The sequence below is a fragment of the Electrophorus electricus genome, chromosome 9, assembly GCF_013358815.1.
Source record: "Electrophorus electricus isolate fEleEle1 chromosome 9, fEleEle1.pri, whole genome shotgun sequence".
Taxonomy (NCBI): domain Eukaryota; kingdom Metazoa; phylum Chordata; class Actinopteri; order Gymnotiformes; family Gymnotidae; genus Electrophorus; species Electrophorus electricus.
In genome coordinates this window covers 13,369,551-13,441,639 of record NC_049543.1, presented here as the reverse complement: position 1 = coordinate 13,441,639, position 72,089 = coordinate 13,369,551, and the positions used below count along the sequence as shown (strand labels likewise).

The 72,089-nt window shown below is 40.4% G+C and overlaps 6 protein-coding genes and 1 pseudogene across 7 annotated transcripts; all 7 read right to left on the bottom strand.

Moving 5' to 3' along the window:
* Nucleotides 1–24,695: 24,695 nt before the first annotated feature.
* On the bottom strand, nt 24,696–26,878 carry LOC113569163 (aerolysin-like protein). The gene is made up of 2 exons (XM_035530088.1): nt 26,845–26,878; nt 24,696–26,616 (listed from the first exon to the last, which is right to left on the bottom strand). The coding sequence occupies exon 2, from the start codon at nt 26,593–26,595 to the stop codon at nt 25,642–25,644; it is 954 nt and encodes a 317-aa protein (XP_035385981.1). The 5' UTR covers nt 26,596–26,616; nt 26,845–26,878; the 3' UTR covers nt 24,696–25,641.
* A 3,732-nt stretch (nt 26,879–30,610) lies between these two features.
* LOC113582863 (aerolysin-like protein) lies at nt 30,611–32,190 on the bottom strand. Its single transcript, XM_027018878.2, has 2 exons — nt 32,098–32,190; nt 30,611–31,880 (listed from the first exon to the last, which is right to left on the bottom strand). The coding sequence occupies exon 2, from the start codon at nt 31,857–31,859 to the stop codon at nt 30,918–30,920; it is 942 nt and encodes a 313-aa protein (XP_026874679.2). The 5' UTR covers nt 31,860–31,880; nt 32,098–32,190; the 3' UTR covers nt 30,611–30,917.
* Nucleotides 32,191–33,940: 1,750 nt separating this feature from the next.
* LOC118242006 (aerolysin-like protein) lies at nt 33,941–38,735 on the bottom strand. 2 transcript variants are annotated; one of them, XR_004776488.1, is made up of 3 exons: nt 38,698–38,735; nt 34,087–34,183; nt 33,941–33,969 (listed from the first exon to the last, which is right to left on the bottom strand). XR_004776488.1 is itself a non-coding variant. In XM_035530064.1 (2 exons), the coding sequence occupies exon 2, from the start codon at nt 38,446–38,448 to the stop codon at nt 37,495–37,497; it is 954 nt and encodes a 317-aa protein (XP_035385957.1). In that variant the 5' UTR covers nt 38,449–38,469; nt 38,698–38,731; the 3' UTR covers nt 37,395–37,494. The 2 variants fall into 2 exon arrangements, 1 of the variants encoding a protein (XP_035385957.1); XM_035530064.1 differs by lacking the exons at nt 33,941–33,969; nt 34,087–34,183 and adding an exon at nt 37,395–38,469 and having other exon boundaries at nt 38,698–38,731.
* Nucleotides 38,736–45,649: 6,914 nt separating this feature from the next.
* LOC118242004 (aerolysin-like protein) lies at nt 45,650–47,064 on the bottom strand. The gene is made up of 2 exons (XM_035530056.1): nt 46,972–47,064; nt 45,650–46,754 (listed from the first exon to the last, which is right to left on the bottom strand). The coding sequence occupies exon 2, from the start codon at nt 46,731–46,733 to the stop codon at nt 45,792–45,794; it is 942 nt and encodes a 313-aa protein (XP_035385949.1). The 5' UTR covers nt 46,734–46,754; nt 46,972–47,064; the 3' UTR covers nt 45,650–45,791.
* A 3,852-nt stretch (nt 47,065–50,916) lies between these two features.
* On the bottom strand, nt 50,917–52,446 carry LOC118242003 (annotated as a pseudogene).
* Nucleotides 52,447–59,358: 6,912 nt separating this feature from the next.
* LOC118242021 (aerolysin-like protein) lies at nt 59,359–60,773 on the bottom strand. Its single transcript, XM_035530158.1, has 2 exons — nt 60,681–60,773; nt 59,359–60,463 (listed from the first exon to the last, which is right to left on the bottom strand). The coding sequence occupies exon 2, from the start codon at nt 60,440–60,442 to the stop codon at nt 59,501–59,503; it is 942 nt and encodes a 313-aa protein (XP_035386051.1). The 5' UTR covers nt 60,443–60,463; nt 60,681–60,773; the 3' UTR covers nt 59,359–59,500.
* Nucleotides 60,774–66,121: 5,348 nt separating this feature from the next.
* Nucleotides 66,122–67,075, bottom strand: LOC113582837 (aerolysin-like protein). The gene has a single exon (XM_027018844.2). It carries the CDS (start codon nt 67,073–67,075, stop codon nt 66,122–66,124), a length of 954 nt encoding a protein of 317 aa, XP_026874645.2.
* Between the last annotated feature and the right edge of the window lie 5,014 nt (nt 67,076–72,089).

The window sequence follows — 72,089 nt, the reverse complement described above, 5'->3', positions numbered from 1 at the left end:
ATACAGGATCAAGGCCATGATGAAGCATAAGGAGTGAGTTAGTCAATCTTATCATATCTCACTGTAACAAAATATTGTGACTAAGAATTTTCCTTGTTTCTTTTTTTATTACGATTTCTCTATAAACTGACAAATGCAAGATTGAGTGTATGCATGGATGTGTGTGTGCATATGTGTGTGCGTGTATGTGCTGCATGCTAAGTTTACACCTGTTTCCAAACTTGATGCTCCTCCATCATATTAGATCTCACCTCATTTCTGCAGTGTGTAAGATCAAATAGTGACTGCATCTTGCAGAAAACACACACACACAAACACATATGCACATTCTGTGCACATGCACAGAAACACACACTGTCTTGTCTCGTATAGCGGCAGAGAATAATTATCTCAGAGTACAGCTGGTAGAGGACGGTGGACAGTCATGATAACTGCCGTGATCTGATACTCAGCTGGTAGAGGACAGTGGACAGTCATAATAACTGCTGAGATCTGACACTCAGCTGGTAGAGGACGGTGGACAGTCATAATAACTGCTGAGATCTGACACTCAGCTGGTAGAGGACGGTGGACAGTCATAATAACTGCTGAGATCTGACACTCAGCTGGTAGAGGACGGTGGACAGTCATGATAACTGCTGTAATTCTGACACTCAGCTGGTAGAGGACGGTGGACAGTCATAACTGCTGTAATTCTGATGCTCAGCTGCTCCACTGCAGGTAGGACTCAGACAGCAGGGCTCAATGGACTGGGTTTAACTTGGATGTGGAACTCCCACTCCTACAGCAAACTATGATCTTTGGCACTTGTCCTCCCAGGAAATCTTTTGGAATTTGTAATAGTTTGGAATGGAATAAGACAGGAAACTGCTCTGATATCTTTACGTTTTAAACATACCTCGACTTTCTGACCATCAGAACTTGAACAGAACACACACAAAACCCACAACATGCACAGCAGAGCATAAGACACTAAACTAAAGCAAAAAACATCATAATATGTAATTGTTTAATATGTCATGTAAAAGAACAGCAGTTTTTTTATTTTATTTTTGAATGAAGCAGACCTTTGTGTGTTCTGAAATGTGTTTTTGCATGTAAAACATTCTGATAGGATAAATGGATGGTGTAGAGGAACTGTAGGAATACCAAGACTTTAAACCGTTAAATATTGTGGAACATTATTGTTATTATTGTTATTATTATTATTATTATTATTATTATTATTATGTATACTTATTTTAAATTAATATAATTTAATGTATTAGAATTTCATGTTAATTGTAGATGTGATGTGATGCTACATTGTTTTCCTGTCTTTAGTATATATTCATTATATAACAATGATAGGTTTGAGGGTTGAAGCTGCGATACACACAGCTGGCCACCATCCCCAGAATTGTCACCATAGTTACTAATCACACACCTCTGCTCCTCATCGGCATGAACCGCAGTATCAATGTGAAGTATTGACAATACTCTCAGTGTGCACACCAAGCTCTTCTCTGGTAACAGCTGTTTCTCTGGAAACTATTGCTTTTGCCGTCTAGTTTGGATCTCTGCTTTGCCCTTCAGTGCTGTCACCTGTCTCTGTCAAACTTTGAAGTTTTTGTCCTGGCTTGGCTGACGTCTGATTTGTTGCCTGGTTCTTCAGTAGAGATTGCCCTGCTCATGGGTACCGCTGTGTCTGGGTCTGTTTCATTACAATAGGTGTGGGGGTTTTTTCCCTGTTTGAGGCCACGTGGTCTTTTACGGTGGAAAATAGCGTAGAGTGTACAGTTCCAACTCTGACTTCAGTGATGCTATGGTGGTATGTAGAGAGCTCGAGTGTGGAGATGCAGTAAATCTCACTGATGTACTCGAGTTGAAGAAGGAAGAAACTAGAATTGATGTCAGCTGTGATGGGCAAGAATCAAGTGTTTCAGACATTACGCCATCTCAGCACACAGAGGTGGAGGAAGCTGTGCGCTACAGCCTCAACACACAACTTGTCCGTCACAACTTAGATCTGTCCTTTACTCTGTCTCTAATGTCAAGAATTTGGACCGGATGCTGTATTCAGTTCAGCTGCCCCTCAAATTTGCATTCCCTTTAAGAAATCAAGTCCTCGGGTACGCGCGTTCACTGGAAAGAAAACAGTGCTGGGATTAAAAGTACAAACTTCACAAAAGGTTTTATGGCCTTTATTTGTAGTACGATTATATATTTTTCTAAAAATCTTTATTAAAAATAATTTTAGTTTCAAAACTGTCCGTTGTGCCGCACTTATTATGTCAACATTGTTTGACCATAAAATACAAGTATGAATGTTTTCTGGTTATGTCATTAGGAACATAATACATTTTGTTTTAATGATGAAAACAAGTTTATTAAATGTTATCTAAACTATTTTAAAATATTTTTGAATACACTTTCAAAAGGTAGTGGGTACAAAATCAGTCTTTTCAGAAAGTGATGGGGATATGTCCAAAGTGTCCCCAGTGTAAATTAAGCCTCTGCTTCTCATGCAATGTTGAATACTTTCTAACAAATATTTATTGCATGAATAGATAATACTGTCGACTTGCTCATCCTTCTTGAATCAATCAAACTTCAATTTTATTTCCAAACCTCATTCTCTTAGAGGTGGTAGCCTAGCAGTTATTTTCAACAACAAAATTAACTATCAAAAATTAACAAAATTATCACAGAGGACAGCCTTATATCAGTATCGTTTTGATATCTCACTCTTAAATTACCCTTTAATCTAACTGCATTGTTACTCTACAATCATCCAAAACTCATCATTTCTGTCATTTATGTTTATATAAACTCATAATTTGTGTTCACGTTTGCTGCTTCAATTTCCCCCTGCTTGGAGTTGGACTAACATTCATGTCAACATCCCAGTCTGGAAGCTCGCAAATGACTTTATTTCACTCCTCGATGATTTCCGTCTCATTCAACACGTAGACTTTCCCACTCATGTTAAAGATCACACCACACAAAGGTCGTCATCATCATCATCATCATCATCGTCCCTACCGGAATTCCCATGTTATACCATTTCCACTCTTTTATCATCCGCTCATTTTCCTTACAGTTCCTCTTTCCCAGTCTTTCTTTGTTGTTTTTGCACCTGTACCCACCAATCCTGAAGAACATGTGCCACACGTTCAATAAAGACATAAAAGAGGCATTAAAGAAGGAAAACGTCAACATAAAAAAAAGATTTTTAGAATTCCATTTTAAAGGCTTTTGCAATGAGGTGTCAGCTTTTCCTCTGGGATTGGTAGCAAATGCAACGAGTGGTTCTGTTCTCTCTCTTCAGGTCCTGATGATGAGACTGAGTGAAACCAATCACTGTGCTGCTATAGTGGAGATGTACTTTAGTAGCCAATGGAAGAAAGCGGCCTCGGACCGCTGGTCCTGGCAAGAGCCAGCTGTGGCATGCAGACAGCTAAAGTTTGGTTCTGCTGTCACAGCTACATGCCTGCACCAGGGTGGAGATCAGCATGGGTGGGGTTTTGGGATTTGTGTGATCAAGACCATTGCATTTGTCCAAGTTCTTGCTGGAATGATCTGTTCAGGTTATTCAACAAATGAAACTTGATATTTTTGCAGCACGACTCTGGGTTACAGTGTGGCTGGACCGAAGGTACTTCATGTGAAGGTTCTCTATGTAGGAATTACACTTGAAATGCATTCTAGTTTTCTCTCTGCACTCTTACTGCACACTCTTTTCATACTAAGGTAATCTTTATGTATTGTAACAGAGCGCCTGGTGCAGCCCACCATATCCTTCTCTGCCCCCATAAGACCATCCAGGGGTCTCCAGGGGCCAGAGATGTTCAGGGGCCACAGCTTCACCATCACCTGCTCCACTCAGCCGCAGTACCCAGGAGGCTCCTTCCACCTCACACTCTCCTGGACCAATCAGAGCTATGCCCAGACAGCTGTCAATCACTCAGCCTCCTTCCTCTTTCCTACTGCAGATGATTATCAGCATGGAAACTACAGTGAGACACAAATGATCTTTGAAAGTGAATTGTTCCTTGTAGAGGAGGGATGGAATTTTGTAAATTACATCAGAAACATCTCTTCTGAGAGTGAACCTCTTTCCCTTACCATCACAGGTAATTCACACAGGTGAACAAACACAAGTGTGTGTGTGTGTGTGTGTGTGTGTGTGTGTGTGTGTGTGTGTGTGTGTGTGTGTGTGTGTGTGTGTGTGTGGACTTTGCAGGGCAATTTTATGTCACTTTGATGTAGTTCAAACACAACACTATATAAGTCTACAGGACCCCAAGCTAATGTGTGTCAGTCAGTGAGGACTACTGTGCCCTCAGACTTGGGTGTTTGTAACTAGATCAAAGAAAAGGAGAACTCACACTTCTGCCCTGCCCCAAACCTGCAAGACTGCAAAAAAACAAGAAACAGGAAACCCACAATGAGACCTTGCAGCACAGGCCACTTCCAGAGCACTGCACACTTTAATCACTTTAGTCTTCAAACACTTTATTCACTGATCTCAGCTCTGCTTTACATGAGGTATATGTATCTTTCAGGCCTTGTAAAATTGGAAAACTGACCCAGAATCTGTTTAAAACATAAACTAGTGCTTGTGAGTAAATAGCATTTAAATAATTGCTGAGACAGGACTGATCCTATTAGCTCAGGTAAAAGGTCATGTAGCCCAGGTGGTTGTGCATACATCCTGCTACAGATGAGTGAACATCAAATCTCATGTGTGATACAGTGAGTAATGGAGCACTTTGTCACAGACAGAGACTGCCCAGGAATCCATTATTATTATTTATTATTATTATCATTATTATTAGTTACATTTATATTATAGCACCTTTATCAAAAATCAAGGAGACTTTACAAACAGATATCAGCTTTTAAAATCCCACACACTCTTTGCTCTAGATTGTAATGGAAACGCTTGTGGTTTCTCTCTTTCATGCACCACTATAGTGTGATAAAAGAAACTGTGCAGCAGGCAGCCTTTAATCACCGATCTTAGATCTGTTGTACATCCTCTATGATGTACTTTCTTTAGTATTGCCAGACCTCCTTAAATAAATCACACTGAACCAGGATCAGCCTATTATTTACTTTATAAGTCTAGTACTACGGTCTAACTACCTCAAACCTCCACTGACACAAGACATACTGTAATTATAATAATTGTATTCACCAATCAGCTCTCTGCAGTCAGCTGACACTGGTTTTGTATACAAATACAAATATTTGTATTCATATATCACCTACAACAGTCTCACATCTATGTCTGTGACTCAAGTATTGTTTTGTAATTCTACTATTTCAGTGGTACTGTATTTGTCCGGATTAACATCCAGAGTGGTCAAGAAATTACTTTAAACTAAATACTTGATCTCCATTTAAGAGGACGTTTGTGCATAACTTTAGTTGTACTTGTTTAGTGTTTATAATGCAGAGGTAACGTTCTCACCCAGTTAACTGGACCCAAAGTTAAAACCTGAGAAATAGACTTACCCAGTCAATAGCTGTCTGTATTGAACAACACCATCTTTAGTGTAATCAGGAACCATGTGGTCAGACTGCATGTCTCTCATTGGTGACATGTATGGAGAAGATATGAAGAACTCACTGTGGTGTAAGACATGATCAAAATTAGAAATGACGTGGACCAATCAGATTTCAGAGCACACATGCGCATCAAATACCCTCAAGACCATTAGCCACTCAGCACCAGCCTCTGAGATGCAGAGATCAAAATTGATTCTCTTCACTCTTGTGTGTAAGTAAATGATTTGATCTTTTTCTATGATGGCATGCTTTACTTTAACATGCTGGGAAGTTGTTTGGCTTTACGTCTACACAAGGTCTTCCTGCTTAGACATGTCAGATCTGTGTATCTGTTGTCCGAGCTAAAGTCAGACATCTTGCAGATGTTATGATCTCTAGTCAGGAGAGGATTGATGTAGCAGAAGTGGAGAGGAGACTCAGACGAGGAGACAGTGTCACTCTCTACAGCGACTGTGCTTGGGCGACTGGATTTAATACAGTGTGATTGAGAAACTGCTCTCATGAGCTTCAGCCTTTTCCAGTTATATCAAGGTAGAAAACCATACTACAAAAATATTTTAATATTTTATAGTTCTGATACTTTTGCCAGCAACCTCAGCCATAAATCCTTTCATGAACCTCTTCCTTTTAGTCCCAGCGCTGATTTCTTAAAGAGAACACAAATTTAATGGGAAGCTGAATTGAATGCCACACCCGGTCCGTGTTCTTGTCCCCAGCACTTTCCGACGCAAACTTGCACCAATGCTTGTAGGCTTCACTGCAAAGCATTGGTCCCCAGTCGTGGTCCCAACACATTGTCTGGAAAGCCCGAAAAAGCGTTTGAACTGGTAAACCACCAAAGTGTGCAGTGGTGTGACATCCTACTAGGACACTTTTGTTTTGCGCTTGCCCGCAGTGTATGCCGGGGCCTGGTGGGGGCGCTGCGCAGACAGCTGTTGGACATGGAGGACGCCGTGCTGAGGCACAGGAAGGGCTCCTCTCTGCTGGCGCCTCAGGCCTTCCACTTCCCGCTGCCGATGCCCGGCAACCTCATCACTGTCGTCTACCCGGCCGGAGTGGCAGAAAGCCAGCTGCTGTCCGAAAGAGAGGCAATACACACACACAGATGCTCTCGTTGTCATCATGACTAATGTATACATGAAAAGACACATTTTTTTATTATTAAAAGGGAGTGTCAAAGAGCCATAAATCTCTACAGTCATTCCGGGATCCGGCTCACACACGCCTGGAAAAGCCGGATATCCGGAAACAGCTTTAGACCAATCATGGCAGACCACTGTGTTGCTATGAAAGCCACATCCAGTGATGAGTTTCCTGAGCTGGCTCTGCCCTCTTTTCACACCTCCTCCCTTACAGTAGCTTATACGTTTGCTCCCTGCAGCTTTGGTGCTCATCGGAATTCTCTGTGTTTTTTACTCAAGCGCTGCACAAGAAGTATGGGTTGCCTAGCGACAGGCCATGTTTCCGGAGCGCCAATGCGTTTCACTTCCCGGACGAGCCGTATAGAGATGGTTACCTGCGCAATCCACATGCCCATCTGACCCCGCCCAGCATGGAGGACTCTAAGGTAGGGACATGGGATAGTGTAGTTACACACACGCATACACACACACACATACACACACACACACACATGCACACATACATGCACACACATACATGCACATAGTACTTTCCAATTAAATTCTGTGAAAACCTTAAAGTTGTGTGAGTCTATGCACCTATATTGTCCTTGGGAGGATTTCTTTATAAACTGTGTGTGTGTGTGCAGCACACAATATTCAAAACTCAAACATGTAAATAGTAACTGAAGTATTTTGCAGTTTCCTGTCCTTTCTAAAATGTTTTGTAGTACAAATAAGAAATAGAGGCTAGTGAACTAAATAAAAAACTGGACTGGTTCAGGAGGAATTAATTCCCACATGCGTGGAAGCATTTTAACACATGTGAGTACAGATTGTGGCGCATATGTGGAAGGCAGAATGACGAAAGCACATCTCTTTTATATTTACCCAGGAGTGCTTCTGCATTATTTCACTGGTTGTCTTTTAAAAATTACTTTGAAAAAGTAACGCTCTTGTTTATGTGACTCTTTGCATGGGCCCTGGGGTGTGTGTGTGTATTGGGACGTGGGGGGGGGGGGGGCTCTCCTCTTGTGTGTGTTTGATCTCCGCTGACTCATGACTGTGTGCTGGAGAGCCGTAAAAAGTCATCCCATTGGCTTCGGTCGGAGTAAAGTGATGGAGAAAGCAAAGAGATGTTTTTTTTTCCTCTTTGATTTCAGACCCAATTCGCCTGGGCGATTGGGCGGAGCAGGAGCGAGGCCTGAGTGGAGCTAAAGAACACAAGTACCAGACTAAAGGGTAGGAGTCATGACTATTAATATCAACATTATGTTGGCGTTATGTGTCTAAATTTAATATACGAAGTCTAACTTCATTAACTTTACAACTATCTTATTTCTTGAGAAGATTTCTGTTTTGTTTTTTTTATTCTTTCTGAGGTACCGAACCTGTATTTCTGATTTATTTTTACTGACAGTTGTACAGGAAGTTCATCAGGGAGAGTGTGACATAAATGAAACTCAGAGAAGTAAAAAAATTACAAAGTACTGTGTCACTGTGTATGTGCACATATACAAACGCACGCATGCACACATTAATCCACAAGACCAACAAAAAATAGACCATTTAAAGACTATATACAAAATCTAGCAGCAAAAGACCATTAAAATGATACATACACAAGTATTTGTAATGTTTGTAATGTTTGTAATGTTTTGGTCTGATGATCATTTCATATTGATCGTAGAAAGACATCTAATGGTAATATACATGAAACCTTTACAGTGTTATAGGACCAGTTCTTAAACTGCTTAATTTGTTTAAAACCACTGCAGGCTGGAGAAGTTGAGGTTTGTTACACCTCAATGTACTTCAGGAGCAGAGATCAGAAACACCCCAAGAAGAAGAAGACAGTGGACAGCACTGATTTTAGTATGTATTCTGAGGTCCGAACTGGTACAGTGTAGATGTACTGGAGTTCATACTGTCAAATCACCAAAGTGATTAAATATTTAAACTTAAAAAAAAAAACAAATTCAATTAATGCCAAAATCACATTTACATTTAATGGTAAAAATGCCATTTCAAGTAGATTCATTTGTTCATTTGATGTGTCTTTTGGGGTTATGTTTGGGACTATAACAACAAAAATGATATTTAACCATTTTATGAACAAAGGTCCTATAAGGCAAATAGTGTTCATTGTTTAGACTCTGTAAAACTGTAACAATTGTTGTCATAATGTAGAACCTTCTTTTTCTGACGTCATTTGCATTCTGCCTTTTCTTCGCTCCTCACCAAACTGAGGAAACTGTAAAGAAAAAAGAAACATCTGGGTGTCCAACTCCACACTTCTAGTTGACTAACTATTCTCCTGGAATGGTTGTCTGAATTATTCTGATGGAAACAAGCTAAGGTTGCTAAAACTTTGGCATGTTTCACTATGTGTGATTAGTAATTTTGGCTTGAATATGAATTTGTTTTACCTTAAAATAAATGTAACAATATTCATCCTGCTAGTCATCTTTAGTCTTTCTTTGATGGCAATAACCCCTAGGCTAGCTAGCTAGCAAGCAAGCTAACATTAGCTGAGTAAGATAGTACTTATGTAGCAAGCTGATAGATCATGAGCTATCAAATGATAGTAATGATGGATTTCAAGCATAATGGTGAAGGAGCAGGTACAGGAGTATGACACAGGGAGACCTGAGGAGGAGCAGAGGAGGCACTGGAGCAGGAGAAGAGGCTGATCCAGGGGCAGAGACAAACGGAACCGAGACAGGAGCCCAGAAACAGGAAGAGAAGAGGACACAGGAATGGAACAGGGAGGAGAAGACACGGGATCAGAAATCAAAACCAGAGCAGGAACAGGCAAGGAAGGACATGGAACAGAACCAGGAGACACAGATGAAGAAGCAGAACACAGAAGAGAAACCGAAACAGGAACAACAACAACAACAGTAAGCAAACACAGGAAAAGAAGACACACAAACAGCCCAAGGACGAAAAACAGACCGACAAGGAGGATGAGGAGCCACAACAGGAAACGACGCAGAATGAGGGATGACAGAGGGCCAAACAGGATGAGGCAAAACAGAGAGAAACCAAGAGAAACCAAAAAAAACTTTACTCTGGTCTCACTACTATGCTGCTGGAATTCAGGTTTTTGTGGCCCTGGGACCTTTGTGGTTCAGTACAAACCAGTTAACATTTGTTAGTAGTTGTTTACTTTCAGATGGGTTTGTTTTCTTTTGCCAACACTATTTGGCTGACAGCTGTTTCAGTATGGTAACAAAGTAATAAAATGATTGTTTTATTATCTTGTTTCATATTATGGCTTGTGTATGGAAGCATTATTAAAGTGATCTGTGATCATAATGTAAGGGCCACTGAAGTCCTCTGTATGGTTAACAAGGTAGGCACAACAGTGTATTCATTCAGATACTTTAATAATTTAATAATGCCCCTAGGGCATCTGTAATAGGCCAGGCAAAAAATCAGACGCTTGCGGATAAAATATATGGTTTTATCGTAGTTCCATGTAGTGGAAGAAAGAAAAGGTTGCAACAAGATGGGCCAGGTAGAGAGAGTAGAGTCCATATCCAAAACCAGAAAGACAATCCAAAAAATCCAGGCAAAGTATCCAAAGGGGCAGGCAATAGTCAGTAATGAGAAACCAAAAATCCAAAAAGGGAAAGGAATCAGGAAAAAAACGCTCTGTGTGCACAAAAACCTCTGGAGGCAATACTTCATACGTGATGAAGTTTTAGACCAGCTTATATACCTGTTCCTACATGTTACACATGTGAGTTCAATATTCGGGTGGTGATGATCTGACGTGACATTCATGATTGGTTCAGTTCTGGGTTGGGTGACAAACAGCCTGCTGGGTATCATAGTGTGTTGACTAATTGGGCGATATGAAAGTATCTGGGAACATGGTGCAGAGCGCTTCAAGGCACTGTGCAGATTAAAAGTGGATTATTCTGGTTTATTCCTGTATTGAGCACTAAATTATACATAAAGTATTCTTATATGTTATGGGGATGGCAAATGGGATCTTTTTTTTTAAGGTAAAAACTTCTTCTGGGATATAATGGTGTCAAACATTCAATTTACTTTCAGAGGGTTTTGTTTTTCTTTGCACCACTGTTTGGCTGACAGCTGTTTCAGTGTGGTAACCTTAAAGGGGAGTATATTTATACCTGCCAATATTTTATGAGGTTAGATTATTGTCATGTTCAGGATTATCAAGATTAGCAGCTAAAACATACAAAGGGATGTGGGATCCCACAACAGCACATACAAGTATGAGTTCATTTACTTTTGTCTTAGATTCTGTGAAATTCAAGGATTGTTGTCTAAACCTAGTTGTTAGTTGCTTGGTAGCAGTAATTACTCACTACAGGTGTAGTTTCGCCCTGACTTTAAGTGTGAATTGAGGGGCAGGCTCAGCACTTATTGAACTGAGTTAAATTAGGACGACTCACAGACACATGTGTCTGTAGCAGTAATCAACATCTGGAGAAGGTTTGGTGGTGTTCTCAATCAGTTCATCTTCATCTCACCTACAGGATTTCACAAACTCAGCTAAGTATCTTCTCATATTATCTCAATTCTTTATTTCATACATCCACAAATCAAGCATTTGAAATGTGCTTCACAATTCCTGTCCACATATCCCACAGATACCTTCGATGCAATCATAGACGTCGCAATCTCAGCAACCTCACTGACTCACAATGCTTCACACCATCACATATCGTGTTGGCAGGAGGGCTCTGAAACTGCCAATCTGCTGTCCAGAAGGCTGACTTCATCTCAGCATTAGCATCCCTCCACTTCCTACACTTCCTGGCTCTAACAGAAAAATGGATCACCCCTGAGAACTCGGCGACTACGTCTGCCCTGTCCTCTGCCTTTTCATTTACCCATTCTCCGAGGCATCTTGGCAGGGGTGGTGGTACAGGTTTACTAATGTCTCGAGAGTAGCGTTTCACTCCACTTTCCTTCTCTACACTTTCCATCTCCTCTTTTGAATTTCATGCCATTACAGTGTCTTTACAGTGTCAACCTTCCATCAGACAAGCTTCATTCCTCCTGCATCCTTCCACCATTGACAGCATTGACTACTGCAACTCGCTACTTGCTGGTCTTCCTCTAAGAGCCATCAAACCTCTGCAACTTGTCCAGAATGCAGCAGCACGAATGGTCTTCAATCTTCCGAAGTTCACACATGTTACTCCACTGCTGCCCTTCCTTCATTGGCTCCCTGTAGCTGCACGCATCAGATTTAAAACCTTGATGCTTGCCTACAAAGCCAAAAATAGACCAGCCCCTTCATACATGAGGTCAATAGTCAAAGCCCGATCCATACCTCGAGTACTTCGAACCTCAAGTATGGCTCAGCTTGAAATACATTGCTTCGGGTCTGATGGATGACGAGCATCAAGACTATTTTCTGTCCTGGCTCCAAGATGGTAGAATGAACTCCCGCTTGCTGCCCGGACAGCAGAGTCCCTTGCAGACTGAACACCCATCTATTTGGAGAATATTTAAAGGACAACTGACACTGCTCCCATATGGACTGACTAATTTAGTACTTATTGTAGGGCATTGTTTATGTTGTTTAACAAACTCTAGCACTTATTGTTTATAGCACTTATCATTGTTTAAGATAGACCTTATGTATTTTGCACTTTTAGGTATCGGCATTCATCCCTGTATTCTACAGTATTTTAGTTCATTGGTATGTTTAATTCTAACCTACTGTACTGTACTTGGATATATTCTATGAGTAAATGACAAAGCACTTTTGTAAGTCGCTCTGGATAAGAGCGTCTGCTAAATGCCGTAAATGTATATGTAAATGTGTGTGTGCGCTTGTACGTGAGTGCGTGTGTGTGCTCATACATGTGAATGGAAACATGGTTAGAGCATTTCTTGTCAGAACCTTCAAATCTTCTGATCTTAAATCAGATACGGAGTGTAGTTGCACCTTAGTAGGTCTGTGCAATGTACAGCTCACCTATAAAACTGAAGCATGTTCAAACACAGTTTGACGTCTTCGTAAAATTGAGTAAAAAACAGACAGAAGATTGCAGCTAATAGCTGGTGCCCTACAACAAAACTGCAAACCTGCAGGTATCAGAGAAACAGGAAAACCACAATGTGGCAACGGTGTACACTGACTACATTTAACAGCTGCTTGGTGCTCAGTAAGCAAATCTCGGTACAATAAGTCTCTCTTCAAGTCAAAGAAGTAAAACTGACCTAGGATCAGCTTATAACTTCTTTACAAATCACATTTTGCATACCCAGAGTTGGTCAACAGGTATTTATCCTTCAGATCTGCTCAAACTGTTCTTTGCCCTGATAAGAACCATTCTGCGATATATGACACTCACGTCTCAGTGGTGCTGTGTTTGATTGGATAAAACAGGATGTGTGGGTAGGGCCTCCTGGGAAGGATTTGGGCCCTACTAGCTTGATTTTAACCAGAGCTGCACCTTGACCTCCCTCATTATGACATCATGATGCTTCAGTAACTATAAACTTTAAACTAAAAAACAAAAAAAACATTTATGCGCTCCATCCTTAGTTCAGTTAAAGTGTATTTTAAAAGGTGAAAAATAAGCACTGACATTCATATGTCATGTGTAGAAGATCAAAGACCACACATTTAACAGAAGTAACCTGCACGCTGCACACACTTTGGGTTGGTAAGTATTGCTTGAAAGAAAATAATGTGTTAGTTAAAACACTTCTCAGTCCGTGAACCCATGATGCCTGCTGACTGTTCACAGTCATCTGAGCCACAAAATTTAACCCCATCACGTGATTGGCCCACACCAATGGAACCGTCCTATCAGCTTATAGAGCAAACATTCGCTTCAAAGACCTTCAGAGACCCTCACCACCATCAGCCACTCAGCACCAGTCACTGACATGGAGACATCAAGAATCACTCTCACTACTCTCATGTGTAAGTAGTTTGTTTATTTGTTTGTTTTTATTTGTTTGTGAAGGTTCAACCATTTTTGTTTCTCAATATTGTTGGTGCAGGTGTGGTGTTCTCGAGTCAGAAGAGTACCTCCGGAACAGAAGTAGAGATGAGAGTCAGACGAGGAGACAATGCCACTTTCTACTGTGACATATCCAGTGGATCATATACAACATGGTTTAGGAACTGCTCACATGATCACCAACCTCCTCTCATAATAGAAAAGAAAGCGCTGTTGAATAAAAACGATCAAAGATTCCAACGTTTTCATTTTGTGTACAACTTCTCAAGTCAGTCCCATGATCTTGTGGTTGAGAAAGTCACGGAAAAGGACCTGGGCTTGTACTACTGTGCAAAACAAGAGAAGAAGTTCATTGCTGACAAAGAAGACTCAGAATCTGTTTTTTATTATGGGACTCTGATTACACGTCTCTCCCTTGCAGGTGAGCATGCACCTTTATCATTTTTGCTGGTTTCTCACTTACTAAGACTTTGAAACTGCTCCCACTAAACCTGAAAAGAAAAGCTTTGTTGTGTTTGTAATTTTGTTTTACATTTTGGAGCATAAAATATGACATTTGAAGTGAAATGTCATGCATGTGTTCCTCTTCAGAAACGACCACCCTTACACTTCCTGTATCAGAGTGTAGGACACTGCTGTTCACTGTGTGTCCTGTGTGTGTTCTCCTCTCCTCTCTCGTCTCCTCCACCTGTGTGTACTGCCTCTGTCATAACAAATCCACAGGTACTGTATCACTCTCTCACTATCTTCTATGGCTTCCATTCCTACCCAGATATAGTAATACAGTATGTTGTCCTTGGTAGATAAATACATTATCCTTGCTAGGTCAGTAACAGTTAAAAAACATTCTACTTATTGAGAACACACACGTGTTCAAAGCTGGTGTCTACTTTAAACACTTTAAACACTTTAACACTTGTCTATATGAAATTTCATACGTGTCAGTTGATTTCCGAAGGTTCCATCTTCAGGTACCCCTTATATCCCACAGAGCACCATAACAGTACACAGTTTAGTTTAGTGTCATTTAGTTCATGTCGGTCAGGTCAGGTGATAAATACATCTCAGTGGCCTTTTTCTTTTTCTACATGGTCAGCCAGAACTCTTGGGGATATCAGCTTGGCTTTATCAGTTTGGTATTATCAGCTTGGGGAACTCTTGGGGATATCAGTTCCTCATGACTGACTGTGTGGGTTAGTTGAATGGTTTAGTCCAACTGGTCTAAGAGCACTTTTGGAATGTCATACTGACATCATCACATGACACTGGGTGCTGCAGCAGCTGTGACATCTTAGCTATAAAGTTTTCTCATTTTTAATGGGATGTGATGTCACCATACCTGTATCATTCTGCTGACCCATGGTTGCTAAGTAACAATGGACACATTATTCTAAGTTGCTGCTATTTCTTTGACAGAAAATAAATAGTAAAGTTTTAAAAACAAAACATGTTGGAAACATCAGTGATTTTTTGCTTTACCTCTTTCACCTTAACTACTGTATAAAAGTGATGTGGCACTGCTAGTGGTGTTTTTATTGCGAATAACACTTATGATGAACCACACCTCTCTTTTCTATCTCACACGTGGGTCTAAATACTGCCATGATGTCCTTCATCGTATCACATGACCTCCAGTGTTTCCTAGAGTCTGGGCATTAACATTTACTGCGCGTCTCTCTCCTGACTGCAGATGTTGGTGTTGATCAGCAGGGGAGTGTGAAATCGAGGACAGGGCAGGAGGTACAAAACTCTTTAGTTACTCTCCCTGTGTTATCTTATGTGTTATCTTATATTGCCATGTAAAAGTGGAATAAAATTAATGAATGTGAAATCATTTCAAGCCAGTTCAGTTTTTAAGGGAGTAAATCTGTTGTAATGTAAGTGCAGTGTTTTTAAATCATTGTAGGTTGGAGGAGATGAGCTTCTTTACACCTCGGTAGACTTCTCAAAGGCAGAGAACCAACCCAAGAAGAAGAGAGTTCAGAACGCACATTTCTGTACGTATTCTGAGGTCAGAACAGACAGAGTGTAGAAGATTCAGTAGGAAGCATCTTGAGTTGGATGACTCTTCTGGTTTTTATTTGTTCTTAAGAATAAGAAATTTAAAGTAAATAAACTGATGACATTTTTCCCTGTACAAATATAATGGATTGTATGTAATTTCTGGTCACTCAATGATTTTGTCATTCTAATAGCATACAAGGACACAGACATTCATCCCAGTATTAAACCCAACCTGTTTTTGTCACCCAAAACAAGTGAATCTTTTAAATGTGTATAGATAAGAAAACACCATCCGCTGTGATTGAGCTTCTGTGTGACTTTGTTCTATATTTCGATTTTTTATGTTAATGTTTCATGTTAAGTCTGTTAGTGCTGCATTTAAAGTTTCCACAGTGACAGAGCAGTGTAAGTGTCTGAAGGAGGTTGTTGGTACGTCTTTCTTCTATGAGGTGTGAAAACCTCATAGCTGAGAGTCACTGCTGCACAGCATGTTTATGGGTTTGAGTTTCCTGTGGGTGGGTGTGTTAGAGAAAGAAAGAACAAGAGAGAGAATTTATGTTGGTTGTATGTGATTATGTTTTTGGTCCCATTCCTTCTTGGGGTGGGTGTGTGTGTGTGTGTGTGTGCACATGTGCTAATAGTTTGTCTCTGGTTGCTTCTGAAACCTCTACCAGCTGCATGTAGACAGTTTCTTCTGCTCTATAATGATCTGCAGTCATGTGCTCTTCATCGCCCCCACTGGTGGTGAGAGAGAATGCAGTAGCAAATTAAACAGCCTGTTTAACCAGACAGCCTCTCTGACTGACCAATTAACCAGACTGACTAACAAACAGATCAAACTGAAACTAAACCAATAAAGGAAATGGGAAAGTATCATTTGTTGTACTATGGTGTTTTTTGTAAGCACAGGAAAATTAAGAGCTGTAGATCACCTAGCATTTCTAAATAAAATGTCTAGAATGAGCTCTACACCAACACTTAGGCTAAACTGCATGTGACACCTGTAAGCATAACTAGTAGCATCTTGCTTCAGGAGAAAGAGGCATTCCTGCTGGATGCCTACACAAGTCCTCATGGAGTCATGGTTGGAGGTGGTTTTGTTACTGTATTGTCACAGACAAAGTGGATTGAAAGTTGTTTAGACCTTGGATAATAAAGGACAATGAGGGTCTCTCTCTAACGTAATCTAGGCCCTGTTTCTCAAAAGCTTTGTAGTGTTAAGATCTCATCTTAAATGAGAGAGAGAGAGTATTCAATGGAATAATTGCTCTACCATTTAAAGATTATTTTTGTGCTACAATGTTCTTGGGTGTCAGGATCTGAACTGGAATCGCCTCCAGGTAGAGTTCAGAGGCTTTAATGCAAAAGCAGGAAGGGCAATCCAAAAACAAAGTCAAAAACTAGACTTAGACTAGTGACAGGACAGAATACAAAAATACAGACAAGTCAGGCTAGGGGCAGGTAAAAGGCAAGAACAGAGTGAACAGGCCTTGGTCAAAACGAGATCAGGTAAATATTCAAGGAAACAGCTCAGAAACACAAGACATGCTTAAACAACTTACACAAACAGTAACAAGAGGGTATTTATAGGCAGACAAAGGGAAAAACTAGACACAGGTCTAACTAGTAATCAGGGTATTGGAAATGAACAGAAGAATTCTGGAGAATGTAGTTCACAGGTGTGAATTAACTCAGGTGTTTAACCTGAATGAAAATCCAAAAATGTGAAGTTGGCGGTCTCAGGGCTGAGATTTTGAAGCTCCGCACTGTGAACCGTGGCCCTCTGAAAGTGATGGTTCCGTATGTGCCCTAAAGCAGCTGGTCACACCTTGTCTATGGTAAACTCCTGCATTTCCTAGAGTGACCACAAGAGGGCACCCGTGCATGTTTAAATTTTTGGGATACGCTTGTGTAAAAGTTTATGTTACGGACTGAATTCTGCTTAGCTTCACTTCCTACTCCTATAGCCTACAACTCAGGAAATTATCGGTAGCTCATGTTGAAGTGTACATAGAAGAAAACACAGAATAAAACATGTGTTTAACTCAGGTAAGTAACCTAACTGGTTAAAAGAACAATGTTTACACAGAGATCACATAAAACTGTCACAATTAGTCCCTCTCAGCTTCCATGTGCCATGTTTTTCCTGTCTTGTATATTTTAGTTCCATTCCATAGTTTCGTTTTTTCTGCCCCTCATTTGATTGCTCACACCTGTCCTTCGTTTCTACCTTGTTTAGTTCATGTATTGAAACCCTGCCTTGGGCACTTGGTCTCGGCTGTTCATTGTGTTTAGTGAATGTTTCTTAGTAGGTTCATTGCTTATCCAAGCCAATCAGCTGTGTGTATTCTAAGTATGTAGAGTTGTGTTTATCCTAGCCTTCGTGTTTCCAAGCCTGTTATAGCCTACTTCCCTTCTTTGTCTTCGTGTGCTTTTGTTTCTTTATTATGTATCCCCGTATCACTAAAATAACCCTGGACTGCTCTGACGACTCTGAATCTGGATGTGCCCACAATAAATCTCGCTCTTCTGTGATGGAGTCTATGATGGATGATTACACTGACCTGTCACTCACTTTCTCTTTGGCAAAAACCTTCCCAATCTGACAACGCTAATCTAATAAGATTTATTATTCTTCTTTGAATTGCCACTATATATAAAAATACTATGCTAATAAATGTTCCTTGCTTTGTCTTTGAGACACTCTTCACTCCATGGTGTTTCTGAGTGATTGTATCTGTCTGAAAAGCATCCGTGAGTTCGAGAACGTCGCTACATAAAAATACTAATAATAATAATAATACTGCTCCATTACTCCACCTCATCTCCATCTGTTTGGCTAAGAAAACATGCCATAACCGACGTGTCTAAGACAACTGTGCTGAATTCTGTTACTGAACTTGGTTAGTAACCTGCGCCAGAAAGATGAATTGATCTTTAAATGAACTGTGTGTCGAGCGTCACACTCCACTGAGCCTCATGTAAATCCAGGAGTACGTCTATGATGTCCCAGATGTGTCAGTAAGCACTTCTCGGAGCACGCTGCCACCACCTGTTGCTTGTTAGAGAGAGATGGTATTTACAAAGCGTCAAAATGATTTATTGCTTGATCTGATTGATTGAATTGACAGCTGTCAATCACCTCCACCACCCGACCCCTCCCCTTCCCCACATATTTATATATTTCTATTATTATTATATGATTTACGATGTGACAATTTTATATGAAAACAAATTAAAACAATGAGGGATCCTCACAATAGTTTTATTGACTTTTTCTTAAAAATTATTTAATTATCAAATATTCAAGTGATTAAAGTAAATAAAGGTTACGAGTCTTAAACGATTACGTACCACCCAGTCTTTAATGTCCACTCTGCTCCGCTGCCGGTCTTGTACTGATACTCAAACATGCTTATGGGTCTCGGTTGTGTGTCTCTCTCTCTCTCACTCACCCACTCACTCACTCACCCATCCCACTCTCTCCCATTGGCCAATTCTCTAAGAAGTCACACCTCCTCAAGTCCTGCCCACTACACATGCAGGAAAAAACGTTCTGACAAAATTGATATAAGGTGTCCTTCCCCCTAAAACCAAACTCCTCCTAGGGTCAGAAATACACTAGGCCAGAAAGTTCAAATTCTGCCACCTTATTTTCTACCAAACCACCCGGTCTGGTTAATCCTGTGCAGCATGCAACTCCTCCCACAAAACCAGACCCTCGTACCTGCTCATTTAAGTTTAGTTGTACCCCCGATGTTTGAGTAGGAATCATTGAAATAATTCTTTAATAGTAAAATAATGTGATTAAAGAAATTTAAAGTTTTCAGTCTCATACTACACCAGTTTTTCTCCACTGTCTCTATCTGTTCAGTTTCCTCTCTGACACGCAGTCTACAGCCAGAGGTCATTGACTCACTCACTCACACTCTCTCTCTCTCTCACACACACACACAGACACCTCTCCCCGACAACTCTTCACATCTTATTTGCCAGATGTACTCAAAGGGATTTCACTTAATTAGCTTCAAAATGGTCCATCTTACATGCCCACTTTAAAATGTTTTTAAAAATAAAGGTTTTGGGCTGTGCACACTGAAGTTGATTTCCAATAAGGAACTGATGGTCATGTAAATGATTATGAGACATGGGTGCATTTTTTTGTCAGGAGATAAATGAATTGGAGAGATTTGGTGTTGTGTATTTTTTCATTTATGTATTTATTTTCATATCTTATTTAATCTTATGTAAGTAATATATGTATGCAACTCTGGCTAAGAGTGTCTGCCAAACACTATAAATGTAATCTGTATAAATGTGAATGTAATGTTTAGCATTGCCTCATAAGTTTGGTATTGCAAATAATTCTTGAATCACTCTCAATTAGTTGCATAGCTGCTTGATGTGGAGTGTAAAGGAACCTTTGTCTTGAGAGGTCCTAAGGCAGATGATTCTTACTGTAGTCAATGATTTATTTATAGCACCATTATTGCCACTGTAACATCTAAAGTAAACTCCAGTAAGCAGCATCCTATCATTGTTTGAAAAGAATAAAAATCCCTGACATCTTGCAGCCAGTGGTTGCTGCTGAACATCAGCACTGGAAGTCTTCTATTGTGTCATACTGGTGCAGTGCTGACTTCTAATCATACTAGTACAGTGTTGACTTCTAGTAATAATAGTGCAGTGTTGTTTTCTGTGTCATATTAGTGCAGTGCTGTCTTCACTATGTCATACTAGTGCAGTGTTGTCTTCTACTGTGTCATACTGTAACACCCCTTCACCAGCCCCGAACTCCTTCACATACTGGTACAGTGCTCATGTAGCCAACTTCCAGGTACTCTGAAAGGGCCATCCCCTATAACACTTGCATAGAATATCAGTAAACTGTTTGCAGGCAGTGGTAGCTCAGTGGTTAAGGTACTTGATTTGTAATCAGAAGGTTGCTGGTTCAAGCTCTACCACTGCTAAGTTGCTACTGTTGGGCCCCTGAGCCTCAATTGCTCAAGTTATACTCAGTCATAGTTGTAAGACACTTTGGATAAAAAGTGTCAGCTAAATGCTATAAAGGTAAATTCTGAAGGGCAAACATACAAAAACAGCCCGTGAGAGCTTTGTGTTTAAATTATTACCTTGAAAAATATTTACATTTGTAATTTTTTTCTGGTTGCAATGAAATAAAATTGAATCCTTTTACTTGATAAAACATGAGGATGGCTACAGAAGGATTTGTAAGGTTTAAATATTATTCAAGACTGTGTGTAATATTCAGGACAATGGTGACAAATTTTGGACAAGCTCTACACGTAAGGCATTTCCCATCTTTGATGAGCAAAGTTCATATACATATACAGTGTACACACTCTCTACTATACACATATACTCAATAATTTTATGCATATATTTGCATAATTATGATTTCAATGTTACAGAGTAAAGTGTTAGGTTGTTGTTACTGTGCACTGAAACAAAATATCTAACCACAAGAGTAAAGCCTGAGAGAAGTTTCTGTTAAAAATAGAGGCTGAATTGATATTTATGTCCAATTCAGTGCCAATGCCAACTGTTCCAGAGAAAGAGACTCTAGAATGTGCACAAACATATTCTGTACACTACTCAAATTTGAAGGAAAGTTGTTTTACATGCTGTTGAGTTAGTTGTTTTACATATGATGTAGTTAGTTCTGGTGGATCCTGCAGTTTCTGGTGAAATTGGGGGAGGGCAGAGAGCTCATGTTCTAACACTATTTCTTGCTGTTCAGAAAGCAGTTTGACAGAGACCTCTGAGATACCAAGGGATTTGTTGTTTAACACAATGGTGTCGGTTTGGTTCAGAGCAGTTAAGAAAATAAAGATCTGACCATTGAAGCTTTTTGTTTGTAGATTAGGGTAGATCTGGCTTATGTAGTGGTCTGGTTGGACAGTGGTTGAGAGTTTAGCCTGCTTCCATGGAAATGGCTCATTTAACAAATCTGCTGAAAAATGAAGAGCCTCTCTTTTAAGCCCTGCCCTTAGAACAAAAAGCTAAAGGAAGAATTGTAAATAGCTCCAGCATAACAAGTCTCTAGACAACACATAAATTACATATATAAAATTAAAAACATAGTTCACAAACAGTAGCTTCACTTCAATACATTTCACCTCATCTCCACATACAAACACACAGACACATACAATTCAGCACAACAACCGAGGCACAGAAGTAACCACTAGCATCCCTCCCAACTGTTATTGGTAATATACATTCATGGAAACAGTCCTCAGTGTTGATCTGTCTGCAAAGTTAATGTTGTCTTTCAACTCTAGATTAAATGACTGTGATAGTTATAAGGAAAATGTATGAATTAATATGTTGTAAAAGACAAACTATGAAATAAACTGCTATATTGAATATTTTACTGGACATATCTGTTGTGTAAATCTTATTATGTATCATTCCATGAAATATCACTACCCATGAATTCATTATCATTATCTTATAGACTCTAAGTTTGTGATTGTGGGACAATCACATCTTTTAGAGCATGCACATTGAAATGCACATTGTACAAAAAAAAACATTGAAAACAAGTGCCATGAGGGCTTGAATTTCAAGAATGCTCCAAGTTTCTTAAAAGCCAGTCTACACTTCAAGTAAACTCTGCTCTTATGTCTTAACCCTCAATTGCTCAAGTTGTACTCAGTCAATTGTAAGACGCTTTGGATAAAAGCGTCAGCTAAATGCCCTAAAAGTAAATAGTTTAGAACAGCTGTTGATTACTGTAAAAATGTTTTTATATCAAATTAAGTAATTTATTATCAATTAATGATATTTTTCCATTTCATGTGGCATGGACAAACATTGCCAGTTATGATACTGATTAAGGATGAGCCTATATTTATTCTTAAGAATGTTATAGCTGACATGTACCGCAGTCAGGGTGGTTATTATAGCTTTTTAAGCGTATGACTGTACAAGACTTTCTGTCACGGGCGCAGAACGACTAAAAAAAGAAAGAGAAGCAAATTCAAGTCTCCAACTGAAGTGTTTAACGAAATGAACAAGAACGAACATAAAAGTCCACTAATGCGAACAAATGCGCCAACGAAACATGAATGACCGACATTAGTCATACAAACTAAACAGGCTTAAATAAAGACAAAATATGACATCATAACCCCGAGGTGGTATGACTACTAATATCCAACACACACCACCTGAGGGAGTTGTGGACAAACATAAGACATGTGACGAGGTCACGCAGGAATAACACAAACAAAAGTCCACGTGCGCCGCCGGTCGCCGGTAAACGACAGCAAAGAGGAGGCGGTACCGTGAAACTTTCAAGACAACACCAAGTCAGGGATGTTCCTTTTGTCTTTTTAATTACTTATTGTGAATAACGTGTTAACATTCTGATTGTTTATACAGTAGACCAAGAAAACATAGAATGATATAATATTCTGAACGGGAACCTCCTGTATTCATATTGAAAATGCTTTGCTTTGCTTTGAGATAGAGAGAGAGAGAGAGAGAGAGAGAGAGAGAGAGAGAGAGAGAGAGAGAGAGAGAGAGAACGGTTTTATGAATATTATACATTTTCACTGCATCACCTGCTGTGTACTTTATATAGGGTGTTATGACAACCAAGGTTAATCGTGGCGTCACCCCGCGTAGAAGTTTATATATTTTACTGCGCAGCGCAATTTTCTGTTAGTTATAACCAGTTTGATCGCTGATATTTGATTACGACTTATAAACGCACTGACCGCAGCTTGGCGGAATATCAAGTAAGTTTTTCTTCATTCATCTCCATAAAACAGAGAGATGAATAATTATGGAAATTGTGTGTAATCGGTTTTGGGAAAAGAATAACCGTTGTAAGTACAGTGAGGATATCGACGTCCAGACCCGAGTAGCCTTTTATATGAATTAGTGAACCTCTCTAGCGGTCCTATCTAGCTAACTATCAGTGGTAGGATAAATACAGCTCCCGTACTTTGTGTGTAGCAACAACCACAGGGGACGTCGCTCTTGATATCTAGTTGACTATACTAACGCTATCTTGCTAGTTAACTAATGTAACGGTTTAGGGATTTCGTTTCTAATATTAACTACCTAACGCTAGTTAACATTAGCCCAAACATGTGGCTACATAGCTAGGTTAGATAACCTAGCTAATGATTTTTATAGATTATTATTTAAATGAATGTTTATAGTGCATTAATACATTTAGCTAGCTACATCTTCCATTTTTTCATTGTTAACTGACCACGTTAATGCTAAACTATCTAGCTAGCTATGTTTGTTCCCTTTTAGTTTACTGTATTTACATTATGTAGCCCGATTTTTCTGCCTTTTGACTTGGAACTTTTCTGATTACATCCGTATGTTTTAGAATTGATAAAATGAGTTGGAGGAAAAATACCTGAATTGAATTTCGTTAGGGGAGTTGTCTCCTCTGGAAAGATTCATTGATCTTTAAATGAACTGAACTTGGTTACGGGAGTTGTCTCCTCTGGAAAGATCCATTGATCTTTAAATGAACTGAACTTGGTTAGGGGAGTTGTCTGCTCCAGAAAAACTCATTTATCTTTAAATGAACTGAACTTGGTTAGAGGAGTTGTCTGCTCCGGAAAGATCCATTGAGCTTTAAGACATAACCTGAACATTTTCATCCCATTTGCTCTGGGCAGCATTGCCTCTGCCCTGTCCTTGTGTGTCATCGTCCAGTTTCAGCTGTTCCTTTTTGCTAATCTTTTCTCTTGTATTTTGATATCGCCACTTCTTTCCTTCTTAACCTACAGTTGTTGTATTCTGCCCACTGGCTTTAGCTACCATACTCTCTCATGTTGATAAAATATAACTTCACAATCAGATCTGCAATTTTAGACAATGAACCACTCGAAGGATAAGTGGGGTCATCTGAAACTATTGCTTTTACATAAATCATATAAAGTATAATTAAAATGCTCATTAAGGGAGAAACCAAGATTCAGACCAAAATTAAATCATATATGATTTTTGATTAAAATTATGTATTTATGATAAACATCTACCTTGTACCTTAAGGGCAGTAGGCTAAAGCCCATCTGGGGCCATATACAGTCAGATCAGTTTTAACTGATACCAGTACCGGTGACTCCTGGCGCCATGCACCATGCATCATCCCACTACCCGCTACAGTCGTTAAACCTACAGAGTTCTCTTAGAGGTTTACGGCAGTGAGGAAGTGGAAGTTTGAGCATAATTAAGTTGTTTTGCTGTCATCCATTTCTTCCCCAGTTATAATCATCCAGTTATTAAATTTCCTGTTTTCTCATTTCTACGTAAGTACACTTGAGACTGGGGATTACAGAAGTAAGGACTGCCTGTTTAAAACTGTTAGTTTACAAGATTAACCACCTGATTTCACAACAAAAACATTTTTCCCAAAAATGGTCACATGGTTTTCTAGAACAGGCTCTGCTACTGACTAAAGAGCATCCATGTCAACTGTTCCTGTACAGTTCCCTCAACCACAAAACAAGATGTATAACATTTAGTGACTTGGAAACATGTGCATTGCTGTATGTGTCTCACACAATGCACAATATGTTTTACTGAATCAGTCACACAGTTTTTAAAAAATTAAATGTCACATAGTAAGACACCAGCATGAAAAAGAAACAAACATGACGTTTCAGTTTTAAAATGTAGTTTTTTGTTTGTTTTTGTTTTTGTTTGTTTCTCATTAATTATTATCCCAGGCGAATATGCACATGGCCTCATCAACCCCTGGGGACATTTACTTTATATTTCAGTTGTTTTAATAACAAATTCCTTATTTGTGTAGTTACACCTTTGAGATGTGTTGTTCAATAACTCATATTTTCAACATCCTCCATTAACATTACAAATTTCATTAGCATAATCAATGTCAATTTTTTCTATTAAGAATCTTTAACAAATTAGTTTTTGTTTGTGCAAAGCTCACTAAGCCCCTCCAAGGACAACAGTAAGATCCAGACTGTTCACAGCAGTTTTGCTGATTCATTAACAACAGCTTTTGCCTCAGTATAAGTGACACCTTTGTAGGTGCCACTGATGGGAAACTCCAGAACACTGTTGTTAAAGCAGGTAATTTGAACAGTGCCAGTGTAGGGGAGATCTACGGTGACACGGCCAATTGTGACGTCTACATCTACTACTTTCCCTGGAGGAACTTTGAAAGAGAAAGAGAACGTCTCAGTTTTTTCTTCAGAGTTCTCTAAACTATATGTGCTTTCAGTACCCACAGTAAAACCAAACCCAGTTTTTATTTCAACAACCTCAGGAATGCCTGCCTGCACTTCAAAGCTGAAGTTGAATTCAATCTTGTTGGTCACAGACCAGGATGACTTTTTGGTGACTGTTTTTGAGGATTCTATTTTGTATTCTTGCATCTCACTAGTATTGTTGTGGTAAGTCATTGATTTGATTTCCTCAACAGCCACCTTGGGTATCACACTATGAAGTGTGGGATAATTCATGTTCTTTAACACAGTAGACTTGATGGTGTTTATAAATTTGAAACCCAAGCTATCAATGTCTGAACCTGCTCTTCCTGTGACTCCCACGCAGATTCCAGAACCAGTATCAATTGGATATTCTGTTTTCAGCCCCCAGTCTGTCATATGTGCAAAAAATTCTGGGGAGCGATTGGTCTTGAACTTGATGGCACCCAGACGTGTTCCAGCTCCATTTCCCCACAGTGAGAGAGAAGTGAAGTGCTCTCCATCTTCAAATGTAAATTCTTTAAAGTCCCCGGCAGGATTTCCAAATTGCCTGCACTGGCCATCAGTAAGCCACACCTTTATGGCCTTGATCTGCCAGCCTCCTGCCCACACCCATATCTTTCGCAGAGTTGCTCCATTGCCAATACCATCAAAATCAAATTTGCCACCACCTTGCCCACCAATCACGAGCACTGGCGCCAGGTATGACATGGTCTTGCTCTTAATCGGAAGCTTAAAAAGACAAGACAATTACTGGATAATAGGTCCTTTGGCCTCAAAACACATTATCTATGAACATATGGTAGGTATATATATCTAAGGTATGGTAGGTTTTGTGCTGATAGCATGATGATAGCATGATTAATCCATCTCACAATAATCACTGGTTTATTTATAAAGTTACTACTATAAATCTTAAATTGCATGCACCATTCCATCAAGTACAGTAATCATACTTACAGAGAGATTCTGAGTAGGGGTTAGAAAGATTCCTTCCCAGGGTATTGTTGTGTATTGTGTCAGCTGCAGGTTGGCCACTCTCTTAAATACAGCAGATAAAGTGGGCAGAGTCTGATGTACGCTGGGACTTCTGAAGAAATGGCTTTGGTGAGTGAGCAATTTTCTGACTTGCATTACGCAACATATACTTGGAAATTTAGTTGATATGAATCACAGTTAATATTTGGATAAATGGTCACAGACTTGACTCCTTGAATTCCATGAATCAATGATTATAGAGTGCTTCAGTAGTGCTATGGTCAGAGTGAATGAAAAGTCTTTCAACACACTCTTGCTCATTTGTTATGGAAATGTGATGAATTTGTTTGTCATTTTTCTTTTTAATCCTAACTAGTTTTGTTTAATGGTAGGTTTGTTGATGTTTTTATTACTTCTATGATTTTCAATGCAATGCAGAAAAAGTTAATCCAGCATTAACTTGGTGGAGAGGAATGGGGTGTATCATCAGCCCTTCTGAGTCAAACTGAGAGACAGTCAGCAAATGTACAGCATGAAAGAATATTGAAAAAATGCAATTATTTATCTATCTGTAGTAACGATTTGTTCTGCAAAATCCAAATTTCACTCAAGTTCATCATAAAAACAACCTCATCTCTAAATTGTATGTACGGAAACAGAACAGAAGTGGGGAAATCCAGTCGAATAAACAGAAGGAGAACTAGCTCAACTGGAACTACCTAGATTGCATCAGGTTCAGTGGAAAGGCACGCCCTGTCCTCCTCAATAACACTATTTCATGTTGATTAATGAACATCAATGTTCAACACACTACACAACCTTCACATTAATGATAAACACACTACATAAACTTTACATTAATGTTGAATATTAATGTGACGGTCGTGTAGTGAATATTAATGTTAAAGTTGTGTAGTGTGTTTGAACATTACTATGAACCTTCACATTAATGTTCAATACACTACATAACCTTCACATTAATGTTGATGGCAATGGTTGATGGCAAGATGGCAGCGCGGTAGCACGCAGCGGCCACTCCAGGTCCGATAAATGGTGCTATTGTGCCACTATCTGTAATCTCAACAACACATTTTTCCAGCAACTTAAACAATAAATACATGGGAACAAACAACCTCCATAGCCTGTGTCGTGTCCGTTGATGCAGGAAAGAAGAGACCGGAAACAGTACGTTATCTTGTGGCCTTTTATTAATGCAGAGCTCTGGAGATGTCACTTCACAGCGCAGTGCGAGTGAGATCTAAAGCATAACTTTGCAACAGACAGACTTATAGTTTTCTCGCCTTGCGCCACTTCCGCTTTTGTACTTTTCCATCTCAGCCGTCGCCTCTGTCTTGACTGTCGCGTACACATGTCTTCTTGCACAATCACACATATGCACGTCTAGGGCATTTCCTGTTCTGTCTGCACATACAGCAATTATTAATTCAAGCATTAATCCTATTCCATTCTGTGCATTATTCTCTATTAGTATAAGCTTAGCATTCATTTAGTTTATGCAACCCCACACCTGCTACATTTAAGACATAATGCACAAACTTACCTGGACGACGGCGTGCTTCACACACTGTGAGCGCGGGTTGCTATGCGAATCAGGCCTGCAGACCACGGCGTCGCCTGAGTCCGAATGCCGAAGGAGGAGACAAGGAAGCAGAAGCGGGGGAAGCGAGCTGGGGTCCGTGCTAGGCTAAAGGCTAATCCTAGCAGGCAAGCTCTACCATCTCTGTTCCTCTCAAATGTCTGCTCCTTGGATAATAAACTGGTCTGAATCAACCTTCTGCAGACTACACAGCGAAAGTTCAGAGGTTGCTGTGTTTTAGTCTTTACTGAAACGTGGCTCAGCGACAGTATTCCAGATGCCGTTATTCATCTGGTACTGCTCACCGCTGGTGGAGTTTGTATTTGTTTATAATCGCGCTGTATATTCTACCCAGCGCGCACACACGAGAGGCTCTCCAGGAGCTGTATGGAGCGATTATTGAACTGCAGACGGACTGTTTATTGTCCCCGGAGATTTCTACCACGCAAATCTCAAGTCAGTACTGCCTAAATTCCATCAACATGTGAACTTTGCAACGAGAAGAGCGAACATGCTGGATCTTGTTTACCACCATCGTCCCCGTGCCTAAGAAGCCCATGGTGTTGTGTCTCAATGACTACCGTCCTGTCGCACTCACATCCATCATCATGAAGTGCTTCGAGAGACTCGTCTTGAGACACATCAAGACCCAGCGTCCCCCTTCTCTGGACCCCCTGCACTTCGCGTACCCCTCCAACCGCTCTACGGATGATGCCATCTCCACCACACTTCATCTGGCACTCATACATCTGGATAAAAAGGGCACCTGCATAAGAATGCTTTTCATAGACTTCAGTTAAGCATTCAACACCATTGTTCCTCAGCATCTGATTGGGAAGTTGAGCTTACTGGGTTTGAACACCTCCCTCTGCAACTGGATCCTGGATTTCTTGATTGGTAGACCTCAGTCAGTCCGGATCAGGAGCAGCACTTCCAACACCACCACATTGAGTACTGGTGCTCCCCAGGGCAGCATACTCAGCCCTCTGCTGTTCACACTGCTGACTCATGACTGTGCAGCAATGCACAGTTCGAATCACATCATCAAGTTCGCTGATGACAAGACTGTGGTGGGTCTCATCAACAAGGATGATGAATCAGCATACAGAGAGGAGGTGCGAGAACTGGTGAGCTGGTGCAAGGTCAACAACCTGTATCTGAATGTTGACAAAACAAAAGAGATGGTTGTTGACTTCAGGAGAGCAAGGCGAGATCACTCCCTGCTTGCCATCAATGGCTCCTCAGTGGAGATTGTCAAGAACATCACTTGGTGTTCGCTTAGCGGAGAACCTCACCTGGACCCTGAACACCAGTTCCATCACCAAGAGAGCCCAACAATGTCTTTACTTCCTTCGGAAGCTGAGGAAAGCCCATCTCCCATCACCCATCCTCACTACCTTCTATAGAGGTACTATAAAGAGCATCCTGAGCAGCTGCATCACTACCTGGTTTGGGAACTGCACCGTCTTTGACCGCAAAGCCCTCCAGAGAACAGTGAGAACAGCTGAGAAGATCATTGGGGTCTGTCTTCCCTCCATCACGGACATCTACACAACACACTGCATCTGAAAAGTCACCAACATTGTGAAAGACCCCACACACCCCTCACACGAACTGTTCACTCTGGAAGAAGGTACCCTCACAGCCATATATGATTTTTAATTAAAACTATGTATTTATGATAAACATTTTGCACCTTAAAGGCCCATCTGGGGCCATGCACAGTCAAATCACTTTTAACTGATACCAGTACCAGTACCAGTGACACCTGGCACCACACACCATGCATCACCCCACTACCACATTATTGTGACTGATGTGTTGAAAATGTTCCACCACCCACAATAAGGTGACCAGCAGCATTGATCATGTGGTCAGAAACAGTGATGACACACTGTGCACAGTGTTTGATGGGCTATAGTCTTTACATCTCTAAGAGAACTCTAGGGTTACAGCAGTGAGGAAGTGGAAGTTTGAGCATAATTAAATTGTTCTGCTGTCATCCATTTCATCCCCAGTTATAATCATCCAGTTATTAAATTTTCTATTTTCTCATTTCTACATGCATTGATGTACATGTCTCACACAATGCAAAAGATGTTTTATTGATACAAAGTCACACAGTTTTAAAAATAAAGGGTCACATAGTAAGACACCAGCATTAAAAGGCAAACAAGCCAATATGCACATGGCCTCATCAACCCCTGGGGGACTTTTTTTTATATTATTTTCTTATGAATTCCTTATTTGTGCAGTTACACCTTTGAGATGTGTTGTTCAACAACTGTCACATATTTAAACCATCCCCCATTAACATTACAAAAGGCTTGGCATAATCAATGTTAATTTTTTCTTAGGTCTTGAACAATTTTTTAACAATGTTTATGTTTGTGCAAAGCTCACCAAGCCCCTCCAAAGACAACAGAAAGAATCAGATTGTTCACAGCAAGTTTGCTTACTATTTTTCATTAACAGTGGCTTTTGCCTCAGTGTAAGTGACACCCTTGTAGGTTCCACTGATGGGAAACTCCAGAACATTGTTGTTAAGGCAGGTAATTTGGGCAGTGCCAGTGTAGGGGAGATCTACGGTGACACGGCCAATTGTGACGTCTACATTTACTGTTTTCCCAGGACGAACTTTGACAGGGAAAGACAACTGCTCAGTTTTCTCTTCAGAGTTCTCTAAACCACGTGTGCTTTCAGATCCCACTGTAAAACCAAACCCAGTGCTTATATCAACAACCTCAGGAATGCCTGCCTGCACTTCAAAGCTGAAGTTGAATTCAATTTTGTTGGTCACAGACCAGGATGACTTTTTGGTGATTGTTTTTGAGGATTCCATTGTGTATTCTTGCATTTCACTAGTATTGTTGTTGTAAGTAATGGATTTTATTACCTCAACAGCCACCTTGGGTATCAGACTATGAAGTGTGGGATAATTCACGTTCTTTAACACAGTAGACCTGATGGTGTTTATAAATTTGAAACCCAACCTATCAATGTCTGAACCTGCTCCTCCTAAGACTCCCATGCAGATTCCAGAACCAATATCAATTGGATATTCTGTTTTCAGCTGCCAGTCTGTCATATGTGCAAAAAACTCTCTAGAGCGATTGGTCTTGAACTTGATGGCACCCAGACGTGTTCCAGCTCCATTTCCCCACAGTGAGAGAGAAGTGAAGTGCTCTCCATCTTCAAATGTAAATTCTTTAAAGTCCCCGGTAAGTTGTCCAAATTCCCCGCACTGGCCATCAGTAAGCCACACCTTTATGCCCTTGATCTGCCAGCCTCCTGCCCACACCCATATCTTTCGCAGAGTTGCTCCATTGCCAATACCATCAAAATGAAATTCGTTACCACCATGCCCACCAATCATCAGCACTGGCGCCAGGTATGACATGGTCTTGCTCTTAATCTGAATCTTAAAAAGACAAGACAATTACTGGATAATAGGTCCTTTGGCCTCAAAACACATTATCTATGAACATATGGTAGGTATATATATCTAAGGTATGGTAGGTTTTATGCTGATAGCATGATTAATCCATCTCACGATAATCACTGGTTTATGTATAAAGTTACTACTATAAATCTTAAATTGCATGCACCATTCCACCAAGTACAGTAATCATACTTACAGAAAGATTCCTTCCCAATTCGTGTATTGTGTCAGCTGCAAGTTGGGTGCTCTCTTAAATAGAGCAGATAAAGTGGGTGGAGTCTGATGTACACTGGGATGCCTGAAGAAATGCACTTGGTGAGTGAGAAGTCTTCAGGTATATCTGACTTTCATTACACAATGAATACTGGGAACGTCAGGTATTAAACATTATAAATGGTCACAAACCTTGAATTCCATGAATCAAGGATTATAGTAGTGTTTTGGCAAGAGTGAGTGAAAGTCTTCAACACAGACTCTGGCTAATTTGTTGTGGAAATATGAAGAATATGTGTATATATATATATATATATATATATGTGTGTGTGTGTGTGTGTGTGTGTGTGTGTGTGTGTGTGTGTGTGTGTGTGTGTGTGTGTAAAGGCACACCCAGTCCTCCTCAGTAAGAAAACTTGCTTTTCCTCCTCAGTAAGAAAACATGCATACCTCTTCTGTTCACAGTTACATTTAAGCCATTTATCACATGCTCTTATCCAAAGTGTCTTACAAAAGTACTTTGTCATCTACTCATAGACTGTATCCTAGTCAATACAATAGTTTAGAGTCCAAGATACCATTGAAGTAAGATACTGTTAGATACAGGAGTCAGTGCTGATACCTAGAAAGAACTACAGAACAAACACAAATGCAATACCAAACAATTATAAGCAATAAAAGGTTTAAATTAATCAATATATTCATCAATAATAGTGTAATTCTGGATGTTACAAGACAGTTAAACTGCTCTTTGCAAATTAAGGCCAAGTAGTCTTAGGAAGCTACACTGAAAAGATTCGAGGAAGTTAGATAATGTATCAATGATAATCCATAAATTGGTTCTTAAAAGAAGATCAGAATTTAAACACAAAGGCCTGAAATTGTGGTCAGTAGTAGCTCAGAAGTCAAGGTACTCGACTTGTAATGAGAAGGTTGCCAATTAACTGCTTCTGTTGTGCCCCTGAGCAAGACCCTCAGCTCTCAATTATTCAAGTTGTGTTCAGTCATAATTGTATGTCGCTTTGGGCAAAAGCGTCAGTTAAATGCTGTACATGTAAATGAAATGACTTGCGTGTAAGAAGATGTTGTGAAATGAGTACATATGCAGACTGCAGAGCACATGTAGGCAGGTACACAGGCAGGCAGGTCATCCAGTCATTCAGTTTGGTCTGAATATCCGAGCATTTGATTTATTGATTTCTATCAGAATGTAATGAGTGTTTCACAAAAATATAAAATGTTTCTACAATAATTGACCTACTCCACCTTTAAACTGTATTCCGTCATTAAACACAGAAAAATAATCCTTAATGTAAATTAAATTAGTTTATAGGCTACTTTATAGTTTTATATGGTTGAAACTAGTTTACAGGCAATAACAGTAGTTTAGTTGTGACTAAGCATTGCACATTTTGTTTTGTGGCCAAATAGCAATGACTTGCCTGATTACTTGTACAATTTGTGTTCCTCTAACTCCAGAGATGTTATACTTTTGCCTTGTTTTCAGTTCATCATGAACCTCCTTCTTGAGTCTCCATAAATAACAGAATCACCTTATTCCACTGACAGGCAGCCGTTAGTGTGAGAAACTCAACCGCGTCCCCCACAGTTGTTCTGATTGGGTGGTGATGAGAACAATTCCCCCGGGGCTTTGCCCGACCCGTCAAAAAGATAAATGACAAAGCCACAAGAAAACCTTGCAATGATTAGGGTGCTTCTGCTCTGTCTCTTTGTCACCAGCTTCAAAAATGTGGGGTTTGTGGAAAGTCAGGATGAACAGGACGGAGCAGTTAGTGTCTCCAAGCAGGTAGCAAGATGGTCTAATACTGGAACATGAGCGCCTTTTTCAACATACCTGGACAAAGTAATGTTCAGTTAATGCTCAACATACTACACAGTCTTCACGTTAATATCCGCTACACATTACATAACCTACACATTAATGTTCACTACACAAACACTTAGCACAAACCTTGTTCTGATTGGGTAAGGCTTGGGCCACACTTTAACATTCTCTGAAACGTCATCAGTTGTGCTCTTGTGGTCCGACCCAGTCTGGGCTTTGCTACCTAAGAGAATGGAAGTGGACTAGTGCATGGGTTAATGTTATTTAGCAGTTGAGCGAATTAACTGTAGGAGCAGAGGCCTTTGAAATGTAGTACTGCTGTCAACTGCAAGTACTACAGTAAGAGCAGTCTACAACAATACAGAATTCACCAGTGTCAGGGAAGCGCAAACCTTACTGTATGTTTATTTGTTCCTGAGCAGAAGCGATTGTGCAGTGTGTATGACATCATAGCTAAAGTCCTAACAGAAAACAGCCTGACAGCTGGTGGGTACCAAATGCTCACTCATGAAAGTTAAAAGTGTGATATTTCTGTGCTTGCCAAAGAATCAAGACAGGTCCTCAACTACTTTGCCTTTTTCCGCATCAAAAACGTACCCCGTATTACGATTATCTTTCAATAACCAATAATTAATTGAGTCAGTCCACGCCAATTTCTTGATTCTTTCCATAGCAGCGAATCGCTTTTTAGGCGCGTACGGACAAACGGGCATTGTTGACATTATTTGATAGTATTAATATTAAAGAATTCTTTCGATGATTACTACTCATACACCGGGGGCACTACTAAACTGAAATGAGTGGGTATGAGGGTCTGGTTTTATGGGAGGAGTTGCACGCTTCTGTGCGCACTGAAAATTGTTTTAGACTCACGCGACCACACACGCAAGCCTAGTTAAACTATGTTTACATACCAGTGAATGAACGTGCATGTGTGTGTATATGCAAGTGTAAGTTATCATATGCAAATGTAAATAGTAGATAGTTTATGCAAAAATCTTTCCTAGATATATGCAAGAGTTTCATAGGTATGCAAGTTGTGTGCAGGTGTTTCACTGATTTCACCCTAAACTGCCCGTCATTAGTTATGAATATTATACATTTTTCACTGCACCGCCAGCTGTGTACTTTATAAAGGCTGTTGGTATGGCAACCAAGTGTAATTGTGGCGTCACACCGCGTAGAAGTTTATATATTTTAGTGCGCAGCGCAGTTTTCTCTGTTAGTTATAACCAGTTTGATCGCTGATATTTGATTTCGACTTAGAAACGCACTGACCGCATCTTGTCGGAATATCAAATAAGCTTTTCTTCATTCATCTTCATGAAATAGGGAGATTATAAATTATGGGATTTGTGCGAAATCGGTTTTGAGGAAAGAGTAGCCGTTGTGAGTACAGTGAGGATATCGACGTCCAGACCCGAGTAGCCTTTTATATGAATTAGCGAACCTCTCTAGCGGTCCTATCTAGCTAACTATCAGTGGTAGGATAAATACAGCTCCCGTACTTTGTGTGCAGCAACAACCACAGGGGACGTCGCTCTTGATATCTAGTTGACTATGCCAACGCTATCTTGCTAGTTAACTAACGGCACGGTTTAGGGATTTCGTTTCTAATATTAACTACCTAACGCTAGTTAAGATTAGCCCAAACATGTGGCTACATAGCTAGGTTAGGTAACCTAGCTAATGATTTTTATAGATTATTATTTAAATGAATGTTTATAGTGCATTAATACATTTAGCTAGCTACATCTTCCATTTTTTCATTGTTAACTGACCACGTTAATGCTAAACTATCTAGCTAGCTATGTTTGTTCCCTTTTAGTTTACTGTATTTACATTATGTAGCCCGATTTTTCTGCCTTTTGACTTGGAACTTTTCTGATTACATCGGTATGTTTTAGAATTGATAAAATGAGTTGGAAGATTCATTGATCTTTAAATGAACTGAACTTGGTTACGGGAGTTGTCTGCTCCGGAAAGATTCATTGATCTTTAAATGAACTGAACTTGGTTACGGGAGTTGTCTCCTCTGGAAAGATTCATTGATCTTTAAATGAACTGAACTTGGTTAGGGGAGTTGTCTGCTCCAGAAAAACTCATTTATCTTTAAATGAACTGAACTTGGTTAGAGGAGTTGTCTGCTCCGGAAAGATCCATTGAGCTTTAAGACATTAACATGAACATTTTCATCCCATTTGCTCTGGGCAGCATTGCCTCTGCCCTGTCCTTGTGTGTCATCGTCCAGTTTCAGCTGTTCCTTTTCGATAATCTTTTCTCTTGTATTTTGATATCGCCACTTCTTTCCTTCTTAACCTACAGTTGTTGTATTCTGCCCACTGGCTTTAGCTACCATACTCTCTCATGTTGATGATAAAATATAATTTCACAATCAGATCTGCAATTTTAGACAATGAACCACTCGAAGGATAAATGGGGTCATCTGAAACTATTGCTTTTACATAAATCATATAAAGTATAATTAAAATGCTCATTAAGGGAGAAACCAAGATTCAGACCAAAATTAAATCATATATGATTTTTGATTAAAATTATGTATTTATGATAAACATCTACCTTGTACCTTAAGGGCAGTAGGCTAAAGCCCATCTGGGGCCATATACAGTCAGATCAGTTTTAACTGATACCAGTACCGGTGACACCTGGCGCCATGCACCAGGCATCATCCCACTACCCGCTACAGTCGTTAAACCTACAGAGTTCTCTTAGAGGTTTACAGCAGTGAGGAAGTGGAAGTTTGAGCATAATTAAGTGGTTTTGCTGTCATCCATTTCTTCCCCAGTTATAATCATCCAGTTATTAAATTTCCTGTTTTCTCATTTCTACGTAAGTACCCTTGAGACTGGGGATTACAGAAGTAAGGACTGCCTGTTTAAAACTGTTAGTTTACAAGATTAACCACCTGATTTCACAACAAAAAAATTTTTTCCAAAAATGGTCACATGGTTTTCTAGAACAGGCTCTGCTACTGACTAAAGAGCATCCATGTCAAATTTTCCTGTACAGTTCCCTCAACCACAAAACAAGATGTATAACATTTAGTGACTTGGAAACATGTGCATTGCTGTATGTGTCTCACACAATGCAAAATATGTTTTACTGAATCAGTCACACAGTTTTTAAAAAATTAAATGTCACATAGTCAGACACCAGCATGAAAAAGAAACAAACATGACGTTTCAGTTTTAAAATGTAGTTTTTTGTTTGTTTTTGTTTTTGTTTGTTTCTCATTAATTATTATCCCAGGCGAATATGCACATGGCCTCATCAACCCCTGGGGACATTTACTTTATATTTCAGTTGTTTTAATAACAAATTCCTTATTTGTGTAGTTACACCTTTGAGATGTGTTGTTCAATAACTCATATTTTCAACATCCTCTATTAACATTACAAATTGCATTAGCATAATCAATGTCAATTTTTTCTATTAAGAATCTTTAACAAATTAGTTTTTGTTTGTGCAAAGCTCACTAAGCCCCTCCAAGGACAACAGTAAGATCCAGACTGTTCACAGCAGTTTTGCTGATTCATTAACAACGGCTTTTGCCTCAGTATAAGTGACACCTTTGTAGGTGCCACTGATGGGAAACTCCAGAACACTGTTGTTAAAGCAGGTAATTTGAACAGTGCCAGTGTAGGGGAGATCTACGGTGACACGGCCAATTGTGATGTCTACATCTACTACTTTCCCTGGAGGAACTTTGAAAGAGAAAGAGAACGTCTCAGTTTTTTCTTCAGAGTTCTCTAAACTATATGTGCTTTCAGTACCCACAGTAAAACCAAACCCAGTTTTTATTTCAACAACCTCAGGAATGCCTGCCTGCACTTCAAAGCTGAAGTTGAATTCAATCTTGTTGGTCACAGACCAGGATGACTTTTTGGTGACTGTTTTTGAGGATTCTATTTTGTATTCTTGCATCTCACTAGTATTGTTGTGGTAAGTCATTGATTTGATTTCCTCAACAGCCACCTTGGGTATCACACTATGAAGTGTGGGATAATTCATGTTCTTTAACACAGTAGACTTGATGGTGTTTATAAATTTGAAACCCAAGCTATCAATGTCTGAACCTGCTCTTCCTGTGACTCCCACGCAGATTCCAGAACCAGTATCAATTGGATATTCTGTTTTCAGCCCCCAGTCTGTCATATGTGCAAAAAATTCTGGGGAGCGATTGGTCTTGAACTTGATGGCACCCAGACGTGTTCCAGCTCCATTTCCCCACAGTGAGAGAGAAGTGAAGTGCTCTCCATCTTCAAATGTAAATTCTTTAAAGTCCCCGGCAGGATTTCCAAATTGCCTGCACTGGCCATCAGTAAGCCACACCTTTATGGCCTTGATCTGCCAGCCTCCTGCCCACACCCATATCTTTCGCAGAGTTGCTCCATTGCCAATACCATCAAAATCAAATTTGCCACCACCTTGCCCACCAATCACGAGCACTGGCGCCAGGTATGACATGGTCTTGCTCTTAATCGGAAGCTTAAAAAGACAAGACAATTACTGGATAATTGGTCCATTGGCCTCAAAACACATTATCTATGAACATATGGTAGGTATATATATCTAAGGTATGGTAGGTTTTGTGCTGATAGCATGATGATAGCATGATTAATCCATCTCACAATAATCACTGGTTTATTTATAAAGTTACTACTATAAATCTTAAATTGCATGCACCATTCCATCAAGTACAGTAATCATACTTACAGAGAGATTCTGAGTAGGGGTTAGAAAGATTCCTTCCCAGGGTATTGTTGTGTATTGTGTCAGCTGCAGGTTGGCCACTCTCTTAAATACAGCAGATAAAGTGGGCAGAGTCTGATGTACGCTGGGACTTCTGAAGAAATGGCTTTGGTGAGTGAGCAATTTTCTGACTTGCATTACGCAACATATACTTGGAAATTTAGTTGATATGAATCACAGTTAATATTTGGATAAATGGTCACAGACTTGACTCCTTGAATTCCATGAATCAATGATTATAGAGTGCTTCAGTAGTGCTATGGTCAGAGTGAATGAAAAGTCTTTCAACACACTCTTGCTCATTTGTTATGGAAATGTGATGAATTTCTTTTGTCTATTTGTTTGTCATTTTTCTTTTTAATCCTAACTAGTTTTGTTTAATGGTAGGTTTGTTGATGTTTTTATTACTTCTATGATTTTCAATGCAATGCAGAAAAAGTTAATCCAGCATTAACTTGGTGGAGAGGAATGGGGTGTATCATCAGCCCTTCTGAGTCAAACTGAGAGACAGTCAGCAAATGTACAGCATGAAAGAATATTGAAAAAATACAATTATTTATCTATCTGTAGTAACGATTTGTTCTGCAAAATCCAAATTTCACTCAAGTTCATCATAAAAACAACCTCATCTCTAAATTGTATGTACGGAAACAGAACAGAAGTGGGGAAATCCAGTCGAATAAACAGAAGGAGAACTAGCTCAACTGGAACTACCTAGATTGCATCAGGTTCAGTGGAAAGGCACGCCCTGTCCTCCTCAATAACACTATTTTATGTTGATTAATGAACATCAATGTTCAACACACTACACAACCTTCACAGTAATATTCAATACACAACCTTCACATTAATGATAAACACACTACATAAACTTTACATTAATGTTGAATATTAATGTGACGGTCGTGTAGTGAATATTAATGTTAAAGTTGTGTAGTGTGTTTGAACATTACTATGAACCTTCACATTAATGTTCAATACACTACATAACCTTCACATTAATGTTGATGGCAATGGTTGATGGCAAGATGGCAGCGCGGTAGCACGCAGCGGCCACTCCAGGTCCGATAAATGGTGCTATTGTGCCACTATCTGTAATCTCAACAACACATTTTTCCAGCAACTTAAACAATAAATACATGGGAACAAACAACCTCCATAGCCTGTGTCGTGTCCGTTGATGCAGGAAAGAAGAGACCGGAAACAGTACGTTATCTTGTGGCCTTTTATTAATGCAGAGCTCTGGAGATGTCACTTCACAGCGCAGTGCGAGTGAGATCTAAAGCATAACTTTGCAACAGACAGACTTATAGTTTTCTCGCCTTGCGCCACTTCCGCTTTTGTACTTTTCCATCTCAGCCGTCGCCTCTGTCTGACTGTCGCGTACACATATCTTCTTGCACAATCACACATATGCACGTCTAGGGCATTTCCTGTTCTGTCTGCACATACAGCAATTATTAAGTCAAGCATTAATCCTATTCCATTCTGTGCATTATTCTCTATTAGTATAAGCTTAGCATTCATTTAGTTTATGCAACCCCACACCTGTTACATTTAAGACATAATGCACAAACTTACCTGGACGACGGCGTGCTTCAGACACTCTGTGAGCGCGGGTTGCTATGCGAATCAGGCCTGCAGACCACGGCGTCGCCTGAGTCCGAATGCCGAAGGAGGAGACAAGGAAGCAGAAGCGGGGGAAGCGAGCTGGGGTCCGTGCTAGGCTAAAGGCTAATCCTAGCAGGCAAGCTCTACCATCTCTGTTCCTCTCAAATGTCTGCTCCTTGGATAATAAACTGGTCTGAATCAACCTTCTGCAGACTACACAGCGAAAGTTCAGAGGTTGCTGTGTTTTAGTCTTTACTGAAACGTGGCTCAGCGACAGTATTCCAGATGCCGTTATTCATCTGGTACTGCTCACCGCTGGTGGAGTTTGTATTTGTTTATAATCGCGCTGTATATTCTACCCAGCGCGCACACACGAGAGGCTCTCCAGGAGCTGTATGGAGCGATTATTGAACTGCAGACGGACTGTTTATTGTCCCCGGAGATTTCTACCACGCAAATCTCAAGTCAGTACTGCCTAAATTCCATCAACATGTGAACTTTGCAACAAGAAGAGCGAACATGCTGGATCTTGTTTACCACCATCGTCCCCGTGCCTAAGAAGCCCACGGTGTTGTGTCTCAATGACTACCGTCCTGTCGCACTCACATCCATCATCATGAAGTGCTTCGAGAGACTCGTCTTGAGACACATCAAGACCCAGCGTCCCCCTTCTCTGGACCCCCTGCACTTCGCGTACCCCTCCAACCGCTCTACGGATGATGCCATCTCCACCACACTTCATCTGGCACTCATACATCTGGATAAAAAGGGCACCTGCATAAGAATGCTTTTCATAGACTTCAGTTAAGCATTCAACACCATTGTTCCTCAGCATCTGATTGGGAAGTTGAGCTTACTGGGTTTGAACACCTCCCTCTGCAACTGGATCCTGGATTTCTTGATTGGTAGACCTCAGTCAGTCCGGATCAGGAGCAGCACTTCCAACACCACCACATTGAGTACTGGTGCTCCCCAGGGCAGCATACTCAGCCCTCTGCTGTTCACACTGCTGACTCATGACTGTGCAGCAATGCACAGTTCGAATCACATCATCAAGTTCGCTGATGACAAGACTGTGGTGGGTCTCATCAACAAGGATGATGAATCAGCATACAGAGAGGAGGTGCGGGAACTGGTGAGCTGGTGCAAGGTCAACAACCTGTATCTGAATGTTGACAAAACAAAAGAGATGGTTGTTGACTTCAGGAGAGCAAGGCGAGATCACTCCCTGCTTGCCATCAATGGCTCCTCAGTGGAGATTGTCAAGAACATCACTTGGTGTTCGCTTAGCGGAGAACCTCACCTGGACCCTGAACACCAGTTCCATCACCAAGAGAGCCCAACAATGTCTTTACTTCCTTCGGAAGCTGAGGAAAGCCCATCTCCCATCACCCATCCTCACTACCTTCTATAGAGGTACTATAAAGAGCATCCTGAGCAGCTGCATCACTACCTGGTTTGGGAACTGCACCGTCTTTGACCGCAAAGCCCTCCAGAGAACAGTGAGAACAGCTGAGAAGATCATTGGGGTCTGTCTTCCCTCCATCACGGACATCTACACAACACACTGCATCTGAAAAGTCACCAACATTGTGAAAGACCCCACACACCCCTCACACGAACTGTTCACTCCGGAAGAAGGTACCACAGCATCCGGTCCCGCAACTCCAGACTGTGCAACAGCTTCTTCTCATAAGCCATTAGACTCCTGAACTCTGGTTAACTCCAATCCCAATTCAGGTTCCAAAAATGGACACTTTTATACACACACATACACACATGCTTATACACAGTCACACACACATACATACATATCCATACACCCACTCGCACATTGTTTTGCATCAAACTAGTGCTGAAGTCGAACTTCACACAAATAAAATATGCACTCCTGTTGCAGTCTTGCACATTATCCTACTTGCTGCTAGAGTACTATACTAAACCAGCACTGTACTCTGAACTTTTCTGGCTGCTACCGGTGACTGCTATGTTCAGTACAGCATGTCACTGACTCACTTTATGCACAACTCATTTTACATATTCTAAGTACTGTGTACTGGACTAAAAAATTGCACTGTCTATTCATTTTGTATTTTTGTATTGGTCCTGTCCTGTATTTATTTATAGTTTGACATTTTTGCACTGTATTGGATTGTTTGCACTTGTGTAGCGTGTTGTCTGTTGCACTGTTGTTTTGTGTTGCACCATGGTCCTGGAGGAACATTGTCTTGTTTTTGCTGTATACTTGTATATAGCTGAAATGACAATAAAGCCTGTTTGAACTTTGAACTTGAACTTGATTACACAACCTTCACAGTAATATTCAATACACAACACAACCTTCACATTCTTCGTTTGAGAATATCCGACATCTGCACATAGTCAGTTCTGGTGGGTTCCTGCGTCACTGGTATGAGTACAGTGGTTCAATTTTATCAGGCTACATCTGTTGCACTGTTGACTCGATTACCTTTAAGCCCTCTGGTCTGAACTAGATTACGATGCATAGCTTGCGCATCAAATCTCGTCCTAACAGGGAGAGCGTGTGAGTAATGCTCTAGGGTAGTATGTCCGCTGGCCCCTACCGTAGTCAATGTTTTTTCCAGATAACGGGATGTCTAATTTCCTAACCTGAATTACAGATTTTGCAGCACCTGAGTCCACCAGGAATGACATACGTATACCCTGCACTGTTGGGGACAGTTGTGGCAAGCAAGAGTGAGGAGGTGCGGTTATACTTCAGATATGAGAGAGAGAGTGTGTGGTGCGTGTGTGCTCTTATCTGTAGCTGCGGTTGACCCGTCCCCAGCTCTGCCGATCAGTCTGCTTCCTCGTCTTAGCCCCTCTCCTTCCATGTTTTACAGATTCTTGCAAAGTGTTCTTTCTTTCCACATGTGTAGCATCGGTCATCTCTTTCGCCGTCATCCTGCTCTTAGCTCCCTCTTCCTCTTCCTCTTCCACGGCCTCGTCCTCGACCACGGCCTCTGCCTCTTTGTCCTGCGACAGCTTGATACATTGTGAGGGCTGCTTGATGTGCCTCACTCTCTTTCCTCGTTTGTTTTTTTTTTCTGATATGGTTCTCAGCTGTTTATCAGAGTGGATGGCATACTGCTCGATAGTGCTCATGGGAGCCATTTTCATAGCTTGCATACTTCTTTCCTGATTTCGTCTCGTAGACCGTTCATGAAGCTATTGCGGAGGTGGGCTTCCCATGCTGAGCCCTCAGCCGGTCCCGCTGCCATCCTTTTTATCTTTCTATTCCACAGTGGGTAGTGTGGACTTCTATGAGTCTGCCACGGTATTCTGCCACATTCTCCTCCGGCCCTTGTCTGCAGCCAGCTATGATGGCAGTGCTAACTCATATTGGGAATGCCATGGTTGCATGGCCATGGCTGACTATCGAGAGCCGCCACGTGCATGGCTGCAATGGCGTCGTCGTAAGGGCCGGGTCGTTCTGGGTAGGCTGGGGGAAAGACTTTGGAATAGGCTTGCACCATCGTCGCCAGAGTGTCTTGCTTTGGCCTCGGCATGAGTTGCCTTGGCTCTTGGCTTGGTCCCGGTGCTGCAGCTCCTATCACAGGCCCTCGTTCCTCTTCGGCCAGTGGTTGAACTGGTGGGGCAGGCACTGCAGTGCCGCTGCTACCGGTGGAGCGCGGGGCATTGGTGGGCAGGAGTCAGTATCGGGGTCAACCTTGGAAACCTGAACAGGCTGAAGCATCTGAAGCATGCAGTTAACATCCCCCTCCCTCTTCTTCCTTTCTCTCTCTTCTGCCTCCCCCATCCAACTCTCCCATGCTCCCCAATCAATGGTAATCAGTCCCTTTCTTTCCGCCTCCCTCAGATTATACTGTATACATCGGAGTTTATTTATCCCCATACAACCTTCCGGTGGAAACCCGCATTTACTCTATAATGTTATTTGAGCTGTTACGTCTGGCCTATATTTATTCTCCATGTCTGTACATAACTGCCACTTCCATTTTTGAGGCTGACACCCTGACGGTGCAGCTGTTTCAGCTTTTTGTTTTTTACTTTAACTGTTACCCATTACTGCATTAATAATAAAATCAAATCAAAGAAATCAATAAAATGCGTTATTAACCCGTTAGTGTTACAGAATAATACTCTCTCACTTTTTTTTTCTCTCTGCACAATCAGAGGCATCAAACAATCAGTTTCATACCAATATTGGAAAGTTATTTACTACTTACTCTACGTCAGTTGGCTTTTGTCATCCGTACAACGTTGACACTGTCGTCCTCCATACTAAAAACAAACTTTCCCGAGTGGCCCTGATCCGAGGCTCGTTGCAGTCGACTCTTTACCACTCTCTTCTGTCAACGGGAGGGGACTCCGGTGTTTCCTTACAGTTTATCTTTTGGAGTCTACACTTTTTTGCCCCAGTGTCGTCACACTGCACCGGGTCCCAGACCCTTGAGGTCCCAGACCTCCCTACAACAGCCACCGGCAGTCCAGATCCCGCCTCTGGAACTCCTTTCTCCCTTTCTCACATATTTCCTACTTCCTCTTATAAGCAAGCATTAAGCATTTTTCCCTCACAGCCATATATGATTTTTAATTAAAACTATGTATTTATGATAAACATTTTGCACCTTAAAGGCCCATCTGGGGCCATGCACAGTCAAATCACTTTTAACTGATACCAGTACCAGTACCAGTGACACCTGGCACCACACACCATGCATCACCCCACTACCACATTATTGTGACTGATGTTTGAAAATGTTCCACCACCCACAATAAGGTGACCAGCAGCATTGATCATGTGGTCAGAAACAGTGATGACACACTGTGCACAGTGTTTGATGGGCTATAGTCTTTACATCTCTAAGAGAACTCTAGGCTTACAGCAGTGAGGAAGTGGAAGTTTGAGCATAATTAAATTGTTCTGCTGTCATCCATTTCATCCCCAGTTATAATCATCCAGTTATTAAATTTTCTATTTTCTCATTTCTACATGCATTGATGTACATGTCTCACACAATGCAAAAGATGTTTTATTGATACAAAGTCACAGTTTTAAAAATTAAAGGGTCACATAGTAAGACACCAGCATTAAAAGGCAAACAAGCATGACATTTCAGTGTTTGAATTTTAAAATGTAGTATTCTGTTTATTTGTTTGTCATTAATTATAATTCCGGGCCAATATGCACATGGCCTCATCAACCCCTGGGGGACTTTTATTTTATATTATTTTCTTATGAATTCCTTATTTGTGCAGTTACACCTTTGAGATGTGTTGCTCAACAACTGTCACATATTTAAACCATCCCCCATTAACATTACAAAAGGCTTGGCATAATCAATGTTAATTTTTTCTTAGGTCTTGAACAATTTTTTAACAATGTTTATGTTTGTGCAAAGCTCACCAAGCCCCTCCAAAGACAACAGAAAGAATCAGATTGTTCACAGCAAGTTTGCTTACTATTTTTCATTAACAGTGGCTTTTGCCTCAGTGTAAGTGACACCCTTGTAGGTTCCACTGATGGGAAACTCCAGAACATTGTTGTTAAGGCAGGTAATTTGGGCAGTGCCAGTGTAGGGGAGATCTACGGTGACACGGCCAATTGTGACGTCTACATTTACTGTTTTCCCAGGAGGAACTTTGACAGGGAAAGACAACTGCTCAGTTTTCTCTTCAGAGTTCTCTAAACCACGTGTGCTTTCAGATCCCACTGTAAAACCAAACCCAGTGCTTATATCAACAACCTCAGGAATGCCTGCCTGCACTTCAAAGCTGAAGTTGAATTCAATTTTGTTGGTCACAGACCAGGATGACTTTTTGGTGATTGTTTTTGAGGATTCCATTGTGTATTCTTGCATTTCACTAGTATTGTTGTTGTAAGTCATGGATTTTATTTCCTCAACAACCACCTTGGGTATCAGACTATGAAGTGTGGGATAATTCATGTTCTTTAACACAGTAGACCTGATGGTGTTTATAAATTTGAAACCCAACCTATCAATGTCTGAACCTGCTCCTCCTAAGACTCCCATGCAGATTCCAGAACCAATATCAATTGGATATTCTGTTTTCAGCTGCCAGTCTGTCATATGTGCAAAAAACTCTCTAGAGCGATTGGTCTTGAACTTGATGGCACCCAGACGTGTTCCAGCTCCATTTCCCCACAGTGAGAGAGAAGTGAAGTGCTCTCCATCTTCAAATGTAAATTCTTTAAAGTCCCCGGTAAGTTGTCCAAATTCCCCGCACTGGCCATCAGTAAGCCACACCTTTATGCCCTTGATCTGCCAGCCTCCTGCCCACACCCATATCTTTCGCAGAGTTGCTCCATTGCCAATACCATCAAAATGAAATTCGCTACCACCATGCCCACCAATCATCAGCACTGGCGCCAGGTATGACATGGTCTTGCTCTTAATCTGAATCTTAAAAAGACAAGACAATTACTGGATAATAGGTCCTTTGGCCTCAAAACACATTATCTATGAACATATGGTAGGTATATATATCTAAGGTATGGTAGGTTTTATGCTGATAGCATGATTAATGCATCTCACGATAATCACTGGTTTATGTATAAAGTTACTACTATAAATCTTAAATTGCATGCACCATTCCACCAAGTACAGTAATCATACTTACAGAAAGATTCCTTCCCAATTCGTGTATTGTGTCAGCTGCAAGTTGGGTGCTCTCTTAAATAGAGCAGATAAAGTGGGTGGAGTCTGATGTACACTGGGATGCCTGAAGAAATGGGCTTGGTGAGTGAGAAGTCTTCAGGTATATCTGACTTTCATTACACAATGAATACTGGGAACGTCAGGTATTAAACATTATAAATGGTCACAAACCTTGAATTCCATGAATCAAGGATTATAGTAGTGTTTTGGCAAGAGTGAGTGAAAGTCTTCAACACAGACTCTGGCTAATTTGTTGTGGAAATATGAAGAATATGTGTATATATATATATATATATATATATATATATATATGTGTGTGTGTGTGTGTGTGTGTGTGTGTGTGTGTGTGTGTGTGTGTGTGTGTGTGTGTGTGTGTGTGTGTGTGTGTGTGTGTAAATAAAGGCACACCCAGTCCTCCTCAGTAAGAAAACTTGCTTTTCCTCCTCAGTAAGAAAACATGCATACCTCTTCTGTTCACAGTTACATTTAAGCCATTTATCACATGCTCTTACAGGCAATAACAGTAGTTTAGTTGTGATTAAGCATTGCACATTTTGTTTTGTGGCCAAATAGCAATGACTTGCCTGATTACTTGTACAATTTGTGTTCCTCTAACTCCAGAGATGTTATACTTTTGCCTTGTTTTCAGTTCATCATGAACCTCCTTCTTGAGTCTCCATAAATAACAGAATCACCTTATTCCACTGACAGGCAGCCGTTAGTGTGAGAAACTCAACCGCGTCCCCCACAGCTGTTCTGATTGGGTGGTGATGAGAACAATTCCCCCGGGGCTTTGCCCGACCCGTCAAAAAGATAAATGACAAAGCCACAAGAAAACCTTGCAATGATTAGGGTGCTTCTGCTCTGTCTCTTTGTCACCAGCTTCAAAAATGTGGGGTTTGTGGAAAGTCAGGATGAACAGGACGGAGCAGTTAGTGTCTCCAAGCAGGTAGCAAGATGGTCTAATACTGGAACATGAGCGCCTTTTTCAACATACCTGGACAAAGTAATGTTCAGTTAATGCTCAACATACTACACAGTCTTCACGTTAATATCCGCTACACATTACATAACCTACACATTAATGTTCACTACACAAACACTTAGCACAAACCTTGTTCTGATTGGGTAAGGCTTGGGCCACACTTTAACATTCTCTGAAACGTCATCAGTTGTGCTCTTGTGGTCCGACCCAGTCTGGGCTTTGCTACCTAAGAGAATGGAAGTGGACTGGTGCATGGGTTAATGTTATTTAGCAGTTGAGCGAATTAACTGTAGGAGCAGAGGCCTTTGAAATGTAGTACTGCTGTCAACTGCAAGTACTACAGTAAGAGCAGTCTACAACAATACAGAATTCACCAGTGTCAGGGAAGCGCAAACCTTACTGTATGTTTATTTGTTCCTGAGCAGAAGCGATTGTGCAGTGTGTATGACATCATAGCTAAAGTCCTAACAGAAAACAGCCTGACAGCTGGTGGGTACCAAATGCTCACTCATGAAAGTTAAAAGTGTGATATTTCTCTGCTTGCCAAAGAATCAAGACAGGTCCTCAACTACTTTGCCTTTTTCCGCATCAAAAACGTACCCCGTATTACGATTATCTTTCAATAACCAATAATTAATTGAGTCAGTCCACGCCAATTTCTTGATTCTTTCCATAGCAGCGAATCGCTTTTTAGGCGCGTACGGACAAACGGGCATTGTTGACATTATTTGATAGTATTAATATTAAAGAATTCTTTCGATGATTACTACTCATACACCGTGGGCACTACTAAACTGAAATGAGTGGGTATGAGGGTCTGGTTTTATGGGAGGAGTTGCACGCTTCTGTGCGCACTGAAAATTGTTTTAGACTCACGCGACCACACACGCAAGCCTAGTTAAACTCTGTTTACATACCAGTGAATGAACATCCATGTGTGTGTATATGCAAGTGTAAGTTATCATATGCAAATGTAAATAGTAGATAGTTTATGCAAAAATCTTTCCTAGATATATGCAAGAGTTTCATAGGTATGCAAGTTGTGTGCAAGTGTTTCACTGATTTCACCCTAAACTGCCCGTCATTAGTTATGAATATTATACATTTTTCACTGCACCGCCAGCTGTGTACTTTATAAAGGCTGTTGGTATGGCAACCAAGTGTAATTGTGGCGTCACACCGCGTAGAAGTTTATATATTTTAGTGCGCAGCGCAGTTTTCTCTGTTAGTTATAACCAGTTTGATCGCTGATATTTGATTTCGACTTAGAAACGCACTGACCGCATCTTGTCGGAATATCAAATAAGCTTTTCTTCATTCATCTTCATGAAATAGGGAGATTATAAATTATGGGATTTGTGCGAAATCGGTTTTGAGGAAAGAGTAGTCGTTGTGAGTACAGTGAGGATATCGACGTCCAGATCCGAGTAGCCTTTTATATGAATTAGCGAACCTATCTAGCGGTCCTATCTAGCTAACTATCAGTGGTAGGATAAATACAGCTCCCGTACTTTGTGTGTAGCAACAACCACAGGGGACGTCGCTCTTGATATCTAGTTGACTATGCCAACGCTATCTTGCTGGTTAACTAACGGCACGGTTTAGGGATTTCGTTTCTAATATTAACTACCTAACGCTAGTTAACATTAGCCCAAACATGTGGCTACATAGCTAGGTTAGATAACCTAGCTAATGATTTTTATAGATTATTATTTAAATGAATGTTTATAGTGCATTAATACATTTAGCTAGCTACATCTTCCATTTTTTCATTGTTAACTGACCACGTTAATGCTAAACTATCTAGCTAGCTATGTTTGTTCCCTTTTAGTTTACTGTATTTACATTATGTAGCCCGATTTTTCTGCCTTTTGACTTGGAACTTTTCTGATTACATCCGTATGTTTTAGAATTGATAAAATGAGTTGGAGGAAAAATACCTGAATTGAATTTCGTTAGGGGAGTTGTCTCCTCTGGAAAGATTCATTGATCTTTAAATAAACTGAACTTGGTTACGGGAGTTGTCTCCTCTGGAAAGATCCATTGATCTTTAAATGAACTGAACTTGGTTAGGGGAGTTGTCTGCTCCAGAAAAACTCATTTATCTTTAAATGAACTGAACTTGGTTAGAGGAGTTGTCTGCTCCGGAAAGATTCATTGAGCTTTAAGACATTAACATGAACATTTTCATCCCATTTGCTCTGGGCAGCATTGCCTCTGCCCTGTCCTTGTGTGTCATCGTCAAGTTTCAGCTGTTCCTTTTCGCTAATCTTTTCTCTTGTATTTTGATATCGCCACTTCTTTCCTTCTTAACCTACAGTTGTTGTATTCTGCCCACTGGCTTTAGCTACCATACTCTCTCATGTTGATAAAATATAACTTCACAATCATCTGCAATTTTAGACAATGAACCACTCGAAGGATAAGTGGGGTCATCTGAAACTATTGCTTTTACATAAATCATATAAAGTATAATTAAAATGCTCATTAAGGGAGAAACCAAGATTCAGACCAAAATTAAATCATATATGATTTTTGATTAAAATTATGTATTTATGATAAACATCTACCTTGTACCTTAAGGGCAGTAGGCTAAAGCCCATCTGGGGCCATATACAGTCAGATCAGTTTTAACTGATACCAGTACCGGTGACACCTGGCGCCATGCACCAGGCATCATCCCACTACCTGCTACAGTCTTTAAACCTACAGAGTTCTCTTAGAGGTTTACAGCAGTGAGGAAGTGGAAGTTTGAGCATAATTAAGTTGTTTTGCTGTCATCCATTTCTTCCCCAGTTATAATCATCCAGTTATTAAATTTCCTGTTTTCTCATTTCTACGTAAGTACCCTTGAGACTGGGGATTACAGAAGTAAGGACTGCCTGTTTAAAACTGTTAGTTTACAAGATTAACCACCTGATTTCACAACAAAAAATTTTTTTCCAAAAATGGTCACATGGCCTCATCAACCCCTGGGGACATTTACTTTATATTTCAGTTGTTTTAATAACAAATTCCTTATTTGTGTAGTTACACCTTTGAGATGTGTTGTTCAATAACTCATATTTTCAACATCCTCCATTAACATTACAAATTTCATTAGCATAATCAATGTCAATTTTTTATATTAAGAATCTTTAACAAATTAGTTTTTGTTTGTGCAAAGCTCACTAAGCCCCTCCAAGGACAACAGTAAGATCCAGACTGTTCACAGCAGTTTTGCTGATTCATTAACAACGGCTTTTGCCTCAGTATAAGTGACACCTTTGTAGGTGCCACTGATGGGAAACTCCAGAACACTGTTGTTAAAGCAGGTAATTTGAACAGTGCCAGTGTAGGGGAGATCTACGGTGACACGGCCAATTGTGACATCTACATCTACTACTTTCCCTGGAGGAACTTTGACAGGGAAAGAGAACAGCTCAGTTTTTTCTTCAGAGTTCTCTAAACTATATGTGCTTTCAGTACCCACAGTAAAACCAAACCCAGTTTTTATTTCAACAACCTCAGGAATGCCTGCCTGCACTTCAAAGCTGAAGTTGAATTCAATCTTGTTGGTCACAGACCAGGATGACTTTTTGGTGACTGTTTTTGAGGATTCTATTTTGTATTCTTGCATCTCACTAGTATTGTTGTGGTAAGTCATTGATTTGATTTCCTCAACAGCCACCTTGGGTATCACACTATGAAGTGTGGGATAATTCACGTTCTTTAACACAGTAGACTTGATGGTGTTTATAAATTTGAAACCCAAGCTATCAATGTCTGAACCTGCTCTTCCTGTGACTCCCACGCAGATTCAAGAACTAGTATCAATTGGATATTCTGTTTTCAGCCCCCAGTCTGTCATATGTGCAAAAAATTCTGGGGAGCGATTGGTCTTGAACTTGATGGCACCCAGACGTGTTCCAGCTCCATTTCCCCACAGTGAGAGAGAAGTGAAGTGCTCTCCATCTTCAAATGTAAATTCTTTAAAGTCCCCGGCAGGATTTCCAAATTGCCTGCACTGGCCATCAGTAAGCCACACCTTTATGGCCTTGATCTGCCAGCCTCCTGCCCACACCCATATCTTTCGCAGAGTTGCTCCATTGCCAATACCATCAAAATCAAATTTGCCACCACCTTGCCCACCAATCACGAGCACTGGCGCCAGGTATGACATGGTCTTGCTCTTAATCAGAAGCTTAAAAAGACAAGACAATTACTGGATAATAGGTCCTTTGGCCTCAAAACACATTATCTATGAACATATGGTAGGTATATATATCTAAGGTATGGTAGGTTTTGTGCTGATAGCATGATGATAGCATGATTAATCCATCTCACAATAATCACTGGTTTATTTATAAAGTTACTACTATAAATCTTAAATTGCATGCACCATTCCATCAAGTACAGTAATCATACTTACAGAGAGATTCTGAGTAGGGGTTAGAAAGATTCCTTCCCAGGGTATTGTTGTGTATTGTGTCAGCTGCAGGTTGGCCACTCTCTTAAATACAGCAGATAAAGTGGGCAGAGTCTGATGTACGCTGGGACTTCTGAAGAAATGGCTTTGGTGAGTGAGCAATTTTCTGACTTGCATTACGCAACATATACTTGGAAATTTAGTTGATATGAATCACAGTTAATATTTGGATAAATGGTCACAGACTTGACTCCTTGAATTCCATGAATCAATGATTATAGAGTGCTTCAGTAGTGCTATGGTCAGAGTGAATGAAAAGTCTTTCAACACACTCTTGCTCATTTGTTATGGAAATGTGATGAATTTCTTTTGTCTATTTGTTTGTCATTTTTCTTTTTAATCCTAACTAGTTTTGTTTAATGGTAGGTTTGTTGATGTTTTTATTACTTCTATGATTTTCAATGCAATGCAGAAAAAGTTAATCCAGCATTAACTTGGTGGAGAGGAATGGGGTGTATCATCAGCCCTTCTGAGTCAAACTGAGAGACAGTCAGCAAATGTACAGCATGAAAGAATATTGAAAAAATACAATTATTTATCTATCTGTAGTAACGATTTGTTCTGCAAAATCCAAATTTCACTCAAGTTCATCATAAAAACAACCTCATCTCTAAATTGTATGTACGGAAACAGAACAGAAGTGGGGAAATCCAGTCGAATAAACAGAAGGAGAACTAGCTCAACTGGAACTACCTAGATTGCATCAGGTTCAGTGGAAAGGCACGCCCTGTCCTCCTCAATAACACTATTTTATGTTGATTAATGAACATCAATGTTCAACACACTACACAACCTTCACAGTAATATTCAATACACAACCTTCACATTAATGATAAACACACTACATAAACTTTACATTAATGTTGAATATTAATGTGACGGTCGTGTAGTGAATATTAATGTTAAAGTTGTGTAGTGTGTTTGAACATTACTATGAACCTTCACATTAATGTTCAATACACTACATAACCTTCACATTAATGTTGATGGCAATGGTTGATGGCAAGATGGCAGCGCGGTAGCACGCAGCGGCCACTCCAGGTCCGATAAATGGTGCTATTGTGCCACTATCTGTAATCTCAACAACACATTTTTCCAGCAACTTAAACAATAAATACATGGGAACAAACAACCTCCATAGCCTGTGTCGTGTCCGTTGATGCAGGAAAGAAGAGACCGGAAACAGTACGTTATCTTGTGGCCTTTTATTAATGCAGAGCTCTGGAGATGTCACTTCACAGCGCAGTGCGAGTGAGATCTAAAGCATAACTTTGCAACAGACAGACTTATAGTTTTCTCGCCTTGCGCCACTTCCGCTTTTGTACTTTTCCATCTCAGCCGTCGCCTCTGTCTGACTGTCGCGTACACATATCTTCTTGCACAATCACACATATGCACGTCTAGGGCATTTCCTGTTCTGTCTGCACATACAGCAATTATTAAGTCAAGCATTAATCCTATTCCATTCTGTGCATTATTCTCTATTAGTATAAGCTTAGCATTCATTTAGTTTATGCAACCCCACACCTGTTACATTTAAGACATAATGCACAAACTTACCTGGACGACGGCGTGCTTCAGACACTCTGTGAGCGCGGGTTGCTATGCGAATCAGGCCTGCAGACCACGGCGTCGCCTGAGTCCGAATGCCGAAGGAGGAGACAAGGAAGCAGAAGCGGGGGAAGCGAGCTGGGGTCCGTGCTAGGCTAAAGGCTAATCCTAGCAGGCAAGCTCTACCATCTCTGTTCCTCTCAAATGTCTGCTCCTTGGATAATAAACTGGTCTGAATCAACCTTCTGCAGACTACACAGCGAAAGTTCAGAGGTTGCTGTGTTTTAGTCTTTACTGAAACGTGGCTCAGCGACAGTATTCCAGATGCCGTTATTCATCTGGTACTGCTCACCGCTGGTGGAGTTTGTATTTGTTTATAATCGCGCTGTATATTCTACCCAGCGCGCACACACGAGAGGCTCTCCAGGAGCTGTATGGAGCGATTATTGAACTGCAGACGGACTGTTTATTGTCCCCGGAGATTTCTACCACGCAAATCTCAAGTCAGTACTGCCTAAATTCCATCAACATGTGAACTTTGCAACAAGAAGAGCGAACATGCTGGATCTTGTTTACCACCATCGTCCCCGTGCCTAAGAAGCCCACGGTGTTGTGTCTCAATGACTACCGTCCTGTCGCACTCACATCCATCATCATGAAGTGCTTCGAGAGACTCGTCTTGAGACACATCAAGACCCAGCGTCCCCCTTCTCTGGACCCCCTGCACTTCGCGTACCCCTCCAACCGCTCTACGGATGATGCCATCTCCACCACACTTCATCTGGCACTCATACATCTGGATAAAAAGGGCACCTGCATAAGAATGCTTTTCATAGACTTCAGTTAAGCATTCAACACCATTGTTCCTCAGCATCTGATTGGGAAGTTGAGCTTACTGGGTTTGAACACCTCCCTCTGCAACTGGATCCTGGATTTCTTGATTGGTAGACCTCAGTCAGTCCGGATCAGGAGCAGCACTTCCAACACCACCACATTGAGTACTGGTGCTCCCCAGGGCAGCATACTCAGCCCTCTGCTGTTCACACTGCTGACTCATGACTGTGCAGCAATGCACAGTTCGAATCACATCATCAAGTTCGCTGATGACAAGACTGTGGTGGGTCTCATCAACAAGGATGATGAATCAGCATACAGAGAGGAGGTGCGGGAACTGGTGAGCTGGTGCAAGGTCAACAACCTGTATCTGAATGTTGACAAAACAAAAGAGATGGTTGTTGACTTCAGGAGAGCAAGGCGAGATCACTCCCTGCTTGCCATCAATGGCTCCTCAGTGGAGATTGTCAAGAACATCACTTGGTGTTCGCTTAGCGGAGAACCTCACCTGGACCCTGAACACCAGTTCCATCACCAAGAGAGCCCAACAATGTCTTTACTTCCTTCGGAAGCTGAGGAAAGCCCATCTCCCATCACCCATCCTCACTACCTTCTATAGAGGTACTATAAAGAGCATCCTGAGCAGCTGCATCACTACCTGGTTTGGGAACTGCACCGTCTTTGACCGCAAAGCCCTCCAGAGAACAGTGAGAACAGCTGAGAAGATCATTGGGGTCTGTCTTCCCTCCATCACGGACATCTACACAACACACTGCATCTGAAAAGTCACCAACATTGTGAAAGACCCCACACACCCCTCACACGAACTGTTCACTCCGGAAGAAGGTACCACAGCATCCGGTCCCGCAACTCCAGACTGTGCAACAGCTTCTTCTCATAAGCCATTAGACTCCTGAACTCTGGTTAACTCCAATCCCAATTCAGGTTCCAAAAATGGACACTTTTATACACACACATACACACATGCTTATACACAGTCACACACACATACATACATATCCATACACCCACTCGCACATTGTTTTGCATCAAACTAGTGCTGAAGTCGAACTTCACACAAATAAAATATGCACTCCTGTTGCAGTCTTGCACATTATCCTACTTGCTGCTAGAGTACTATACTAAACCAGCACTGTACTCTGAACTTTTCTGGCTGCTACCGGTGACTGCTATGTTCAGTACAGCATGTCACTGACTCACTTTATGCACAACTCATTTTACATATTCTAAGTACTGTGTACTGGACTAAAAAATTGCACTGTCTATTCATTTTGTATTTTTGTATTGGTCCTGTCCTGTATTTATTTATAGTTTGACATTTTTGCACTGTATTGGATTGTTTGCACTTGTGTAGCGTGTTGTCTGTTGCACTGTTGTTTTGTGTTGCACCATGGTCCTGGAGGAACATTGTCTTGTTTTTGCTGTATACTTGTATATAGCTGAAATGACAATAAAGCCTGTTTGAACTTTGAACTTGAACTTGATTACACAACCTTCACAGTAATATTCAATACACAACACAACCTTCACATTCTTCGTTTGAGAATATCCGACATCTGCACATAGTCAGTTCTGGTGGGTTCCTGCGTCACTGGTATGAGTACAGTGGTTCAATTTTATCAGGCTACATCTGTTGCACTGTTGACTCGATTACCTTTAAGCCCTCTGGTCTGAACTAGATTACGATGCATAGCTTGCGCATCAAATCTCGTCCTAACAGGGAGAGCGTGTGAGTAATGCTCTAGGGTAGTATGTCCGCTGGCCCCTACCGTAGTCAATGTTTTTTCCAGATAACGGGATGTCTAATTTCCTAACCTGAATTACAGATTTTGCAGCACCTGAGTCCACCAGGAATGACATACGTATACCCTGCACTGTTGGGGACAGTTGTGGCAAGCAAGAGTGAGGAGGTGCGGTTATACTTCAGATATGAGAGAGAGAGTGTGTGGTGCGTGTGTGCTCTTATCTGTAGCTGCGGTTGACCCGTCCCCAGCTCTGCCGATCAGTCTGCTTCCTCGTCTTAGCCCCTCTCCTTCCATGTTTTACAGATTCTTGCAAAGTGTTCTTTCTTTCCACATGTGTAGCATCGGTCATCTCTTTCGCCGTCATCCTGCTCTTAGCTCCCTCTTCCTCTTCCTCTTCCACGGCCTCGTCCTCGACCACGGCCTCTGCCTCTTTGTCCTGCGACAGCTTGATACATTGTGAGGGCTGCTTGATGTGCCTCACTCTCTTTCCTCGTTTGTTTTTTTTTTCTGATATGGTTCTCAGCTGTTTATCAGAGTGGATGGCATACTGCTCGATAGTGCTCATGGGAGCCATTTTCATAGCTTGCATACTTCTTTCCTGATTTCGTCTCGTAGACCGTTCATGAAGCTATTGCGGAGGTGGGCTTCCCATGCTGAGCCCTCAGCCGGTCCCGCTGCCATCCTTTTTATCTTTCTATTCCACAGTGGGTAGTGTGGACTTCTATGAGTCTGCCACGGTATTCTGCCACATTCTCCTCCGGCCCTTGTCTGCAGCCAGCTATGATGGCAGTGCTAACTCATATTGGGAATGCCATGGTTGCATGGCCATGGCTGACTATCGAGAGCCGCCACGTGCATGGCTGCAATGGCGTCGTCGTAAGGGCCGGGTCGTTCTGGGTAGGCTGGGGGAAAGACTTTGGAATAGGCTTGCACCATCGTCGCCAGAGTGTCTTGCTTTGGCCTCGGCATGAGTTGCCTTGGCTCTTGGCTTGGTCCCGGTGCTGCAGCTCCTATCACAGGCCCTCGTTCCTCTTCGGCCAGTGGTTGAACTGGTGGGGCAGGCACTGCAGTGCCGCTGCTACCGGTGGAGCGCGGGGCATTGGTGGGCAGGAGTCAGTATCGGGGTCAACCTTGGAAACCTGAACAGGCTGAAGCATCTGAAGCATGCAGTTAACATCCCCCTCCCTCTTCTTCCTTTCTCTCTCTTCTGCCTCCCCCATCCAACTCTCCCATGCTCCCCAATCAATGGTAATCAGTCCCTTTCTTTCCGCCTCCCTCAGATTATACTGTATACATCGGAGTTTATTTATCCCCATACAACCTTCCGGTGGAAACCCGCATTTACTCTATAATGTTATTTGAGCTGTTACGTCTGGCCTATATTTATTCTCCATGTCTGTACATAACTGCCACTTCCATTTTTGAGGCTGACACCCTGACGGTGCAGCTGTTTCAGCTTTTTGTTTTTTACTTTAACTGTTACCCATTACTGCATTAATAATAAAATCAAATCAAAGAAATCAATAAAATGCGTTATTAACCCGTTAGTGTTACAGAATAATACTCTCTCACTTTTTTTTTTCTCTCTGCACAATCAGAGGCATCAAACAATCAGTTTCATACCAATATTGGAAAGTTATTTACTACTTACTCTACGTCAGTTGGCTTTTGTCATCCGTACAACGTTGACACTGTCGTCCTCCATACTAAAAACAAACTTTCCCGAGTGGCCCTGATCCGAGGCTCGTTGCAGTCGACTCTTTACCACTCTCTTCTGTCAACGGGAGGGGACTCCGGTGTTTCCTTACAGTTTATCTTTTGGAGTCTACACTTTTTTGCCCCAGTGTCGTCACACTGCACCGGGTCCCAGACCCTTGAGGTCCCAGACCTCCCTACAACAGCCACCGGCAGTCCAGATCCCGCCTCTGGAACTCCTTTCTCCCTTTCTCACATATTTCCTACTTCCTCTTATAAGCAAGCATTAAGCATTTTTCCCTCACAGCCATATATGATTTTTAATTAAAACTATGTATTTATGATAAACATTTTGCACCTTAAAGGCCCATCTGGGGCCATGCACAGTCAAATCACTTTTAACTGATACCAGTACCAGTACCAGTGACACCTGGCACCACACACCATGCATCACCCCACTACCACATTATTGTGACTGATGTTTGAAAATGTTCCACCACCCACAATAAGGTGACCAGCAGCATTGATCATGTGGTCAGAAACAGTGATGACACACTGTGCACAGTGTTTGATGGGCTATAGTCTTTACATCTCTAAGAGAACTCTAGGCTTACAGCAGTGAGGAAGTGGAAGTTTGAGCATAATTAAATTGTTCTGCTGTCATCCATTTCATCCCCAGTTATAATCATCCAGTTATTAAATTTTCTATTTTCTCATTTCTACATGCATTGATGTACATGTCTCACACAATGCAAAAGATGTTTTATTGATACAAAGTCACAGTTTTAAAAATTAAAGGGTCACATAGTAAGACACCAGCATTAAAAGGCAAACAAGCATGACATTTCAGTGTTTGAATTTTAAAATGTAGTATTCTGTTTATTTGTTTGTCATTAATTATAATTCCGGGCCAATATGCACATGGCCTCATCAACCCCTGGGGGACTTTTATTTTATATTATTTTCTTATGAATTCCTTATTTGTGCAGTTACACCTTTGAGATGTGTTGCTCAACAACTGTCACATATTTAAACCATCCCCCATTAACATTACAAAAGGCTTGGCATAATCAATGTTAATTTTTTCTTAGGTCTTGAACAATTTTTTAACAATGTTTATGTTTGTGCAAAGCTCACCAAGCCCCTCCAAAGACAACAGAAAGAATCAGATTGTTCACAGCAAGTTTGCTTACTATTTTTCATTAACAGTGGCTTTTGCCTCAGTGTAAGTGACACCCTTGTAGGTTCCACTGATGGGAAACTCCAGAACATTGTTGTTAAAGCAGGTAATTTGGGCAGTGCCAGTGTAGGGGAGATCTACGGTGACACGGCCAATTGTGACGTCTACATTTACTGTTTTCCCAGGAGGAACTTTGACAGGGAAAGACAACTGCTCAGTTTTCTCTTCAGAGTTCTCTAAACCACATGTGCTTTCAGTACCCACAGTAAAACCAAACCCAGTTTTTGTTTCAGCAACCTCAGGAATGCCTGCCTGCACTTCAAAGCTGAAGTTGAATTCAATTTTGTTGGTCACAGACCAGGATGACGTTTTGATTATTTTTTTGGAAGATTCTATTTTGTATTCTTGCATCTCACTAGAATTGTTGTGGTAAGTCATGGATTTGATTTCCTCAACAGCCACCTTGGGTATCACACTATGAAGTGTGGGATAATTCACGTTCTTTAACACAGTAGACTTGATGGTGTTTATAAATTTGAAACCCAACCTATCAATGTCTGAACCTGCTCCTCCTAAGACTCCCATGCAGATTCCAGAACCAATCTCAATTGGATATTCTGTTTTCAGCTGCCAGTCTGTCATATGTGCAAAAAACTCTCTAGAGCGATTGGTCTTGAACTTGATGGCACCCAGACGTGTTCCAGCTCCATTTCCCCACAGTGAGAGAGAAGTGAAGTGCTCTCCATCTTCAAATGTAAATTCTTTAAAGTCCCCGGCAAGTTGTCCAAATTCCCCGCACTGGCCATCAGTAAGCCACACCTTTATGCCCTTGATCTGCCAGCCTCCTGCCCACACCCATATCTTTCGCAGAGTTGCTCCATTGCCAATACCATCAAAATGAAATTCGCTACCACCATGCCCACCAATCATCAGCACTGGCGCCAGGTATGACATGGTCTTGCTCTTAATCTGAATCTTAAAAAGACAAGACAATTACTGGATAATAGGTCCTTTGGCCTCAAAACACATTATCTATGAACATATGGTAGGTATATATATCTAAGGTATGGTAGGTTTTATGCTGATAGCATGATTAATCCATCTCACGATAATCACTGGTTTATGTATAAAGTTACTACTATAAATCTTAAATTGCATGCACCATTCCACCAAGTACAGTAATCATACTTACAGAAAGATTCCTTCCCAATTCGTGTATTGTGTCAGCTGCAAGTTGGGTGCTCTCTTAAATAGAGCAGATAAAGTGGGTGGAGTCTGATGTACACTGGGATGCCTGAAGAAATGGGCTTGGTGAGTGAGAAGTCTTCAGGTATATCTGACTTTCATTACACAATGAATACTGGGAACGTCAGGTATTAAACATTATAAATGGTCACAAACCTTGAATTCCATGAATCAAGGGTTATAGTAGTGTTTTGGCAAGAGTGAGTGAAAGTCTTCAACACAGACTCTGGCTAATTTGTTGTGGAAATATGAAGAATATGTATGTATATATATATATATATATATATATATATATATATATATATATATATATATATATATATATATATATATATATATATATATATATATATATATATATATATATATATTTATGTGTGTGTGTGTGTGTGTGTGTGTGTGTGTGTGTGTGTATAAATAAAGGCACACCCAGTCCTCCTCAGTAAGAAAACTTGCTTTTCCTCCTCAGTAAGAAAACATGCATACCTCTTCTGTTCAGTTACATTTAAGCCATTTATCACATGCTCTTATCCAAAGTGTCTTACAAAAGTACTTTGTCATCTACTCATAGACTGTATCCTAGTCAATACAATAGTTTAGAGTCCAAGATACCATTGAAGTAAGATACTGTTAGATACAGGAGTCAGTGCTGATACCTAGAAAGAACTACAGAACAAACACAAGTGCAATACCAAACAATTATAAGCACTAAAAGGTTTAAATTAATCAATATATTCATCAATAATAGTGTAATTCTGGATGTTACAAGACAGTTAAACTGCTCTTTGCAAATTAAGGCCAAGTAGTCTTAGGAAGCTACACTGAAAAGATTCGATGATATCAATGATAATCCATAAATTGGTTCTTAAAAGAAGATCAGAATTTAAATACAAAGGCCTGAAATTGTGGTCAGTAGTAGCTCAGAAGTCAAGGTACTCGACTTGTAATGAGAAGGTTGCCAATTAACTGCTTCTGTTGTGCCCCTGAGCAAGATCCTCAGCTCTCAATTACTCAAGTTGTGTTCAGTCATAATTGTATGTCGCTTTGGGCAAAAGCGTCAGTTAAATGTTGTACATGTAAATGAAATGACCTGCGTGTAAGAAGATGTTGTGAAATGAGTACATATGCAGACTGCAGAGCACATGTAGGCAGGTACATAGGCAGGCAGGTCATCCAGTCATTCAGTTTGGTCTGAATATCCGAGCATTTGATTTATTGATTTCTATCAGAATGTAATGAGTGTTTCACAAAAATATAAAATGTTTCTACAATAATTGACCTACTCCACCTTTAAACTGTACTCCGTCATTAAACACAGAAAAATAATCCTTAATGTAAATTAAATTAGTTTATAGGCTACTTTATAGTTTTATATGGTTGAAACTAGTTTACAGGCAATAACAGTAGTTTAGTTGTGACTAAGCATTGCACATTTTGTTTTGTGGCCAAATAGCAATGACTTGCCTGATTACTTGTACAATTTGTGTTCCTCTAACTCCAGAGATGTTATACTTTTGCCTTGTTTTCAGTTCATCATGAACCTCCTTCTTGAGTCTCCATAAATAACAGAATCACCTTATTCCACTGACAGGCAGCCGTTAGTGTGAGAAACTCAACCGCGTCCCCCACAGTTGTTCTGATTGGGTGGTGATGAGAACAATTCCCCCGGGGCTTTGCCCGACCCGTCAAAAAGATAAATGACAAAGCCACAAGAAAACCTTGCAATGATTAGGGTGCTTCTGCTCTGTCTCTTTGTCACCAGCTTCAAAAATGTGGGGTTTGTGGAAAGTCAGGATGAACAGGACGGAGCAGTTAGTGTCTCCAAGCAGGTAGCAAGATGGTCTAATACTGGAACATGAGCGCCTTTTTCAACATACCTGGACAAAGTAATGTTCAGTTAATGCTCAACATACTACACAGTCTTCACGTTAATATCCGCTACACATTACATAACCTACACATTAATGTTCACTACACAAACACTTAGCACAAACCTTGTTCTGATTGGGTAAGGCTTGGGCCACACTTTAACATTCTCTGAAACGTCATCAGTTGTGCTCTTGTGGTCCGACCCAGTCTGGGCTTTGCTACCTAAGAGAATGGAAGTGGACTAGTGCATGGGTTAATGTTATTTAGCAGTTGAGCGAATTAACTGTAGGAGCAGAGGCCTTTGAAATGTAGTACTGCTGTCAACTGCAAGTACTACAGTAAGAGCAGTCTACAACAATACAGAATTCACCAGTGTCAGGGAAGCGCAAACCTTACTGTATGTTTATTTGTTCCTGAGCAGAAGCGATTGTGCAGTGTGTATGACATCATAGCTAAAGTCCTAACAGAAAACAGCCTGACAGCTGGTGGGTACCAAATGCTCACTCATGAAAGTTAAAAGTGTGATATTTCTGTGCTTGCCAAAGAATCAAGACAGGTCCTCAACTACTTTGCCTTTTTCCGCATCAAAAACGTACCCCGTATTACGATTATCTTTCAATAACCAATAATTAATTGAGTCAGTCCACGCCAATTTCTTGATTCTTTCCATAGCAGCGAATCGCTTTTTAGGCGCGTACGGACAAACGGGCATTGTTGACATTATTTGATAGTATTAATATTAAAGAATTCTTTCGATGATTACTACTCATACACCGGGGGCACTACTAAACTGAAATGAGTGGGTATGAGGGTCTGGTTTTATGGGAGGAGTTGCACGCTTCTGTGCGCACTGAAAATTGTTTTAGACTCACGCGACCACACACGCAAGCCTAGTTAAACTCTGTTTACATACCAGTGAATGAACATCCATGTGTGTGTATATGCAAGTGTAAGTTATCATATGCAAATGTAAATAGTAGATAGTTTATGCAAAAATCTTTCCTAGATATATGCAAGAGTTTCATAGGTATGCAAGTTGTGTGCAAGTGTTTCACTGATTTCACCCTAAACTGCCCGTCATTAGTTATGAATATTATACATTTTTCACTGCACCGCCAGCTGTGTACTTTATAAAGGCTGTTGGTATGGCAACCAAGTGTAATTGTGGCGTCACACCGCGTAGAAGTTTATATATTTTAGTGCGCAGCGCAGTTTTCTCTGTTAGTTATAACCAGTTTGATCGCTGATATTTGATTTCGACTTAGAAACGCACTGACCGCATCTTGTCGGAATATCAAATAAGCTTTTCTTCATTCATCTTCATGAAATAGGGAGATTATAAATTATGGGATTTGTGCGAAATCGGTTTTGAGGAAAGAGTAGCCGTTGTGAGTACAGTGAGGATATCGACGTCCAGACCCGAGTAGCCTTTTATATGAATTAGCGAACCTCTCTAGCGGTCCTATCTAGCTAACTATCAGTGGTAGGATAAATACAGCTCCCGTACTTTGTGTGCAGCAACAACCACAGGGGACGTCGCTCTTGATATCTAGTTGACTATGCCAACGCTATCTTGCTAGTTAACTAACGGCACGGTTTAGGGATTTCGTTTCTAATATTAACTACCTAACGCTAGTTAAGATTAGCCCAAACATGTGGCTACATAGCTAGGTTAGGTAACCTAGCTAATTATTTTTATAGATTATTATTTAAATGAATGTTTATAGTGCATTAATACATTTAGCTAGCTACATCTTCCATTTTTTCATTGTTAACTGACCACGTTAATGCTAAACTATCTAGCTAGCTATGTTTGTTCCCTTTTAGTTTACTGTATTTACATTATGTAGCCCGATTTTTCTGCCTTTTGACTTGGAACTTTTCTGATTACATCCGTATGTTTTAGAATTGATAAAATGAGTTGGAGGAAAAATACCTGAATTGAATTTCGTTAGGGGAGTTGTCTCCTCTGGAAAGATTCATTGATCTTTAAATGAACTGAACTTGGTTACGGGAGTTGTCTCCTCTGGAAAGATCCATTGATCTTTAAATGAACTGAACTTGGTTAGGGGAGTTGTCTGCTCCAGAAAAACTCATTTATCTTTAAATGAACTGAACTTGGTTAGAGGAGTTGTCTGCTCCGGAAAGATTCATTGAGCTTTAAGACATTAACCTGAACATTTTCATCCCATTTGCTCTGGGCAGCATTGCCTCTGCCCTGTCCTTGTGTGTCATCGTCCAGTTTCAGCTGTTCCTTTTTGCTAATCTTTTCTCTTGTATTTTGATATCGCCACTTCTTTCCTTCTTAACCTACAGTTGTTGTATTCTGCCCACTGGCTTTAGCTACCATACTCTCTTATGTTGATAAAATATAACTTCACAATCAGATCTGCAATTTTAGACAATGAACCACTCGAAGGATAAGTGGGGTCATCTGAAACTATTGCTTTTACATAAATCATATAAAGTATAATTAAAATGCTCATTAAGGGAGAAACCAAGATTCAGACCAAAATTAAATCATATATGATTTTTGATTAAAATTATGTATTTATGATAAACATCTACCTTGTACCTTAAGGGCAGTAGGCTAAAGCCCATCTGGGGCCATATACAGTCAGATCAGTTTTAACTGATACCAGTACCGGTGACACCTGGCGCCATGCACCAGGCATCATCCCACTACCTGCTACAGTCTTTAAACCTACAGAGTTCTCTTAGAGGTTTACGGCAGTGAGGAAGTGGAAGTTTGAGCATAATTAAGTTGTTTTGCTGTCATCCATTTCTTCCCCAGTTATAATCATCCAGTTATTAAATTTCCTATTTTCTCATTTCTACGTAAGTACCCTTGACACTGGGGATTACAGAAATAAGGACTGCCTGTTTAAAACTGTCAGTTTACAAGATTAACCACCTGATTTCACAAAAAAAAACATTTTCCAAAAATGGTCACATGGTTTTCTAGAACAGGCTCTGCTACTGACTAAAGAGCATCCATGTCAAATTTTCCTGTACAGTTCCCTCAACCACAAAACAAGATGTATAACATTTAGTGACTTGGAAACATATGCATTGATGTATGTGTCTCACACAATGTAAAATATGTTTTACTGAATCAAAGTCACACAGTTTTTAAAAAATTAAATGTCACATAGTAAGACACCAGCATGAAAAAGAAACATGACATTTCAGTTTTAAAATGTAGTTTTTTGTTTGTTTGTTTGTTTGTTTCTCATTAATTATTATCCCAGGCGAATATGCACATGGCCTCATCAACCCCTGGGGACATTTACTTTATATTTCAGTTGTTTTAATAACAAATTCCTTATTTGTGCAGTTACACCTTTGAGATGTGTTGTTCAATAACTGTCACATATTTTCAACATCCTCCATTAACATTACAAATTGCATTAGCATAATCAGTCAATTTTTTCTATTAAGAATCTTTAACAAATTAGTTTTTATGTTTGTGCAAAGCTCACTAAGCCCCTCCAAGAACAACAGTAAGATCCAGACTGTTCACAGCAGTTTTGCTGATTCATTAACAACGGTTTTTGCCTCAGTATAAGTGACACCTTTGTAGGTGCCACTGATGGGAAACTCCAGAACACTGTTGTTAAAGCAGGTAATTTGAACAGTGCCAGTGTAGGGGAGATCTACGGTGACACGGCCAATTGTGACATCTACATCTACTACTTTCCCTGGAGGAACTTTGACAGGGAAAGAGAACAGCTCAGTTTTTTCTTCAGAGTTCTCTAAACCACGTGTGCTTTCAGCACCCACAGTAAAACCAAACCCAGTTTTTATTTCAGCAACCTCAGGAATGCCTGCCTGCACTTCAAAGCTGAAGTTGAATTCAATCTTGTTGGTCACAGACCAGGATGACGTTTTGATTATTTTTTTTGAGGATTCTATTTTGTATTCTTGCATCTCACTAGTATTGTTGTGGTAAGTCATTGATTTGATTTCCTCAACAGCCACCTTGGGTATCACACTATGAAGTGTGGGATAATTCACGTTCTTTAACACAGTAGACTTGATGGTGTTTATAAATTTGAAACCCAAGCTATCAATGTCTGAACCTGCTCTTCCTATGACTCCCATGCAGATTCCAGAACCAATATCAATTGGATATTCTGTTTTCAGCCCCCAGTCTGTCATATGTGCAAAAAACTCTCTAGAGCGATTGGTCTTGAACTTGATGGCACCCAGACGTGTTCCAGCTCCATTTCCCCACAGTGAGAGAGAAGTGAAGTGCTCTCCATCTTCAAATGTAAATTCTTTAAAGTCCCCGGCAGACTCTCCGAAGTGCATAGACTGGCCATCAGTAAGCCAGACCTTAATGGACTTGATCTGCCAGCCTCCTGCCCACACCCATATCTTTTTCAGTGTCGCTCCACTGCCAGTACCATTGAAATCAAAAGCATTACCTTTTTGCCCACCAATCACGAGCACTGGTGCCAGGAATGACATCTTAATATGAACCTTAAAAAGAGAAGACACTAAATGGATAATAGTACTTTGGCCTCAGCACACATTATCTGGGAATATGTGCTGATAGCATGATTAGTTCCTCTCACAATAATCACTGATTTAGGTACAGACAAAGTAAATACTATCAATCTTATATCGCATGCACCAATCCATCAAGCACAGTAGTCATACTTACAGAAAGGTTCTGAGTAGGGGTTAGAAAGATTCCTTCCCAAATTGTGTATTGTGTCAGCTGCAAGTTGTGTGCTCTCTTAAACACAACAGATAAAGTGGATGGAGTTTAATGTATGCTGGTACTGAAGCAATGGGCTTGGCAAGTGATAAATCTTCAGTTATTCCTGACACAGTTAATATTTGGTAAGCCACACAATACGCATGATAAGTGGTCAGAGACTTGACACCATGAATTCCATGAATCAAGGATTATAAAGTTCTTCAGTGTAGCACTATGGTCAGAGTGAATGAAAGACTTGCAACATGGACTCTTGCTATCTTAATAAAAATATATATATATATGAATTTATTTTTGTTTAATTGTTTCTCTAGCTTTGTTTAATTGTAGCTTTATTATTGTAATTTATTTACTTCTGTGATTTTAAATTCAGTGCAGAAAGCAAGTTCATCTAAGTGTAACTGGGTAGAGATGAATGGAATGCATTAATTATCAGCTTCAGAGTCCCCATTTGTGCTGCATCATTTTAGCGAGATGCATAACTTTAATCCATTGCACAGACTTGCGCAATATTTTTCTACTTATTTTGACCGTCGAACACTATCCCCCTAGCTCTTTTCAAGTCCAGTTGATTTAAATAAGGCTTTTTACAACAAAAACTAGCTCATTTGTATTATTTAGGAAATGAATACAATGTGTTAACAACTAAGAAAAATAAACAAACAAACCATTAAATATATAATGTGGCAAATATGAAATAGGCCATTTGTGGCAGGTTTATACCTCAAATCTAAATCATGTGTATGAGTTTATCTGGGAGTGACACAGCCCGGTCAGCAGCCTGCGAGGACTGGACTCACACCAGCACCACCAATCACACTTCCAACCATTTCCCCATGCACCATTACCCATTTATTCATTGCTACCTTCTCCCTTTCCTCATTTCTCCCCTTTGTAAAAAATATTTAACCACTGCTGGTTTCTGCATCTTGGTCACTATACATTGTCTGGTTGGTTCGCAACTACTTGTCTATATTTCTGGATCTGGAGGTCCCGTAGAAACTTGGCATTGCTGTAGTACCTAGTTTTGACAGGTGCCATCTGTCATGAGTTGCAGTGATGTGCAAATGTGCAAGTGAGGAAATCCAGTCAAACTATAAAATAGATGCTGCATGCTTTAAACCAGTAGCACCTGGACTGTTATCAGGTTCAGTGGAAAGGCACGCCCTCTGCTATTAGAAGCATACTGGTCCTCCCCATAAAGAAAACTTGCATGTCTATTCTATTCACATTTACATTTACATTTTAGCTTTTTATCAGTCACTCTTATCTAGAGCGACTTAAACAAGTGCATTGTCAGAGAATGTAGTCAATACAATAGGTTAGCGTCTAAGATACCAGTGAACTAAGACACTTTTAGATACAAGAGTCAGTGCTGATACCTAGAAAGAATTACAGCATGAACACAAGTGCAATACCAAATGACAGTAAACACCTAAAGGGTTCAATTTATCAATATATTAATCAATAATAGTCAGAAGTGGGTGGTAATGCCCTACGTTTACTCTGTGACATTTAATTAAGTGCCTTTTTAAACAAATTGTACTTTTAAGAGTTGTTTTTTATACTTTTACTGAAGTACATGTGTGAGATAAAATATATACTTTTACACCGTTATATCCATCAACATTCCTTCCCTTACCTTCTGTTACCTTTTAAAATAATTTTTACATTTTGTATGTTTCTCCACAACTTGTCAAGTGTGGGATGGTTAGTGAAATCCCTAGAGATGATCACTGAGTGCTGCCACTTTGCTTCAGTACATTACACAATTGGACAGACCAACATAATGAGCAACGAACAGATTCAAATGACATTTATGAAAAGTAGCTCACAGTATATCCTACACAGATCTGTGTAGGAAATCATTGCTCTCTTATAATAAAAATAAAATTTGGTCTGATATAAATGATATTCTAAGAATAAATTGGCTAGCTAGGTATGTAGCTCTAAACTACAAGCAACAGAAAAAATAAATGCAGCAGCTGAACTGAACTCATGGCGTGCAGCAGTGCACGCCCCATTTTGAGGCATATTTTCAAAATTATAAAGGTTTCATGGTTACAAAAATTAAGATTTGTAATTGATTTTATATATTGTCTTATATTGTCTTATATAATATATATTGTCTAGCCAGTCTTACCAATCGGTCGCCTAATTGCACTGTAAATACAATGAAAAGTAAAAGGTCTAGTAAGTGACCTTGGGCAAGAGCTCCAAATATTCTTACAAGCTGCACTAATCACAGAGTGGTGAGCAAATCCAATGCAATGCTTGTGGCTTATGTTATATGTACAATATTTTATGTGCACAACAGTTGATATGAATAACCTCATGTATCTTAAATATAATACAGGAACTAAGTAGGACAGACTCAGAGCAAAGAAAAACAGCTGTTGATTATGTATTTATGCACGCTGAATACAAATATGTTGTCAGAAACGTTTTTTTCCATTATATTTACATCTACATTTATGGCATTTAGCAGACATTTTCTATCAAAGTGCTTTCAGCTGTAAACAAATAGTTTACAACCGATTACACTCACATATGATTATGTGAGTGTAGGCCTATGAAAAATCAGTACCAAGGAAAGTGGGTCCCCTCTCTGTTGGCAGACTACTGCTGGACACTGAAGAGGGAAACTCCTGAGACCAAATATCAGTGAAATTCATACTACTGTGCAGGATTGTTCATATTTTATGTGTAATATCAGCCTTATTTATGAAAAAGTAATATATAGTTATTGTAAATTTCACTTTAAAACCATGCCTGAGAAAAACATCTTTATAACAGATTTGAATTCAACGCAACCTTCCGATTACCAGTCAAACACCTTAACAACTGGGTTACCACAGCCCTTGGGTTTCTTGTTCCTAATGTTGTTATCGATACATCAGTCACTACAGCACTTTTTTGCTGTTTACCCATTACTACTGTGTCTGGTTGGTTAGCCATTACAATTTTGTCAGTCTGTATCGGGAAGTCCCACAGTATCTTAACTCGTCATTCTCCACCACCTTCAGGGATGTATTCCACTTTGACCTTGGAACTCCTAGCCCATACTCAGCACAGATATTTCTGTACACTATGCCAGCCACTTGGTTATGGCGTTGCATGTATGCTCTGCCTACTAGCATCTGGCATCCTGCTGTTATGTGCTGGATTGTCTCAGGGGTGTCTTTACACAGCCTGCATCTGGGGTCTTGCCTGTTGTAGTAGATCCCAGCCTCTATTCATCTTGTATTGAGTGCTTATTCCTGTGCTGCCATGATTAGTGCCTCCGTACTGTCATTAAATCCAGCCTTTTCCAGCCATTGGTAGGATTTCTCCATATCAGCCACTTCTACTATTTGTCAGCGGTACGGACCGTGTTGGGGTTTATCCTCCCATGATAGTTCCTGTTCCTCCTCATTACCATGGGTTTCTGCTGTCTGAGGTATTCAATAAACACTTCATCACTTGGAGCAGTCTTCCTAATACTGTTATAGATCTTGGTTGTTTCATCCTGGATAGTGGCTCTGACACTCACTAGTCCTCGGACCCCCTCCTTCCACTTAGTGTAGTCTCAGAATGCTGGATTTGGGATGAAACCTTCTATGCATTGTGAGGAGTTTCTATGTCTTCATATCAGTGGCTTCTGTCTCCTCCTGGTCAGCTGATTTAGCCAGCAGGGTTCCTGATGACTGGTAGAGCGTAGTTGTTGATATATCTGATCACTGATAGAGAGTAGGCGTTGATATATCTGATGACTGATAGAGAGTAGGCGTTGATATATCTGATGACTGATAGAGAGTAGGCGTTGATATATCTGATGACTGATAGAGAGTAGGCGTTGATATATCTGATGACTGATAGAGAGTAGGCGTTGATATATCTGATCACTGATAGAGAGTAGGCATTGATATATCTGATGACTGGTAGAGTGTAGGTGTTGATGTATCTGATGACTGATAGAGAGTAGGCGTTGATATATCTGATGACTGATAGAGAGTAGGCGTTGATATATCTGATGACTGGTAGAGTGTAGGTGTTGATGTATCTGATGACTGATAGAGAGTAGGCGTTGATATATCTGATGACTGATAGAGAGTAGGTGTTGATGTATCTGATGACTGATAGAGAGTAGGCGTTGATATATCTGATGACTGATAGAGAGTAGGTGTTGATATATCTGATGACTGATAGAGAGTAGGTGTTGATATGTCTGATGACTGATAGAGAGTAGGCGTTGATATATCTGATGACTGGTAGAGTGTAGGTGTTGATATATCTGATGACTGATAGGGAGTAGGTGTTGATATATCTGATGACTGATAGAGAGTAGGTGTTGATATATCTGATGACTGATAGAGAGTAGGTGTTGATATATCTGATGACTGATAGAGAGTAGGCGTTGATATATCTGATCACTGATAGAGAGTAGGCGTTGATATATCTGATCACTGATAGAGAGTAGGTGTTGATATATCTGATAACTGGTAGAGAGTAGGCGTTGATATATCTGATGACTGATAGAGAGTAGGCGTTGATATATCTGATGACTGATAGAGCGTAGGTGTTGATATATCTGATGACTGATAGAGAGTAGGCGTTGATATATCTGATGACTGATAGGGAGTAGGTGTTGATATATCTGATGACTGGTAGAGTGTAGGTGTTGATGTATCTGATGACTGGTAGAGAGTAGGTGTTGATATATCTGATGACTGGTAGAGTGTAGGTGTTGATATATCTGATGACTGATAGAGAGTAGGTGTT

Bases quoted from the DNA above. Each gene is read 5' to 3' on its own strand.
- LOC118242004 (XM_035530056.1), bottom strand. From the start codon at position 46,733: ATGTCATACCTGGCGCCAGTGCTGATGATTGGTGGGCATGGTGGTAGC.
- LOC113569163 (XM_035530088.1), bottom strand. From the start codon at position 26,595: ATGTCATACCTGGCGCCAGTGCTCGTGATTGGTGGGCAAGGTGGTGGC.
- LOC118242006 (XM_035530064.1), bottom strand. From the start codon at position 38,448: ATGTCATACCTGGCGCCAGTGCTCGTGATTGGTGGGCAAGGTGGTGGC.
- LOC113582837 (XM_027018844.2), bottom strand. From the start codon at position 67,075: ATGTCATTCCTGGCACCAGTGCTCGTGATTGGTGGGCAAAAAGGTAAT.
- LOC118242021 (XM_035530158.1), bottom strand. From the start codon at position 60,442: ATGTCATACCTGGCGCCAGTGCTGATGATTGGTGGGCATGGTGGTAGC.
- LOC113582863 (XM_027018878.2), bottom strand. From the start codon at position 31,859: ATGTCATACCTGGCGCCAGTGCTGATGATTGGTGGGCATGGTGGTAAC.